We start from the raw sequence: 66674 nt of genomic DNA, 5'->3' as shown, positions 1-66674 counted from the left end.
ACTGACCTGCTGGAGAGCAATCAAGAAGTGCAGAGGCATCACCAATAGGTGGCACATTCGCATTTTGCAGAGTATAATGCCATAATTCTTTTCGTTTGTTTTTGTTTGTTTGTTTTGACAATGAGTCATGTTTTAATTACAGTATTTCAACATGTGAAGTAACTAAATCATTAAAAGAGGAAGAAAGACAAAAAAATTTCACTACGTACAACCATCAGAATCTCGTATGAATTGTCATTTTTTTCAGTCCAGAGTGAAATACTTGTCATCAAGCTAAATCAATGTTTATTCTCTGTGTACAGCAACCACTAGAGGGGAGTTTGACACTCACATTGCAAGTTCACAACAATATGCTAAACTGCAGGGAAATGTAGATCAGAAATCTGCAGTAATTAAAAAAGACCATCCTGCCAAACTCACGACTTCTCACCATCTTTCCAGATTACTGACTGAGATGATTTCTATCTGACTTAATAAAAGTCTAAATTCTGCTGCCAGTTGAGCTTTGTCCGGCTTCCTGATACATAAAATGAAGCAATGAAGCTGCAGTGAGCCGAGGAAGAGAATATGAAGCGTGCTCAGTAATGAAGACAAATATAAAATAGAATTGCCTGAGATGAGACTAGACTTCACAGTCACTGGACTTTTTGAGCCCTAGGACAGTTACACAGGGAAAGACTCTTCCTGTCTTTCTCCTGCCTGCAGATCACTGGCTTAATGTGATATTTGGTGAAAATATACAACTTGAAAATATACAGGGATGTCTTCTGTCTGCACCTTGACTCTATATGAAACTGCCCTTGATGTTTCCTCCTGTGTGTTTTTTGGTTTTAAGTGAATTCCTACTGTACTACGTACCAGAGGGAGAGGAGATTTTCGAAAAGCATCAGTCTCCCTTTGCCGTGGGTACAATGCCCACCACTGATGAAATTTTCCTTTAATGCAAACACACAGTTTCACTCAGGTCAACTTATCCCTGTAAAAGATTTGGCCATAGCCATATAATCATAAACGTGCCTGCCAGGACAACAGACATTGCAGAATGCTTGGTGGGGGTGGGAATTAGGACACAACTCCTAAAGTGCTGGGGCACAGGGAGCTACAACTGATGCATGATGACCTCTCCAGTTTGATATTTGTACACCTCTGTCTTTAGCCGGAAGGAATACTTTAAGCCTAAATTATTTACCCTATGAATAATTTGCAATCTCATCATAACATAAGCTCTTGTACCACAGCATTGTACACAACTCCTGTAGAAAATAAAACTAATGCGATGGATTTTGCAACTTCTTAAAACTGTAGTTTGTATGAGTGTGGATATTTTCAGGTGCAAGCATATATCTGTCAGAAACAGAAAAAAATATATATATTAAAAACATCATTTTACAATAACTGAGTCTAAATGTACTTCTTCTGATCTTCAGAATACTGGAAGAGTGCAGATTCACAATAATGAAAAAGATAATCTATCTTCTAGAAGAAGGAAGTGAATGCGCTGCACACTGCTTGTCACAAAGAATGTATTTAATCCATGTTCTTCTTTATAGCATCAAAATGTTCTTGACATAGCAAGGAGAGTAAAAAGTCAACAAACATGAGACAAAGACTAAACAAAACTGCGCTCAAATTAACTCAAACAATACTTAAAGGGACATGGATCAAGTAAGAATATATAAAGCATATATTTAAAAGTTAAAGATGTTATTTATTACTATGACACTCCTGTTGTGCACCATAACATCCCAGTCACCTGATTTACTCCAACACCTACCAGTGTAAATCAGTAGGTTTTTCTATTGACAACAGTGACATTTCTGTGGCATGCAATTGATACAACTGGAGAATTTGACCCTATATCTGAAAACCTTCCATTAAGTAAGTAATTAGTGTACACAGGTGGTGTTTTACCCTAGTAAATGATGTGCAAGTCTACCCACTTCTAAAGCCTGGCCATTTGCTTGACAGACAAGAATTTCTTTTCCTCAGTAATGAGTACAATTTCATATGGATGGGCTTTTTTTCCTCCCTCAAGTATAAAGGTAATCTAGATTTCAGCATTTGATCTCCCTCACAACAAAATCTCAAAAGGCCCTTAAAGATCTTCTGCAACTCCAGTGAGCTTATGCAAGATACTGCAACTAGTATTAGTGGAAGGCATCACCTTGGGCACTGCAATACACACATTCCTGAAGACCTGGAAATGTACTGAGAATACTTGGAGACTGCTGCCCTCACCATTCATACTGGAAAGCTTCCAGCAACCCATAGGGAGTTCAAGGCAAAATGACCAAAAGTTATTTCTTCATGTTTACATCTTAATGACAATATTTGGCACAACAGCTCTCCCTCCACAGGGGATGGGACCAACCTTATAGAAGTGATCACACTTTGGCTGCAGCTCTTGCAGCAGAGAATCTGCAGTACTTTTGTCCATCATAAGAATTATCCTTTGTAGATTAAATCCCAGCATGAAAATTAAGTATGTCTAGTCTAAAATGAGATTCCAAGAACAGGATATTAATTGATCATGAAAGGACTGTAAGTCTGCACTGTAACACTTAAAATGATCCTAAAGACATAAAATGATCCTAAAATATTTCATTAAATAGTTAGGGCACCATGTCAATTCTTTCATAAATGCACTGCAAACCCTGCATCTGGAACAGTCCATAAGTTTTACTCTGTTCAATATTCTACATATCAAAGTACATGTGTATGTACTAATCATACACATGACAATAGGATGAACATGGACATCAAGACCTAAACTTAGGCCTAAGCACTGGTTAGAATTTGCCAGCCTCACCAAATAAGTAGCTCTAGCAAAAAATTCTTAAAGTGAGTATTTACAAAGTGTGATTCCTCTGTTTAATGGTGACAGTATGTAGTCCAGATGGTTGGTTGCACAGATAACAAATCCAGCATGGCTTTTTGGTGCTATGGGCAGGCTGTCTGACTGGCTCACACTGTGATAGACAGATAGATTGATAGACAGACAGACAATTACTTTCTTTTCTTGAAAGTGTTTTGCTGTTAATTCAAATAATTAAAAAATTATACAACTATGCAGAGACCTCACTCAGTCACAGAACTACTACAGAAGATATGGGAAAATATCAGCAGAGTTTCATTTTAAGTTTACGTGTTCAGATGTTTCTGTTGTCCCCTTAGGAAAGAAAAGGGCAAGGACTGAGTTCGAAAACCTATTCAATAATACATCTTAAGCTCCTAGCTAGAGCAGGACAATTCTGGGCCAGTACAATGATTCCCCAACAGCTGGTATACATACTTTGTAGTACTACAAGCTTTTGGCAAAGAAACTCAACTAACACTGGATTCTATTCCCAGTGCTGTCTTTCCCCAACTTTTAACCCAGGGCAATTTAGCTAACTTCTGTCTGTTCCTGGTTAGCCATCTGGTAAATAGATAATATAATTGCATCCTTTATAGGTTTATTGTGGGGCTTAATTATTGAAAGTCTTTAAGATAAGTCAAAGTTCTTGGTGAAGAGTTGTGCAGTGCATTAATAAATAATAGTGGGAGTAGCACTGAGGAGGGAAAGCTTAAAGCTGAATTGTTGCATACGAGAAATGTCCACAACTGAGGCAAGAGAAATATAGGCAAGTGATTAGCTGACATGATGTGAAAAGGAAGAGAGCAAAATCACTCAACTAATTGCACAAGAAAATGTAGAGAAGGAAAATGGGCTAAGCTGAAATGACAAAAAAAGTAAACTTGGACAAATGGGAAAGGACAGACCTGGCAAAACAGAGTAAGTTATGTGTCACTGGAGAGGTGTCAAGACTGGACTGAGCCAGGCAGCTTAAACTGACTGGAAGGACTTCTCTGTGCCTTACAATTCATGTTTCATTCTGTTCCAGTTCGCTCATTTCTTTACAGTGTGGCTTACACAGATTGTCCTAATGGATGGCACTGCCCCGGGGCATTTGCCCTGTTGTTCTCATCTGAAGTGGGTGGGTCCTCAGGGAGCTGACAGCTTCTCCTCAACGTGTGGCATTTCTAGGACAGACATCTGCACAGGCATCTCCGTAACAGCCTAAGGGAAGCCGTGTTGACTCCCTTCACCAGCCTGATCATGTGCAAATTACATCATCTGCACTACCTTCATTTCCTAAGCATAATTGCCGTAAGTGATCCATTGATTGCTATCTGACACTCAGCTTTTCTGCTCTCATTTCCCAGATGTTCCTGGTTTTGTCATGAGTCTCAACTCCATTTTATCAGAGATGTGACAAGGTACATTGAAAGGACGTGGTCATATGCAAAGAAAGAATTCTATCAGATAAGTACAGTAGAGAACCATAGTGTTTAAAGAGAATAATCACAAATTTAATCGTTTACAAATTAAACACAATTAGCTTACTGTTTATTCAGCTTTCATTGGAAAAGTTGTTTTACATACCAGATTTCTTTATTGCAAAGGCCACACACTTTAGATAGCATGGCAGCAAGCAAGACCTTGTCCCTTAATTTTTTGAAGCCATAAAGAAAAATACCAACAAGAAGGAGAAAAGATGGCAGAAGGAGGACTGCCTGGTTATTTTCCATATTGCTGAGTCCAAAGCGCACACTCTGAGATACACTTAGCAGTTAAATGACTTTTTTCCACACAGTAAGTTTGGAAAAAATGTTTTGCCTCCTCACTTGTTGCTAAACACTGGTTCCTGCTCAATCTTGCTCTTAGAAATATGAATTACTCAGAAAAAATCTATGCCTTTTAGCAATAAAATATTAAATATGAACATTGAGCTTACCTTCTGTCACTCCACTACTCATTTGCCTGTTACTGACAATGGAGGTGCATCACTTCCAATAAAACTTCATTCCAGCTTTCATGTTTTTCTTGAAAAAGAAAGCAGGAGAATCCTTGATCTGTCAAAGATGAATGTTATTTTGTTTTAGTCTGTCTGACCAGTCCATCAATTACAGTCATTCATCTGCTGAGGAAAAGTGAACAGTGCACCACGAATTTGCTAACATTGCATCTGCCATTACATTTTTCTTTGATAGTAAGTGAGGCATAATAAACCTTGATCTTTTTTTCTGTGCTGCTTTTTGTTTGAAAAAGTATGATTCACTGGATAATACATGCTGTTCCTCTCCAGAATCACATTCTACAGTCAAAACAAATTTCTTCTTTGGATTCAACAAAAAACCACAATTTATTGTCCTTAAAAATAATAATACAATGGAGAAAACTCCATGTGAAAATGCTATGCCCACATTTTCAGTGCTCACACCTGCTGAGTGATGCATCAGAGAAAGAGGGCCAATTATCACTGTAAGAACTCAAGAAAATTCTTTCTGAATTCCAGTAAATATCTTCCTTTTCAACAGCTTAGTTGAGATATATGAATGTGATGAAATTCTGTGTTCTTTGTGAGTGAAAGTGTTTTCATTTTCATTCAGCAAATGATCTGTAACCCCCAATGACATTAGAAAGATAGTTTGTCTTTTGAGTGTTCCACAGAAGTCATTTGAACACCTATTTCAAAATTTTTCAGCCTAAAAGCTACACTGGTGATCATTTACACACACAAAATCGATCATTTAGGGGCTGGAAAAATATTCTTAGACCTTTCAGTGCCAGAGCAAAGGAATTTTCCTAGTAGTATCATTTCAGTAAATCTGCTTCACAAATAGAATGTACTACTGAGCTGCTTGTTTCCTATAACACACTCATGACTCACCTTCTCCTATTTTGCTTCTTCCAGAAGAACAAAAAGCAAGGAGAGCACCAGCCAGTTCTTGTCTTCCACTCAAAGATAAAAAACTACGAACTGTATCACAGATTTCTTTCTTTTCAGATGTTTATTTACATTGTATTTAGAAGTTTTCTCTACAATTTGGGCAAGATTATTCACTTTTGTAAGAAAGAGAGCACAAAAGAAAGAGGAGAGGGTCCAAACTAACACAGAAATAAGGCTACTTGTTAGATAAGGGTCTAATCCAATCAAAGAACAGATTTCAGCTTGTGCTTATTGCTGTGTCTCACCTGAAGTTAATGGACTCACAGACACTTATGAACCCAACCCAATATGTCATCTGTGCACAGGTGAAATAACATTAATTAAATAAAATCACAACAGAAAATAGCAGTAATACTCCCTGTTAAATATATTTTGCCAGTATATATTCAAGTCAGTATGAAGATTGCTTTGACTTCACTGCTCTTTCCAATGCTGAGATAAATGTGAAAAAGATTTTAAAATAATACAAGATAGGTTTCTCTCACTCCAACACTGAGATTCCTTAAAAAAAAATAGTGAATGGAAACACTCCTGCATGATAAAATATTAATTTTAGTTTATTTGTATTATTTTACTCCCTGTGTTGTTTTCTTATCTTGACCAGTAGAAAATTAGAATCTATTATATAGAAACATAACTTACTATAAGGACATAAAACAAGTAGGTACATGAAAAGCTGAGTAATGCAATGTATCTTTTCTGTACATAATAAAAATTAATACACTTTCTATGTTTCATGAAGGAAACACTTTTTCAACATTGTGCTATTAATTTCTTGCCCTCCAAAAAGTTGTCACTTCTAATGTATACACTCTCTGGAGGGAGACTCTAGCTGTATTTATAAGTACACAATGAAACACGATATGCTTAATTTATTTGAGTCAGGAAAAATATTTGGAACAGCTTATCTCACACAGTAGGTACATTGTGAAGCAACTTCCAGTTATTAAAACCCTGAAACATAATGATAATTTAAACAGTAACAGAAGATCATACATGGGAGCTTTGTTTGCTCCGTTAATATTAAAATTCTTTCATGGATTCACAGTAAGATACTTTAGTTTTTCCTTTTATATATCAAAAACTGGTGAACTCTTTACCCCCTAATGTAACTTTCTATAGTCAGAGCAACAGTAAGAACAGCAGAGAAAATCATCTTTATAAGCTACAGGCTCCATCTGCCTTATATTTCCAAATTACTATGAATATTGTTATGTAGCTTTCATTTTATGGCAGCACCAAGGAAATCAAACTCTGAATCAGTATTCCCTTTCACAATGACAACTACAAACAACAGACAAGAAGTCTTTGCTCCAAATCCATTACATCAAATCAAATTATTAAAAATAGTAATACTGATCATTGTGGTCTGTGTGTAAGGCTGCATTTAAATTCATCAGCAGATGCCACATCAAACAGAATGCAGTCATAAATTGTTACCTCATCTGCTCAAGGACACAAGACCAACACTTTTGATCCACAGCTAAGGGACTGTGACTGCAATGAACAGTACTTGAGAAAAATTAATTCACAGAATGCTTTGGTTTGGGCCTGACTCCTGTGGAGTAAATGCAAAACATAAATATATTCTTGCAGAAGCACGCAGCTAAGGCAGTCTTTAATTTTAAGGTACACAAAGCTGAACTACCTCAGACTGCTACCAAGTTCCTAGAAAGGGCTGGATCTGTTTAGAATATTAATTGGAGCTAGTGCATTTTCTGAATTCCAACAGGTCTGCAGAGATTTACTTTAATAATATCATTATCATCAAATTTCACTGAATTTTAAAGAAAAGAAACAAAGGGATATTTATATCCATTTACATTGTTACATAAGTCTTGCTGAGTTTCAGAATTATGTGCTTTTTTTTTCTAGTTACCTTAACTGCATAGCCCAAAAGTATGTGAACTAGGCAGATTCCACTACAATTATGTACAATTGCAAATTCCATCTTGCTTGTGCAGTTCTAAGGCCTTGACTCAGTTTCAAAATGAGGTATTTTTTGTGTAGAGATCCATACTAATTTCTTACAATAAACAATATTTTCTTAATCAACTTTTCCTTTATTTTCTAGGTTTTTCACATATAAAGGGTCAGCCATTAGCCATTCTCACTTCAACAACTGAAAGGCACCTCTCATGGGTTAACCCAACCTATCATCTAAGCTAGCAGAAACACTCTATTAAACATTCAGCATCCAAAAGTTTTGAAAATGCTAAAAAAAATGCCAATGGTTTTCAGTAAATTTAAAAGATTTAAATCTTTTTTAAGCTTTGGGGGAAATATAGTCATAAAACTGAGGAAGGTTTATGGCTGTATTGACATCTGTACTTATGTTCCTACCAAGAACAGGTCAAATAATCAGTTCTTGGAATTAGACTGTGATGAGTTCAGATAAAGAAACCAGAGCATGTAGCTCATAACACTAACCAGTAACAATTATTTCCAGAATCTGTCTCCCATGGAAGAAAGCACTGGTGTTTCAAAGCAATGATTATTTTAGCTCTGAGTTCCTCGTACCACAGTGTATATTAGGCTATTTCTGAACAGCTCTGGGAAGCTGAGTGAGGAGGTCTATAAAACTACACTCCGTGGATTTCATATGAGTCTAAATGTAAACAACAGAACTTACAACTAATTGCCTTTTAGATAAAGCTGACTTAAGCAATTGAGATAACAGAATCCTACAATACTCTGGATGAAACATACTAAAAATGTGAATTAATAACTTAGCTGATATTGAGCTCCAGATGTTTCTTACTCTGGCAATGTTCCTTAAGTGATGATAAGCAGATTTACATACTTAACTAATATGCTTATTTAAAGAAAATTTCCAGATCCAGACTAGCATCCAGATTTCTTATTTGGCTTCAGATCAAAAGACATACTATCAAGAAGGACGGCATCCAGGAAAACCTTTTCAACATCTGCTAAGAACTAAACAACAGATACTTGATTTTCTGCAAATTTAATTTCAGGCAAAATTTTACTTCATCCAGTAATTTTTATATCCTCAAGACAGCCTGACCTAGTCATTTTACATATTCAAATCTCAGAATACAGCTCCTACACTGGGAAAGACAGCAGTTGCTAAGGAGAAACTCTATTAGTTTGTAGTTCACATTTAAGATTGCTGTGAGCAATTTCCCTTAGAGTGAGTCAAAGGCTTTTTTGGAAGCAAAGCACTTCCCTCACCAATAATATCAGTGATTTAAAGAAGCAGGTTCAAAAACATTTTCTATATTACTTGTAATCTAAAACCAATTAAGTTCAAACACAAAAATTTCAGCTCTGTTGTTTTAAAAGGCTGAGGAATAGAAAAAATATATACAACACTTCCAAAATCATTTAAGTGATAGAGGAGCTGCATTCCCACTTTCACAAGTGAATTAAGATGCATGGGAGATTTTGAAAATTGTAATAAACTGACAATAATTAGGCATTTGTGTGAATTATACTTTTTATCCCCATTTAATTATTCACTTTTACTCACTTCCGTGATTAATTAGATTTTGTTTTGAAACATTATTCCTAACAGCTTACAATAAAAGATATACTAACTACTTGCAGTGTAAGGAGGTTTATATAAGTCCCTTGATGGAGCTCAGAAGAAATACAGCCTTTAACACTTGCCTGAGGAGTCACAGCAGGAAAAGGTGCTTACAGTGGTGGTCTTCTGCCCTGGAGGAAGGACAGGTGTGAATCAGGAATGGGAAATCCATAAAAACCCAGCAAATAAGAAGAAATACTTCTTTGTTCAGGTTTCAGTAAAGGAGGACTGCAGGTGCTGTTACCTTCTAGAGAAGAAAAGTTATGCAGGAGCGAGAAAGAAAAAATGTTGTAGCCAATAGGAGAAGTTTTGTTAGCTACCTGCTTTGGGAAATGGGCACTATGAAGGCACTTGGGCCATCTGTCAAAGAATCAACTATTCTAGAGAGGGATTTGTGTCACAGGCAGCAGAGAAATTGAAATGAGAAATGGCTGTCATGTCCTGAAAAAATAATGGAAAGGTTGTAATAGCAAAAACTGGGTAGGAAAAATGTTTGTGGTGGAAAAGGGGTGTTCTTCCTGGGTAACACATTTCCTACAACATCATGAACAGCTCTGGCAAACAGATACAAACCCAGCAGCACCCTGAAATGACTGTGCTGCACTTCAGAGAGAAAGCTGACCAGAGATACAGGTGTGCTCTGTCTGCTTCCTTTCTTGGTTAAATTCAGGACTCCCAAATCTGCTACACCGTTACAGCAGAGCTCTGCCTGTATGGTGATATCCCATGTGTCTGAACAACCTCCCCTTCCTCTCCGGTCTTGAACACAATTCCCTTCTTCCTTCCATTACTTTGTTTTTATTGCTGGAGGTGCTTTATTGCTGACAAACACTGAAAATTTGAAGTGTTAAAATGGAAATGAAGATAAGAATTTAACAAACCAAAGTGATTTCAATATCAACCTGATAGTTTTCCCAGCCTGACATGCTGATACACCAGGTTTCCTTTAGTATTAGAAAAGTCATCAAGCTATGATAAGGGAGACAAAATCACTTCCAGTCTCACCTGGGGACTTGCAGCTAACAGCACAATTACACATGATACAACATCAGAATATACTAAAGCAAACATTAGGAGGGTTTTTATTTATATGCATTCTGTCTATGCAGCAGTGTCAGAGTTGACAGCTCAAAAGACTTCTTTTCCCCAAACTCCTACTTTTAATAATCTGCAAACATGATTGAAGGAAGCAGTAAGAAATCTAATAAAAATGAATGCAGAAAGGATTAAGGAGACAGCTTCCTGACAATTTACAGTTCTACATAGCAGTCTCTTGCTACAAGTTGTGATAAGACAAACCTTGTTTACAGTGTGTTAATCCCATGTCCCAGTAATGCTGGTATGCAATGGATTCAACTCTCCTGCAGATCGGAGATGCTTCTGCATTAAATGAGCAGCTGCAGGTAGCAGCAGCCTGAGTGAGAGAGCAAAGGCCAAGGGTTAGTCTAGATTGCATTTTCCAATGAGCCATTCACATCCCTCTCCCTCAGAAAACGTTTGATGTAAGTTGTTTGGATGTAAATTATAAGTCAAGCTTTATTTGATCTTTTCTGGGTCAATGATTGACTTTTATTGTTCTCTAAAGAGGGAAATTTGAAAGCTGGCTTTCAGGTTTTTTCTTATAATAAAGATTTATGCGTTTTCCACAACTAAAGAGGACTCTCACATTGTGAAATACCTTTAGCCATGAACAGTGCGTTTGTGTAATACCAGGTACTCTCCTAACTCAATTCCCTCTGTGAATGTAAAATTTAATAATTCTCTTTTCAGAGCCAGTAAAAGTTCATGGACTATTACCTTTTTATCTCTGTACAGGTGTTGGGTCCTATCACTGCCTACTCACATCCAATCACTTCAAAATATTATGTAATTAGACATTGTCCAAGCTATTGGCCTCAAAAGGTAATGGTTTGACCCAGATAGGACATATGTCTGGATCTCAGAAGCCAGATTATATTCCCAGATCTGATATTTAATTTTCTGGACACTTTAGGCAGCTCACTTATTCTTTTGTGACTGTTTAATCTCTGACATTTCTTGTTGTTTGTGTGAACTGTAAGAGTTAAACACTCTCTTTTCCCATATAGATACTTCTCCTATTTTGTTTTGTAGCATCAATATTCCACTAGAAAACAAAAAAATTATGAAAATAATTTCAAAAGTTTCAAGAACCCTATGCAGAGACTGGTATTTTCAGTTTCTGCTTATTGGTAATAATCACTATTCTTCTTTTCCAGTGTTTTATTCATACACTTGAGAATTTGAAAATACATTTTTCTCTAGGCTGCACTTTACGTCGATAAGGGAAAGTTAGTTGTCCTTTAGTCAACTTTTGTTTCTGCCCAGCTTTTTCTTGGAAACAATAATCTAAGTTTCTTGTCTTTCTGCCATTGGAATGCCTGCATTCTGGATCAGCTGCTAACCAATGGGAAAGCCATGAAGATGTATTGTGTTTAATCACATCTGTCATGACAGGAGATGGTCACCTTAGCAGAAAGATCGCTATAATGGGCTGCTAATGGGCTATTAAGGGGCTTTCAAGTATCAAGATGATCATCATAAGTAAGAACTGAGAGTCATTCTTTATTTCTGTGTAAGATTAATTTTTCCCCAGTAATTCCATGGATTAATAATGCAAGGTTTGTGCACCTCAGGAACTGCTTCACGGTTTCTTACCATATGCTATGCAAATTCAATAATTAACTCTTGACTTCACCATTTAAATACAAGGTGCTACTAACTCTATTTAAGGATGGGGAAAGTACCAAGCTGAGCAAACATTCTGAAAGGAACAACTAGATTATGTATTTTAAAAGGGTCATAATTTGATCAGAGTTTTCAGAAATACCCTGAGACACACTCAGTTATAGTCCACAAACATTTTTAAATGGCAAAAATGCAGAAAGTATGTCACCTCAGATCTTTCTGTATCATTGCTTTGTTCTCAGATTAATTTCTGGATACTAACACCTCTCAGAGCTTTGCAGTCTATATCAAAATGTTCTGCATTGTACCTAAACTGGTGCTCTTAGAGTTGATATTCTTTCAAATGAAAGCAGAAAACATAGAAACTGGCATTATACATTCAGATGTGAAGTATTGAATTAATTTTGGCTTATATAACAAATGGAAAGGAAGAAAGCAGGTTCTTCGCAGTCCTAGCAGGTTATACATCTTGTAACAAACTGTCAAACAATTTGACTTTTATGTCAGATTCTTCTTTGCTATAGTTCCCAGATTCTCATGGGTTGAAACAGGTGCCTGTCACAAGCAGACAACAGAAGAAAGAGACTTACCTGCACTTAGACCTTTGAGCTTTATAGGTTATGGTTCCAAAGTTGTGTACACACACACACAAATAACCCATATACAAAGCTTCTTTTTTTTTTCTTTTTTTTCCCAGCAATACACTTATTCTCAAACTCTTCTATCCAGTTAAATATTTCTGCCTTCTTTTGGATCTGCCTCTGATCAACATGGTCAATGTGCTCTATGCTTAAAATGTCTTTCTGAAGTTGCCCTTGTGATTCTCCCTGTATTTTCTGACAATCCTGAGTTGCCCCACGTTGCCTCTCCCCCTCTTTTACTATTCCAGCACTATCTTGGAGGATAAGTGTCAGCAGGTGTAAACAGGAAAAAGGAGACAAGTGGCACCATTTTAGCATTGCTTCCACTTGAGAGGGGCTACTTTTAGAAAAGAAAGCACTTGCAGCAACTCTTATTTGATTGGCATCATTGTCTAGTGAAGCTGGCACACCATCTTGTGAGCAGGCACAATGCCATGGGAACAGATGGGCATGTGCATAGGAAGCCAAAAGATAATGTACGAGTACCAAATGTGTGTGTTGGAGGGCAAGTTTCCCAGTCAAGGAACATCAGAATGGCAGTTTATAAGCTTCTGCACCTATGTTTGAGGGAGATAACACACACACTGCCTCTTTACAATACGTGCATGGGTAAAACACTCTGGACAGGGACCCACGGGCCTGGAATTCAGCAACTGCTGAAGGATTATCAAATTTGCAACCTCCTGGAAGTAAAAGAGCCATGTAAAACCCCAACGTGGTGTCTTTACTGCTGCAAACTAGGATACTATTTCTGGCTTTGACATTGACCAGGAGGAGATAACTGAAGACCAGGAAGCAGGGGCTGTATGGAAGCATCCTCTCCAAAGTATTCCTACCAAACAAAGCTTTCTGACATGAAGTTTTTATGTGGACCATCATGTTTAATAACAGCTGGACTTAATTCCATGAATTTGTGTTACATCTTTGTGAATCCATTTATAGTTTTAGCTTCTACAATACCTGAATGAATTCTACTAGTGGATCATTCATAAAATAAGTGAACACTTTCCTTAATTTCTGTTAAACTTGCCTCATGACCAGAGTTATAGAGTAGAAGCATAGTTCTCATGTTGCCAGAAATAACTGCTTCTTATTTCTCTCTTCTATGCTGTTTGTGAATATATGGACTTCTACAACAGCCCCCTCCTGCAGGAAATTATGTTTGTATTTCACAGATATAATTTCCAGGCCTCACAAATTTCCCAGAATGGGCACAGGCAATTCTTAAGATCTAGTCAGAAATCTGGTTTTGTCTAGAATCTGGTCCTTAATTTTGTCCTGCCAACACCACCATTGCCATCATTAATCTGGCCAGCAGCAATATTATGTGGAGTAGAGTAGAAAAAAACAAATCAGAGATGTGATAAATATTCATGAGTGATACCACTCAATTCAGACTTGGCAGTATTACACATCTTCTTTAAATGGGTTTGAATGACAAAACTAAACAGATCATATCAAACAATGCCATGTTACACTTCAGTATGAAACCACTTTTTTAGCCCCCATAGCACATGTGCTTCATCAAAGACTAAAGCATAGTAGTAGAATATAAAAATAATAATAGTCTGAGGAGATAGAAGTTATTCCAAGACCTGAAAATGTGTATTTCTCACCATCATTTCCTGTCAGCCCACTGCATACCAATAAAATTACATTCAAATATCCATTCATATTCTCAACTCATTGCTAGATATTCTCTTAACCACAGCTTTTTCTTTCCCCTTTATTAGGAACCAAAGGGTAAAGAAAGATGTGACTATAATCTGTTTCCAGACCAGCACTACCAGGGTCTTTTAATACTTCTAACAGTTATACCCCTAGACACACCTGAGGTAGGACACAGTAATGCTCCTTTTGATTCCCAAGAACAACAAAAAACAAATAACAGCTCTAAGTCTAAATGCTTAGTATTTTATACCAGTACAACCTCAACAACCTCACACAGCACTTTTTTTTTTTTTTTTAATACAGATAGCATGTAAGTGGTCCTTGGTTACTTGTACAGAAAGGGCATCTCTTTGTCAATGTAGCACCACTGTAGGATATTACAACACAACAGATGAAACTGAAAAACTAAACTTCAGGGTTTGAAAACACTACAGTGTTTTCTCCAGCAACAGCATTGGATTTAAGGAATGACATTACACTCACATTATTACCGTGGTACTGCTGAATAAATGCATATGTAAGCTCTTTGTTTTAATACCTCTGACTTCTTTCAAACCATCTTTATTATAATTTTAGATATTTTAAGAGATATTATTAGGCTTCACCTCTTAACCTTTCTCTCTGAGAACAAATCCAGCCTGCTCCATTTCCTTTCCTTTATACATGTTTCCATACAAGCACACTGAAGCATATTTTATTCCCAGTAAAACTACCTGAAAGAGAAAATCTATGATCCTTTTTGGTATATCTTGGAGCATTTCGCTATTTTCTTTAGCACTCACACTAGAATAAGTGATAATCAATAGTGATATCTGCTCAAACCTGGATGGTTTGATGGAAACATTTTTGAAACACATGGCAGTGCCTGATTTGCTGTAACTTGGCCAGCTCTTCTTACCCCTGCAGCAGCAGCAGCAGCACTGTATCTTACTTACACCAGTTGGTAGTAGAAATCTATTAAACATCATTATTAGCATTTAAAAATACAGTTGAACCTAGCTGGTTTCTCTTAAATTAAAATTGCCCAGCTGCTTTAGCGCTTTTACCTTCAAATTGGAGACACCCATGGGGGAGGCCAGCTGTAGGTGTCAACAGCAACATGTGCAGCCACTGGTGTGTTCTGGTTCTGGGTTTTCACTGCAGGGAGACTTTCCCTCTGCCTGCACAGTGCCCCAACCAGCCATGGGAATCTGAGAAATAAATATAAATTATGTTACATTTCACAAACTGACTAGGGCAGTCTTCCACTATCTTGCCTAAAGACATCAATAACTTTCTTACTGTTCGTGTGTTAGATTATTTCCTCCTAGTTCTACAAAACCAGCTTCAAGAGTTTCAGAACAACAAGATGAACAATTATTGCAGTAGTGATTTTACATGATTTAGATATGCAAACGTTCACATAATGCCCTTAGCAACGTGCCAAATGTTGGCATATTTTAAAGTTCACAGGATCTAGTATATGCATTCAAAACATGCTTTCTGTACTTTTCTCTTCTGCAATAAGTTCCCTTTTCTGGAGCAGAGGTGTGTTAATTAAAAACATTTTTACCAATACTTTTGCCACAGAAAAATATATATATGAAACATAAAACTTGTTATTTTTAGCATTCTCATTTTGTTCCAAATTTATCACAGAGTGTTCTTTCATAATAAATCTAATGCTTTTATGGGGAACTTGTTCATACCTAACCCAATTTTAATTCAGTGTGGATTTGGATCAGGTAAAGTGCTGTTCACAGAGTGTATCTGCCAGAGTATAAATTGCTCAATACTAAAATGCCCACCCTCTAGAGAACAACTTCTGCAGGTACTTTATAAACAACTGCTGAGGTTACTCAACCTGTTAATTACCACTGAAAATTCAGCCTGGTATCCAAATTATGTCTGTTACAAAGAATGTTTATGCCAGAATTGTCAGCAGCAAGCTGCCTTCTACATCCCACCCCCACTGCCACTCTGCAATGCCCTTGAAACTAAGCAGATACAGTGTCAGTGAAGAATAAAATGAGGAATTCATGGGAGCACTCATATACTGCAGGTACACACTCTGTAACGACACACTCCTGCTCTGTAAGCAGTTCTTATACATCAGATGCTCACAACCTAAGTTACACACCTAAAAATAACTGCTTATGTCAGGAGGTTGTAAAGCAGGAGGAACAAGTACTACTTGCACCCAAGTCCCTAAAACTAAACAGATAAATACTCCAGCTTTAATAATCACAACAAGCACCATTTCAGAGCACAATTACAATTGATCTACTGATGAGATTGGGTTCAGAAAAGGCTACTAACAAAAATCCACACCTCAGGATAAAGTTAATGAGGCTGTCGAGGGAGCAGCAGGGCCAGATTTAGTGCCAAAAATGCACCAGTGACACTAGAGAGTAGAGGAAGGTGAAGAAAAAGAGTGCTAAGTGATAAGGAACAGTGCAGCTCAGTGACAGATAGATTTAAACTTCTTAAGTTCAATAACCACATGACAAAGGTTGTTAAATCAATTCATAAGAATTATGCTGAATCCTAAGATGCACATCAGACAAATAGCACAGCATTTAGAGTTAGGAAATATAAGCAGTCAAGAAGTTAATCTATGTGTCACGTGAAATATGAACAAGGAAGTGGCTCTCAGACTACTTGTAAGCAGTTCAGTGCCTTTCTGCTGAGCTACAGCAAATTTCTACCATCAGATGATGAAGACACCCTGGCACCCTTTCCCTGGCACCTCCAATGCAGAACACAGCCACAATGGCAGAAGATGTTGAACTCAGAAATGGTCCTTAATCAGGACACACTCAAAGCGCCACATGAAATTTCCAGTTCTGTTTCCCAGGGCTTTTGAGTAAAATTTACCAGCCATTTCACTGGGGGCAAGAAATATGGAAACGTGGTGGAATGTCCAGTAAATCATTATGTTCTAATGGCTCATTTACACTACATGTAGTTCAGAGATAAAGTCACTCTTTGGTCATTGCAGTGAAATCCTGGTACAGGAGATCATGGCAGAAGAGAGCTGTTTAGAAACCTGGAGTCCCCTCTGAGTGAACCAAACTGAACTGGAAAGTCCATATTGGAGCTCACCACTAGAAGGCCAGAGCAAGCCCTTTTTCTTAGTCCCAGAATGCAGGTGTCCAAACCCCACAAAAGGTATTAATTCTTTGCCCCAGTTAAGGAGTCATAAAAGAATGGGGAATTTTTCATAGTTGTGTCAGGCTTCAAATCTATTTGCAGTCTTATTTTGTCAAAATATTACTACTGCCCAGGGATGACAAAATCTGGTGTTTGGTAGAGCTATTGTTGTTTTTCAAATGGCTTAATATGTCGGTCAAAGCCACTGCAGAAAAAATTCAATATTGATAAATGAAAATTAATGTACTTTGGGGAGGTAATGGGGATTAGTCATTCTTCTTACCAAGTTCAGAGCTGGTATAATCCAGGAAAGGCATCTAACCAATATTGTGAAGACCTAAAGCACGGCCTGCAGCAGGAATGTGAGCTCATAAAAAGAAAAAAAAAAAAAAGAAAAGTTTTACTATATAAGGAAAATAATGAAATAATATGGATTAAAACACCTAGAGATTTTCTACATCTCATGAGGGATATTCAAGAAATGGGGTTCACAGAAGCAGACAAGTATGATGGAAGAAAAAAAACCTCTTAGATAAGGATAAATTGCCTTTTAAACTTTTGTTTATTTTCTTGAAAAGAAGACAAATAGGAACAGGCATGACAAAAAGTGTATTAAGAAGTAATGAAAGCTATAAAGAAGGTCAACTGGGAGCTTTTCTTCTTCTCTTCCATAATACAACAAAATGAGTTAGTTATTAAATTGAAGTGGGGCAAATTAGGAACTGATAAAAGGAAAATAATTTTTCTCACACAACACATAATTAGATTTTGGGACTCCTTACCGTGGCATTTTGCTAAGGCCATAAATTAAACAAGATTCGCAGAGGGAATAGATTTCACATAGATAAATTCTTGAGATACACTGTGGTTGAAACAAAGAATTTTACTTAACGCTGACAAAGAATTATTTGAAGTGATTTAAAACTCTGGGTTTTAGATATGAAGACAAACTTAATGAGCACTTCACAGATGACCCCTATTAGTCAGAATGCTGGACAGCAAAACTGGAGCTCTCCCTCAGTACAGTAATTCCCAGGTACTTGTGTTTCAAACATTACTCTTCATGGCTATAAAGATGAAAGTATGAGTTTGCACTGCCCAGTGAATAAAGACAAGTTTGGGGTCAAGGAGCTGAAGGGAAAGGGATAACTCAGGGAGCAAACTAAGGGGCTTCCCAGTTACTCCTGCTTGAGATTTACAGCCACAGCAGAGGAGATTGCATATGGAAGAAGCTTGCAGAGTTTATTTTTGCCTCCTCCATCTTTATCAGCCTCTTTTACTGTCATCAGATCATTTTTAAATGCTGGTCATGAAACAATCTGACATGGCAGTTGTCATACTAGGAAGTACAGTGATTTCTTTGTTTAAAAAAAATGGAAAAATGTGATCCTGCACATACAGAGCAAAGGTCTGTCACATGTCTTTCCTAAATGCTGTCACAGTGCCCAGAAAGGTCACTAGGCATCTCTTTTTCAGCAATAGTGGTGCTCAGGAATGATGTTTGGCCAATTGTAAAAGAACAATATACACAATTTACAGTGGTTAACTTAAAGAGCTTTTTTTTTCTGAGTGGGAAAATAAAACACTGATTATTACAGGAAAGTCAGTAAGTAGCTGCTTAAACAACTGATCACAAAACACAGAAGTGTTTAAATCTGTTTCTTCAGTTACTGGGAAGAACTGAACCATTTATGGGGGCAATTGCAAGAGAATAGCATAAGAAATAAATGGAATGGAATCAGAAAAAGGAAAAAGTTGTAAATTGCAAGGACATCCAAAACTGGAGAGATGCTGTAATTGACAGTTTGGCCAAGCAGGAATACAGTATTTTCCAAACTAAAAGAAATATCTCCCCACAAGTGTACAGAAATAGTGTATTAAGCAACCTTTGCTGGCCTACACTCAGTGATACATGTCAGGTGTTTACGTCCACAGAATTTCATTTCTTTTTGCTCTTCTAACTTACAATTCTTCATTGAACTTCAGTATTGATTTCCTTCCAAATCACATACTGTACCTTCTTGCACTATTGCTTTCTAGGTAAACGTTAACAACACTACAAGATGGAGCTGATCCAAAGTGTTTGTTAATTCATCAGTAGTGGGAAACCTATGTGTTTTCAAGCAATGCAAATTGCTTTGGCTTCTGCACAGCTCCTACTTTTTCAAACACTGATGGCAAAGAACATTTCCCAGGATTCCTATCAAGTATTCATTTTAACAGCATTAATTTATGATGCAGGTTATTCCATTCTACCCTGAACAACATGACTTATTCAAAAAGCAAGCAATTTTCCAAAGTAAATACTCATTTTCCATTCTAACAGTGATGCTCTATGTGTATTTTAAGAGTAAGGGGTTGAGTCTGGAAGACATCTTTTCTATATTTTTTTTTCTTGGGCATCATTCACTGTACTGTTAAAGTATTTGATATATCTAACCCTTCCCACAAAATTTTAAATCTGTCTCAATGTATCTATTGTAGAAGTGGAATTATGATGTAAAATCAACTTTGCAGAAGAAAGTTCTTACTTTATTTTTACTGCTACTATTTCTGCCTGATTCTCTGGACTCAAAACTCTGTAGAAAATTATAGGATCACTCACCTTAAAAAAACCAGTATTTTTCAATACAATGTTGACTTAATTATCCACAAGTTACTTAACCTCCCAAATGATTACGGAGATATGTCAGTGCAACTGTGCCCTTTGTGCTAAAATTGTCTCTTGATATAATTGATATATAAAGCAAAATTGAAGCTTGAGTTGTTGGAAGTCATGGTACAACGTGCGAGTTCACACACTGGCATGCCCAAGCTGACATTTACTATCCCAGCCAGTTTTTCTTTGTGAGATCATATAGAATGCAGGGAGAAGGGGCTTTCTGGCCAAATCTGAAGTTCTGGATTTAAGATCTGTCACTTGAAAGACCAATTAAATAAAAAACATTCAATAATATTAAAAGAAAATCACTAATTTGGACAGGGTCTCAAAGGCACTGTGGACTTTGAATGTAACATAGGAAGATTAAGAATTGCTCAGGCAGTTAAATTGGGACAACTGAAATGCTGGGGTGGAAAAGTAGGGTGTCTGAGGACAAAAAACATCTGTGATTTTGAACTAACCATGGTCTGTGAGAATTTTCAGAAAAATAAATGTTTACACTTCATTTCTAAAAAAAAAAAAAACCTTAAAAATACCTTTTATCCCTACATAGACCTTTTAACTCAGAATTATTAACTGCCAAAGAGAAGGCCAAATACAATAATTCTCTAGTTATGAATACTTATACTCTGTTGTGATAACTAATAATGTAAGATTAGCTAATTAAACACCCTCTTAAAATGAATGCTTGAATGAATTTTTAATTCACTCAGTGTTTTTAGTATGGTTCTTAACAGAGCACGGTTCTGTAGTTTATATCTAAATGGAATTTTCAGAGTCAAGATTATGCACTCCATCAACTAAGAGGGAAAAATGTGTGTGTGTGTGAAGGGGAGGATTCACAGCATCGTGTTGGTGACTAAATTATCACCAAAAACAATCTTAAAAATCAAGCAAGAGTTTAGATTTTTTCTAGATTGTTGATAACACAAGATCATATGAGTGTTTCTGCTTGATGTTTAACACTAGAGAACTTCAAATACTGCAAAAGATAGTTGTACACATGAGCAGGGGAAATGTATTATCGTGACAGGATGGGAAGCAAATCTCACAGCTGTGAAAAGACAGGTGCCAGGATATCTCTGCACGTAAGAGAAGCCAAGCAGGTGATAACATCAAGCCTTACTATCACCCAGCCTACAGTGTGTCATACTGGAATATCTGGTGCTGTGTGACACTTCTTCTCAGGAGTGATGTCTTAAAATTGGAGTTCTCAAGCCTCCACTGCAGTTGGCACTGTAGCTGATTGACTAATTTATTAACACTAATAGCACACTAATAGAGATTGGTGAGGAAGAGCCTTGGTGACATTTACACTGACACACTGTGCCCAAGGACACCCTGGGAACAGGAAGAGGTAAAAATCTGAATTCACAGGCATGAAAAACAGAGGTGTTCTTACCATTGTTCAACTAAATCTATGAGCCATTGACCATCTGATGTTTTTAGAAAGAATAAGCCATTTACTATCTCTCCAGCCACACCAGGGAGGCTAGAGAAATAGTAACACTTCTGTATTAGTAGTATTTGTCTAGGAGGACTGAGTACTTGGAAACACTCATGCTGGGCTGCTACCACACACTCCTCAGTGCTGCAAGGGAACTACTGCCATCAACCACCATGGTGAATGTAAACCTGAACCCCAAACCAGCAGCCTCAGTCTGGATTAACTCATTTGACAAAGAAAAAAACCAAACAAAAAAAAAACCAAAAAAACAAACAAACAAACAAAAAAAACCAAACCAAAGCCATTTGGGAAAGCACAAGTCAAAATAAAAGTCTACCAAAAAAATCTATGAGGGTCAACAGATCAGAACATGCTGCTCTTTCATTTTCACAGCAATCACAGTTTGTGTGAAGCTGCCAGTATCCAGCATAAATAACATTTGGAAAAATTCAGAAGACAAATTGCCTCCTGCAATGTGACATCAAGGTGGTGTATGGAATTTTATATATATAATTTATATAAATTTTGTTTCCTCAAAACATATTTGAGGTACAGGCCAGATTGTATATAGGAGCTTTTTACTGAAAAGCAAAATCAACCTGAGCTTACGCACCAAATTATATCTAAATAAGACATTTTTGAGAAACAGTCATTTCTTAGTTACTACAAAAGCTACTGACAATAATTAACTTAGTACAGCATGTATAAACAAATACCATAGGTTGTTTTAAATTATAATCCTTCGACAAAAATATAGTTTCTGGAAAATTCATATGCAAAAATATTTCCAAATACTGGCAGAAGCTTCCTATAGGTGTTTCAAACTTTTAACTTTAAAGCTTCTAAACTTTCAAACTCAGCAAGAACAATTATCTCTAGCTGAAAGTTCTTTTCTATACAACTAACATCTATTTTGTTCATTTTGAGTAAAAAAAAAAAAAACAGGCCAAAAAGATTGCAACATTTTTGTTTCCTATATTTATTTTTCTGCTTTTAACACTATTTTAACTCTATAAAACAAAATTAGGTTTTGCTTAGCAGTGTTTGCAAGCATGCACACTGAAAAAAACATTTTGGTTTTCATCAGCTCTAAACTTTTTTCATCAAAAAAACTAATAAAGAAATAAGTGAATAAGAAATTACCACAGTTAGCTTTCCTTTCAAAGCAAACCCTAAACTGCTTAATAAAAAGTATTTTCAACATTTTCAGTTATGTACAGATAATATTTCAAAACATTTCCTATGCAAGATCACCTTTTGACATAACATCTAAGAAAAAAAACTCTCTCTCTAGACATTTTTCTCTTTACATTTCATCCTGACCTTGAAATAATCTGAATAAATTTGATGTGGATCAAATGTGTACTAAAATAACCCATTTATAAAGAGGAAGCTACATAGCCATAGAAATATTTATAAATAGATGGTGCATATAGAAATACAAAAACTGATTTTGCAGAAAAAGCATGATTTTAAGAGATCTGCAGCTGTTCTCAACCTTTAGCATTGCTTATGTGAGCCAAGAGATTTTTGTCTAGTACTGAAGCTAAATTAACTTCATGGCTTGGTTTTTATCCCCTTGAGTAAACCCCAAATGTACACAGTACCAGGCAAAAACCTTACCCTCAATTTCATTTTCCCAAAATTGAAATGCTTTAAAAAATAAGCATAAATGTATTTCAAAATCCAATTGCTTTGGCCCTAAATCTATCTTTTCTTGGCAGAGTGCAGTTGTTTTTAATCTGAATGCTAATATTTTGCAATGTGGCATCAGATATAAAATACTAATTTCTATTGTGCCAGAGATCTATAGTTTTTCAGTACTAGTCAATAAATAAATAATTAGAGTAGTGCATTTCTGAACAGAGGGATGTTATTTAAACTATAAAATAATACTGCAAATTATTCTGTAGTTGATACATACCAAAGTGTCTAGAGCAGAACAACTGAATTAATTAAAACCGTCTCAATCAGAGGGGAAGCAGAGTAGAAGAAGGAGCTGTGTGATTTTAGACCAATCTGTTAAATACATGTAAGGTACAGAGATGCAAAGGTTATATTGAAGGAGGATAAATTTAATGAAATTCTGAAGCAAGAATTTAAGTAAAAGTATCTTGAAAACCTGAAAATTGGAAGCATTTGCAGACTAGGAGCTTCAGTTCCAACTTTTATTCCTGCCAGCATACCTTGCAGTAAGTAGGAAAAAAATTTAACTTGTTCAACTATTATGTGAAATATATTATTTATAAAGTTTGTCTATTTTTTTATATGCAGACATAGGCAGAATTCCTGACCGGACTTTTTTGGAAGGACTATAAAACAAGCTGTAGTATTAATTCTTGGATGTTGTATTTTTTTCTTAAATATATTGGATTGTTTTTCATTTATCAGAAGTAACCTAACACTCACATGCATCAGGCTAATAAGCCTTATGTAGTCATAACTCATATTACAAACTGTGGGAACTAAAGGAATTTTCCCAATTATATATCAGGGGAAAATTTTTAAGGAATTAAAAAACTTAGCTGGGAAAAAAATACACATTTGACAGTTTTTCAGCCAATAGTTTTCTCTGCATCCTTCAGGTTTTTAAATCTAATGGAAAAACTCTTTACAAGGAGATAGCTGAACTATCATATGAAGGAATGGATATACTACTACTTGGAGAAAGCTTTTTTCCTTTAAAAATACACATTTTTCCTTCTTTCACCAGTGTAAATATGGTATTCCCAAATACACTCTTAGTCATCAGCTGGGTACTTCCCCACTTACTGGGCAGGTGCATTTGCTGCTCATAAAGATTTCCACCCCACCTTCCACTGAACTAGTTTTGTCCAAATAGTTTCATTTTTCCAAGCTGAAGCCTTCATTTTCTATCAGTCTGAGTCTAATACCTTCTCTGGTGTTATTTACCCCTGTACATCTGAGTTAGCACAGTCTCCATGAGATATTCCATGGATCTGCCACACCACAGCAAGGTTTTGGATAAAGTAAAGAGACTCCTTTCTGCTGATCCCAACCCCTGCCTTGCCTTCCCAAGAAGAGGACATGACTCTCACCAGTTCACAGAATGACCTGGGAAGGGAAGTTGTGGCTGAGGGAAGGATAAAGCTGAAATTATAAGAGTTACATGACTCTCCTGTGTCCATCCATGCAGCAAAGGAAAGGTGTGAGCTCAGGTGTGCAACAGAGAGAACACACAGATTGCTGTGGGGATGAGGAATACCAGCCTTGTGCCTCATGAAGAGGGCAGGGCCAAAGGCTGTGTTAAATAGGGATGTTACAGCGTGGGAACAGGAGGTTAGCACAACCTGGCCCTTCCCTCAACATCTGCAACCATAACGACTGAAGAATCTGCTGAAGAGGGCAGGGTGGGGTTGAGAAATGAAGAGTAGCTCTGAAACATTTAAACATTTTACAGTGCTGCTACAGCCAAACACCTGCTTTCTCCAAAACTAGGGCTAGTTTCTGCAATTTCTATGGGTAGCATTTGTGAAGCTTTAAGGAATGGCTATTATGAACCAATAGTAATTTTAATACCAGAATATACATATTTTCCTATTCTAAGTATTATACTTGAATTTTTCCATTTCTGTAGTCTTTATTTTGCTATGTAGGGATTGGCAGTATACTTTATAATATAGCTACTAAGATAGTAGTAGCTTACTATATGTATTTTATATGAAGTTTTACAGAGCAGAAGCTTATTTATTTCACATCCTTTTACTGTAGATTTTTACTTTAATATTGGGATTTGGTTTGAAAAAATTAATGATATTGTAAGCCCAAGTAGCTGACCAAGGATTACTGAGCACAGAAAGAATAATATTATCATTTCGGTGCAGGATCATAACTGAACAGGAAAAATCTCTGGAAGTTTTAAAGTCTGTCTAACACTATAACCATGAATTCACTAGAAAATTCATCTTCCTTCACTCCATCTGTAGAATGTGCACAGGGAAACCGTTTTTTCAGTGGTATTTTTATATAAAAAGCCTTGCCAGTTTTCATAACAAAAGAAGTTAGCTTAACTTTCCTTTGAGTTCTATTTCTTATTGTGATATATATATACATATTCAGTATCTGGTTTAGCTTTAATTCAATCATACAGCAGAACACCAATAATATCTGGAGCCCTACTTACCTCCCTGTTTTCTCTCTGCACAGTACTACTGCATTTCATATTTAGTTTGCTGATCACATGTTTAAACATCTGATTTACTTGAGCCTGAAAAGCAGTACAAAAATATCTGGATTGGTGAAAAGCTAGTCTTTTCTAGCTCCCTCTCCCACCATTGAGGAATAGCTGCTATTTTCTTGATGGTTGGCTTATTTTTCCTTCAACATATCAGACACAGAGGATCAGGGACAAGATAGAGTACAGCTCTTGTCAGGTGTTTTGTAAGGGAGTTGGATTTCCATGTCAATGGGAAGATGAAATTTTAAATAGAGGGAGCTTTAATTTATATGGGAATAACATTTTTCATTGTTTTAGCTCCTATACCCAAGTAGTTTCTCAGTTTATTCACACAATTCTCAGAGTTACACAAAGCAGCAGCACCAACCACTTGGGGCATAAAAGCTGAGGAACACAATAGTCCTTGGGGAAAATTGATCTGGAAAGTTAAGGGATGTAATGAACTTCTACATGAAGAGGTGGCACTATTCTCCCTGATTGATTCAGTTATCTCTTTGCTACTTGTCAATAAAAGCAGGTATTGAGTAAAGCAACTGCTTTATTTTATATAATTTATTTCTTTATCATTCAGTCTGTTTGGATGTGCACTGTGTAGCACATAATATGCTTTTCATTTCCATTCATAATTGCCTGCAGTATATGTCAGCCTAAGCTGAAGTTCTCCATATATATCTCTGCTAACAATAAAGTCATTGTTTATATAGAAAATTGAGGACATGAAACAAAAACATAATCAAAGCTAAAAAAAGAAGACAAATAAAGCACCAGTACTGCAAAATGGAGTGGAGTGTAAAAGCAATCAAGCAAAATAAAGGTGGAAAATAAAAAGAACATTGCAACAACACTTGAGATAAATTATGATATTTCTAAGAACAAAGAAACCAGAGGTTATTACAGGAAACAGTATGACTTCTGATGCATGGATATTCTGGTGGCTGAAGAAGTAAACATACAGTAGACACTGCTTCCAGAAAATTACATGAATCATTCTGTGAAGAATGAAATCTGCAGGAAATGCGGAGCATTGCAAAAATTGCACATCTGAAGATACAAAAATGACAACATCAGAAGGCTTCTGAAAAATAATACTTCTCAATCTTGGAATGATTTAATTTTTAAGTGGCAAGACACAGAAGAAACAAGAAGAAATATCTTTGAAAGCAAAATGACAGGTAGCAATTTCTGGCAGATAACATCTCTCAATTACTCCATGCTTGTATAAAGTACTTCAGTTACTTAATAAAGGTTTATTTTTATATAAATAAAAACAAAACCACTAACACAACAGTTTATATATGCAAAATACTGTAGAATCCATAAAGAAAATAGATATTAGACTACCAAGATGAAACTCAAGTTCTCAGATCAATCCCTGAGTCAGTGGCAGAAACTAAGAATTCAAGGAGTGGTCATTTCCTCCAGTCAGTGAATGTTAGCCTTCTCCATATGGTACTATTATCTTGCAACAAAGGAAATGTAATATCTTGGTATAAAGCATTGAAAGGAATTGCAATCCAGAGTTGCAATTTCCAAGTTAATATCCTATGCTATAAAATTGGTGGGCATTTCAGACTTGTATTCATAATAAGCAACTTGAACTGGTAGAAAATGTGGGCAGGCTTGAATGCTTACCCCAAAACCTGAAGGTAAACCTGTAATTTACCTATGCTGAGACTCTCATATAAACCATGCTGCCTGAACAGAGGAGACTCTAAAGTGAAAAATAAGTACATTTTTATATATAACTTCAGCTTTTACGCTGCATTTTTTCTTCAGCTGGTTTCTTTTACCACCTACATCTTTAATGACAATTGACAGTTAAGACATTTTATGATCTTGATTCTCATTTTTATAATGGACTTCTTGAGAAAAAAAACCCCTTGGTTTGGGACAACCTGACTTGCCAGAGCATGACAGTGCCAATGTTTGAGTCAAGCATGCCAACATGTGATTTATGTAATGTTTTTACCACTCAAGAGAACACTCTTCATACTTTCAGGCAAGACAGCAATTAAAGATTGCCGTCTGTCTCTAGAAACTGAAAGATTCCTGCTTTTGTGACCATCATTTTCTGCTGCTGACTGACTCAGTACCTATCTCACAATTTGAATGCAGGAATTTCTGAATCACATGTCAAGAATTTACTTCCCTCCTATATTCCTGCAACTTCACTGTAAACTATCTTACAGGCAAAAATGTTAGATTAATGCCACTTTTCTTGGGATTTAGATATTAGCTATTCACAGATATCACTAAAATTAATTTTTCATTGCTACATCAGGATATTTCCTGAATAAACTTTCATCCCATCTTATGATTGTATTCAGACCTAGAAATCACCTTGTTGCAGAACATATGCACCTCCTTGCATATCTAGGGCCTTAAAAAAGACAGAAATTCACCCTTTTTATTGCTTTGATTCTTCAATGTTACTTCACTTGAGACACCTAGAGCCAAAACAAATCAATGCCACTCTCTCTTCATCAGGCCCTTTCTTTGGCTTCAGTTTGACCATAATCAAGATGTTGCTATTAATTACACAAAACTATGATTAGAAACTGACATGCCTTGAAGTGCTCAAATATTTATAAAACTCTAGAGCAAAAGACAGACACAATATTTGCCTTCTGTACAGGCAGTGGAAATATGCACAGAGAACAGTCCAAGATCACTAGTGATCTGAAAAGTAATACATTTTGTTTGTCTGTATTTTCTAAAAAAAAAAAAACTATTGTGTTATGTTAAATACCCTGAGGGCTTAGAGTAAAACGTGACTGGAATGAATATAAAGAAAAAACTTTCTGTCTCATTAGATGATCTGAGTTTCAAAATCTGTTCTAAAAGTGTTGTAAAGTGTGTAGTGTTGTAGATTAATGCACTGAATACATTTCCACAGTGCTTGATGTGTTTCATAAAAGGTCCATTTCAGAAGTGTGCTGTATTATAGGTGAACAGTCGCAGTAAATAATCTTGTTACAGAAACCTAAGCAATTTTTACAAGGCGTATTTCTGGCTGACTGAACAATTTATTCTCCAGATGTCACATTGTATTTTTCCAATATAAAATGAAACAGCTTTTTTTTTTTTCTTTTTTCTTTTTTTTAAGGCGGACTCTTTTGTTTGGTGAGACTGGATCAAAGGTACTTCCTTAAATAGAAAAATCTAGTATTAAAACCCATTGCAGTATAAAATTTACACTATATGTGATTACTATATGTAATTTATCATTTTACTTGATTTAGTGGGATAAAAGACCACACCAAAGGGTGAACACTATTGAGGATAGCTGTGTATGTTTTAAAAATAGGAATCATTAGTTCTCAAACCGATCATCTCTGTTGATCCTGAAGGCTGCAGGCATCTTGACTAGATCTATGTATAGTTAAAACTGTGTCACTTCAGATGTTACCCACTAATAAACCCATATGTCACATTATAGGCCCTGGAAGATTACATGATAATGTGATATAATAAGAACTGCTTCTCTGGAAGGCAAGGGCAATTAAAAACATTTTCACTAGGCAGACATCATCAGTAGAGATAAACAAGGTAATTTTCCAGCATATATTTTCTTGGCTTCAGAAAAGAAATACTTTCACAGGAAGCTCTCTCCCAGGAAAATTGACAGCCTATCAGCAACCTATTTTAATGATGAAAAAAATAGAAAAATAATCCTATGCACTAGCACATATCACACATTTCTATTTTCTCATCCTGTTTTCTTGATTATACAAACAGAAAATTAGCATCAAAGGATAAATTTCTTTAAAATATTCCCCAGTTTACTCTTCATTGTTTTTTAATCATTTTTCTGTTTCTCTTTCTACCCACCAAGCTGTGTATTCATAGAAACCTATATAAGAATGCCAAACAGTCAAATCTACAAGTTTCTGTCTATTAGTATGTAGGTGGTTACCTAAATCCAATTTCACCAAAATTTTAGGGTACTGATTTTGCCAGTGAGTGATTTGTTTGATTGGAGGCCTAACTCCCTATTCCATATTTAGGTTTTTGAGAGATATGGACCTCACAGCTATGAATTTTAGATGGTGTTGAGCATATAGCATAGGATTGCTCTGGATTATTATCTCCAGTGAGGGAAACTCCACAGCCTCTCTGGACAATCTGTTCCAGTGCTTGGTCACTGCACAGTAAAGTTCTTCATAATTCAGTGGAACTTCCCACTCAAGAGTTTGTGCCTGTTGCTTCTTGTTCTATTGCTTGGCATCACAAAGAAGAGCCTGGCTCCATCCTCCTATATCAGATTAGCAAGATGGCCTCTAAAATTATCCAGAAATATATTTAAAACTAGGAAAATTTGTAATGCAACTTCAGTATAGCATTTGAAGAAGGGATTTTTGCTTAATTTCACTCTCACAACATGGGGGTTTTTCCCATTGTCATTTGAATTCCTGCTCCTGCTTCTCATCTGACAACAGAGGTCAGAAAAATTGAGCTAATCTATGCAATATGGAGAGGATATTTATTTGAGAACCAGAGTGTTGATCACAGTAGCTATTGCTGGCCAGGGAGTGCAAGGGCCAATGTACAATGACAATGGTTCACTAACTCCTCAGCTTCTCATTCACTTCCAGGGTCCATTAGCAGGCTTTGGAATTTGATTCAAGACCATTATTTTTGAGGCTGAATCAGGATAATTGGCCTGGTCTTTCTTCTTGCATGAGAGCTGGAAGGTCTCTGACATTCCTCTTATTAAGGTGATAACCTGCCAAAGCCATGAATGTGCTGTGCTATCTCCAGTCTTGACAGACAGTGCCCTCTGTCCTACAGTGGGCTTGCATTAGAGTTCCCCTTCAAAAGTCCAAGGGAGATGAAGGAGAAAATTATTTTAAGGCTTTTCTATACATTACCCAGTATATATACATCTATATATAGAGAGAGAGATATTGATAAGCACCATGAAGAGTCCTCCCATTGCTATGAAGTTATAAATGCCTACAGAATAGCTATTTTGACTTTTGCTTTGTACCTAAGTTCAAATGGATTTCGATGAGTTTCCTCACACAGAACTGACCCATTTCATGATCAGGTGAAGGTAAAACAGTGTCTTCTGGACTTTTGCTGGTTAGGTCTTTAGTATGAACATCAGCAGCAGCTGTATGGCTTTGTATTCCCTCTGGCTGGTACATACCACAGCTATTTAATGCACCAGATACAGTTACTTGGGTTGGAATCCTTTTTCCAGGGATGTGCTGTTCCTACCCTGAGAACAGCACAGCTGAAGCACACCTTGGGCAGAGGTTTGTGGTACAGGAAAGGAAGAGCTGGACCCTGTGAATCATGACCTGAGATGGAGCTTTGAAAGTCATGGCAGGTGCCAGAAACCGAGGAGTTACACGGTAATGGACCAGATATCCTAACACTTCCAAAAGCACAAGCCAATGAAATTAAACATTCTTATCCTTAAAATAAGCTCTCTGGGTTGTTTTTGCATGCCTTTCCTTCTTCCTTGCTTTGGAAGAGGTGTGGAAAAGAAGGCAGACCTGTGATGTGCTACTCAGCAGCAGATGGCATGGGAGCCAAAAAGAGCAGCATTATTCATTTGAGAGATCCAGGGACAAATATGGTGGTCTCACGTTAAAACTTCTCCCCCTCTGCTTCCAGGTTTGGAATGCATGAAAATCAACCTGAGGCTCCCTCACTTCCCCCTTTCAGAAGCCCAAGAAAGTGTCTGGTCCAGAAGGAACACATTCCATCACCCCTGCCATGTCCTACTGGAGAAACGAATGTGCCAATGTAAGGTAGATTATGCCAGTAAGGCTGGGAGCATGAGGAGCAGGTAAACAGAATCAGGTTTTTAAAACTCTAACACAATATCTTCTTGTCTTAAAAGTCTGCAGTGAGCAATTACTGAAACACAAATCAAGACCATAACATAATGTATAATGGCAAAAGCACTGAAACATACTTATTAATTAGTATTTCTGATACAATTCTTAAGGTATTGGTGAGCTTATAAAATAAGAGGAAGTTTCAAATTGAGGCAAATTGGAAGGGAATCCTTTCACAAAAATGCTTTTAATTGGCCATCATTTCCTGTGTTTCTGTTTTCTCCAACTACAGTCACTTGTGTCCCTGCTAACTGCCTCCCACACAGTCCAGACTTTTTTCCCCTCATCCTACAATGAAGCAATAACACTGTGCTCATCAACTATCCTATTACCATAGAAATGATAGCAACATCACAAATTCAGCAGCCTGATTCTTTGACAGGGTTGATTAGGAATAGAATATGAGCTGGAGAAAAGCTGAACCCTTGATTAAACACAAATAGCTCTTATAATGAACAGATATGGGAATAAAATGTACTTAAAATCATGTACAAAAGAAGCATCTTCATATTCTACATGAGAAGGATTTTTGGCACTTTTTTTTATTTTTTTGAATTGTTTAGAATTGTTTGCAGAGTTCCCTAACTTCTTTTTAAATCACACATATACACACAATTAGTAATCATATTGCTCCGGAATTCACTGAAAAATCAGTGCAAGTACAGCTTGCAAAACACTATTTAGGACTTCACATTTCTTCCACAATAAATATATTTAGCATTGCAAACACACTACAGCCAGGTATACACAGCCACACAAACACAGCTAAAGCTGTAGGTTTATTATTTTCAATCAGATCTACTTGGATTCAAAGGGTGTGTTATTTAGGGGCCTTTCTGGTAAGTTCTGACTATTCTCTTAATAAAACCACCTCCCACAGGCTGCTCTGCATCTTGCCCCAGTCCCAGAAAACCACTTTTCCCTACACCCAATGAAGGCCTTGGCTCAGTAGGAGCACTGACCCTTTCCTCTCCCACTGCTTCAATACCTTAATGAATGAATCAGAGCTAGATACTTTATTGTCTTTTGAATCAAAACCTGTATTGAAGCCCACAGCCACTAAAGTTGGAAAAGGATTATTTTTGTCATTCAAACCATTCAACCCAAAAGAAGAAATACCGTATATGAAAATAGAAAAGTGTTCTAACAGTTCATTTTTCAAGAAACTGTCTTTTCATTTTGAGTTCTCACACTAAACGTAAGTGCTAAATCCTCAATTCATATTTTACTTGGAGACTTGACAACTCCGACTTCAACCAGTTTGTTTTACCAGTAAAAGTGTACAGTAGGGTGTGCATACCCATTGCAGGCCATCTCTATTCTGGGGCCTGCTGCAGTGTTTCTTCTACTTCAGACTATTTAGTCAATGCCATTAATCAAAATCCTATAGCAGAAAATGCATGCATAAGTCCTACACATTTATTGCCATGGCAACAATTCAGGCTCTTGTTCATATGTCAAGCTACATCAGTGGAGATAAATTCTATTGTTTTCACACTGACAGTTCTCTCTGTGTTGGACTTAATCCATAGAAAAATATAGCTTTACCTCTTATTAAAATAAAACACAGACCACCCAACTCTCCAAATTCTCATTCTTCACATCATATAAGTAAACAACCTGAATAGTTATAAAATTGTAGCTTGATATTCAGGTTTATGATAGTAATTAAAGTGTAAAAAATGGCCCAGTCCTCATGATATTGTCTTAATCTGTGGGATTGGTTAGGAATGTAATTCTTCATGAAAAGATGAGATCATTTCTGTGAAGCCAAATATCTGCTGATACCAGAGCACTGCATTCTTGAATTAGATTGCAGTATTTTAAAATACATGCCTTTAAGCTTTAAGTGAAGTTGATGTAGTTCATTTTCCAACTTAGCTGTAATACTCTAGTTTTTATAGCATAAAAATTAATGATTAATGCATAATATCCTCAGAAAGATTTTATATTTCACTCAGCTCATCATGCAATATATTGTCATATAGGTGACTCACAAGTGCAAAAGAAAGATAAGAATCATTTTTCATGCATAAGGCTCTTTAGATTTACTTGTGCATGTTCTATCATGAGGAATTTTTAATGTCTGATATAATTTTATATGATTGTACTGTGTGCTAGAACACAGTTTTGATTCCTATTTCCATAGACACAGTATGTTTCTCATTATCACAGACTAATGAGAAACCAGTCTTTTTATTAATAAAATACTTCTAATGTTTCATCCTCTCATTATTCCCTGTGTACAGAGCATCACGCTCCCTGGAAAGGCAGAAGCCTCACATCACCACCGGAGACACATCCTTTTCAATCTGACCCTTTTCCACTTCCTCATGCAGATTTAAGTCCCTGCTTTTCCAGCATGCTTCATATTGACAAAGCCTATTACTGTGATATACTACACTGGAGTTCATTTCAACTAATATCCACAGCTACATCTGTTACTGTCAGTGCCCAATCCAAGTTCCTGCCTCAATGAAGATGAAGACAACCATTATTATTTACTTATTGTCACGCCATGTTATGCCAGTATCAGAAACTGCTTCACATACACACCGTGTGTGACTTGCATCAAATATATATATTTTTAAATGGGGGCCTTTGTGTAATTTGTAAATATCCTGTGAACTTCATTCATATTAATGAAGCAGCGTTTGCACTTTACTGGCATTTTTATGCAAATGGCAGTAACTCTTTGTGTGCCATGACTCTGTACGTGACACAGGCCACAGCTCCTGAGGAAGGACTCTAATTTCCTTGGAGGAGTAGCACAGGACAGAATATGACTTTTCCCACCACCTAAAAGAGAGAACCAGGCATTCTGAAGAGGTTAAGCACAGAATATGTCCAATAATTTGAATCTTGCCATGTTCTTAAGAAGAACTAACAAAATATGTTTCAGGGTCTGAGCAATTCAGAGCAAAATCTCTTTTCTGAACTCCAACAAGTAATGCTTTACCATTCTTTTCCTCGCACCAATTAAAATCCTCATGTTCCTCATTGCTCCTAAATCAGACACACACTAGTTTCAATAAAATATATTTTTAAATAGCAATATTTGAAGCAGAACAAAAGCAGCCTTTTTCCATACGCATGAATTACACATCAAAATAAAATTTTAGTTCCCAGTTTAGCACTGCCCTCTGGTGATACATATCTTGGATATGTTTGTGACCCATTTCATCTCAGTGTACCAGGCCCAGATGAGGACAAGAGCTAAAATAAAATCTAGGCATTTAAATCTAAGACAAGAATTCCTTCATCTGCTAACACCTCACCCTATACTTCTGCCCACTACATTCCCCAGCCTGCAGCTTGCTTTGTGCAAGGGCAGAATTCCAGCCATCTTGGATGGGGTCTGCTAAAATCCTACAGATTTGTCCTGTGATCCCCTTGAGGAGTCCCTCACACAGGACTGGGTTCTCAGCTTTCCAACATACATTTGCAGCACAGACAATCTCAGCCACGCTTTATCTTTCAAAGACTTCAGTATCTACTTTCAAACAAGTGTTTTAAGCCATAAATCTGTCTCTAGGTGATTGTATCTGAGTTGCAGGGAGTCATCCTAATCCCCACAGGGCTGAAATTTATGAGCCCTGCTTTCAGCAGAGGTTTCCTGCAACATTCGCTGTCTGTTTATGTATCTCATTAGGAGGCACCCAGTTACCATACTATTGTTATGCAGCTCAGTGTTTCCTAACCTCTTAAAATCCATTAGGCTGGGGGTTTTTTTGAGACTTGTACCATGATGGCTTTTACTTACAATTGCATAAAGCTAGGTTAATTTCCAATATTCATTTATTATTATCAAAGGATATAAATCTCCAGTCCTAACCTAGAGCCCTGAAAAGCATTAGTCCATTGTTCCTATCATGAGACTAATGAGCGATGCTCCACTCACAAATGGATATTTTGTGTATCTGGAATGAAAGGTTGTATGGAAAAAATGTCTGCCACATATTTGTCATTTGGTGTTAGAATCCTTTTCAAGGCTCATTTAGGGAAGCTTTCAGGTGCTGAGCTGCTTTGAAAATCTGACCTTTCGTGTGGGTGGCTCCTGTTACTTTTGAAAATGCACCAATTAGAAATGATACAAAGTGATATTCTGAATACAATATTGTTGAAAGAACTGAGAAATGTAAGAGTCTTAACGAAATATTTTAAATATAGGAAGATTCTATAATATTTGGAGGGGTTTTTTTAACAAACCAATGAAAATGTGTGCATTTGAAATCTAGGTCATAGTTGTAGGTAAATAGAGAATGCCACGAATAAACAAACCTGATGTGTCTCCTATAATGATAATCAAAACAAAAAGCATGAACTTTCACTCCAAGTTCATTGTGCAATACTTCACATTATTAATCAGAATTATGTCACAGGATTATTACTTTGCTTAATAATGTGTTTAATGTAAATTTAATGTAAAAGATTCATGATAGAGGTAGTCAAAGCTCTATTAAAATCCTTATGCAAAGTTCAGCCACTGCATTAGTAGCTTTAGGCTAATAGCCTAATGTTAATTTGGATTCTAATCTTTTATTTTGCATGATATTTAATGTGTTTTTGTAATTAGATTTTTTTTAAACAAAGAAGAGAAAAAATCATATGGGTCAGAGTGCATGATTGTCATTAACTACAGAGCATTTCTGGGACATGTATAATCATAACACAACTTCTGCAATTAAATAGTGTCAATTATACTCCAGTCAACAACCTGTGTCTTATCCTGTAAGAGGAAAAACACATGACAATGAAGTGATAAACACCTGCAGCTGTTCACACATATTGCTCCCATTTAAAAGGTCCTTACCCTCATGGCTGGTCCAGAATATTAATTTACATATTCACTCCTAACTTGGGTTGAGACAAAAATGAATTGTATTAATACGCCTCTTATAAACTCACTTCACTCCACATGAGAGTTTGGTAATAATTATACAAAATAATTGTTCTGGGAGAAGCAATGATATGGAAAACTCCAGGAAAAAGGGCACAAGTCTAACCAACACAAGACTGGTGGACACAGCAAACCTCAGAAGCTATGGACAGAGAGAAAGGCCATAAAGAGATGCATCTCCTTTTATCAACTTCCTTCTAAATTTCCAATGGAACTGTACTAATCTTAAAACAGTGACCTAGAATAATAGAGCATTTTTTTTTTCTCATTTTCTTAAGCTTTCAATTGGTTTTCATTTAGATATACTACTATAAAGTAGAAATAAAAGTTTATTATCTAAAAATCATTCTTCAAATAGAGGCTTGATATCCTTCAATTAAGGTGAAAATAAAAAAGATTAATTCAAGCAGGATTTGTTTGCTCTTAATTAAATGGAGAATATGTACACATTGCTTAATTTTTATCTTGCCTTTTAGGCCATATGGCCGAATCTTGCTCTTGTCAGCAAATTTTAACAAATTTTCTCCTCTCAGAAGATCGTCCTACTAAAAATACTGAAGAATTATTTCAGTTAGGCTCTGTGATATATATCACGACCTAATCTGACACACCTTGAAAATGTATAGAGCTAAGAGTACAAAAACTAAAAAAGTTTCACTTCTGAAGAGCTCCAAAAGCATGTTCTTTTTTAAAAAAGAGAAAGCTACAGGAAAATTTCTAAAGTCATAGGCTCATGGGCTCTAAAAATTGTTTTCTTCTCATTAGGACATTGAAAATGATAATGTGACTGAAACAGGATTAGAAATCATCATTGTGGTCTAAGACCGACTGTATTCACAACTTGGTTTAGCTTACTGTATCTTAGTTTATCACTAATGAAAGGCACTGATTCTGTACATGCCATATGAAAATTAATTTGTGTTTGCCAAGTGCAGAGGTACTTTTGCAAAAAATGTCCATATAAATGCCTATAAATAAGACAAGTGCTTATCCTGCAACCCATTTGCTAAAAAAGAAAATAGATACAGAAAAAGAAAAAATAATCACTTGCATTTTTTTCTCAGGGACCACTAAAGGCAGCAGAGAGATAATGCATCACAAGACAATTTTCATTAAAACCCTAAGTTCTCTGCACACAAAACCCAAAAAAATGGGCTCTGTATCAGGAAACTATGAAGAAAATTGGAAAATAAACAACCCAAAGCCATTGGACCTAAGATGTTACATGAAATTCAAGCTGAATACCAGTGTTGGTGAAAGTTTGCTGCCAGACTGTCAAAGAACAGACACATGACAGCATAAAAATAATTCTAATGTGAAGCTTAGCAAACTTATTTGACTAGTCAGTCCCAAAATAATCATTATTATATTTTACCTCTTGTCCTGCTACCTGATGGCCACACTCTCTTTCAGCTGTAAATGGTTGGAAAAAGAAAGGGAGAGAAAAAGCTTCTGTAATACTTTGTCTCATTATGCAAAAGTCAAAAGTAATCACTTAGATCAGAAAGCCTCCAGCAGTACCTTGGGGGTGGAACAGCAGTCTTGGATATCTTCTTTTCCTCATTGCTTTTAAATTCCACAGTCACAGACCTATCTAGGTTTTCCCCACCTCAGACTGTCTTCTGCAGTCACTGTTTCTTTGCTGGTTGTAGAAACAAGATTCCCTCTTGTTTTGTTCCATGCAATCACAGTACTTCTGTTGTGCTGGGAATCATTTGAAATCCTAATGACTACTGGCAAAGTTCTCCTTTTAAAGAGCTCATGGGTTTTCTAGTGTTTTCTTTCACCTAGAATTAAAATTACACATTAGAAGCATTTTGTATTGTACCTACTTAATCATGTAATAAATCTAGTTAAATAAACATCACCCAAAAAACAATCTTTCAGATAAATACTTACCTAAAATCAAAACCTGAAAAAAGGCCAAAGGTTGGAATAGGGAAAAAAATATTCCAGAGCAAACTGTACAGTTCTACAGAAAACAGAATATAATGTAACTAAGTCAAGCAATACACTATTGATTCATTATATTGGAATCCATTAAAAATGTTCCATTGCAGTTTAAAACCATATAGTCATTAAATATCTTTGAAAACACACATTCTCTACTGTCATTATAAGATATTCTTGACAGCACATCATTTTTAATGGCACCATTATAAACAGGATTCCTAATGGCTCTGTTTAGTATGTAACAGAATTGGAAGTCAGTAATATACAGAATTGTATTCAACATAATCAGATAACAAAGAGCACTGAAGGAAAGATGAGTGCACAATTAATAGATGAATAATTATTTTGTGTAAAATGAAACGCATTTTAAATAGGGTGTCAAATAGGCATTATAATGGAAAAATGGAACAGTAGAATAGACTTGATACAGATTACTTACAAGTACAATGTGAACTACTGGTGCAGATATATGATCTAAACAGGAGATAGGAGAGGAAAGATTACGCCCAAGGCTAATTGCTGTGATAATGCTGATTTCCAATTGCAGCAAACTGTTATGTGCTTAAAGCAACTCCCCGATCCCATACATGTGCCTTAAAACAGGATTTCAACTTCGCCCTTGCTTTGTTTGTGGTCCCTTCTAATAACAGGACATTCAATGAAAAATTATTCGTTACTTGTTTTCCTTGAAGAGCATTGGGGTAATCAGTCTTCAAGTGTCATTAGTCCTCACCTTCACAGTGCAGAATTTGTGAATCTTCAAGACTTCAGGAACAATAAAGTTTATCTTTAGTCGGCTGTAGTTCAGGAAGTCAGGCATTTGAAATTAAAACCATGCCCTAATTCAGTACACTACAGGCAAGACAGATTTATATCAAATAAAAAGGAAAGGAGAATTTTCCCAGAGCAGCACTATCCCAGACTAACAGTGGTGTGAAGAAAGTAGGTCTCCTGACTAACCATAAAAACTAATGGGTCTATAGCAACACTGATCAGCACAAACAGAATACTCACTCCAGGTACCTTCTCCCTACAAGGCCTGGAAGTTCAGGAAAAATAATTAGTAACTGCAAACAAGGTTCTGCAATGAGTCTCTAACTGATTTCTCTTGTAACACAGACACATTAACATAAAGCCATTGGGCATTTTTCATTATTTCTTATGATGTATGGAAACATAAATTGATCTTCAGGAAGATCCTAATGAGCCAAACTTGTCAAAACTAAAAACCAAAATAAATATGTGTGAATGTGGACTCATGCATGCATATACAGATATCTCTTTGCACAGAATCTCCAGTGCTTGGGAGAAAGCCTAAGTAGAGATATTAAACTGGGTCACCACAAGTTTAATTTCTTTCATTATGCCATTTGTGGCAGTGCCATCCAAGAAGAGGAGGTGTCTATATACAGTAATAAGCCGTTCAAACTGACAAAATCTATTACATACCTCTGTATATGTAAAGAGCTGGCTTACAGCCATACTGAGAGAGTCAATTTAACAGTATACTTATCTACAAGTATTAATGGCTGCATATATTTGCATACTTGTGTGGTTTTCTGTGATCTGTTCTTACTCAATCAAAAATAAGGAAATAGGGACTTGCATACAGAGGATCACCTTAACTAGTACTATATCATGTTTCTCTGATCTTTCTAAAATATATAAGGTTCTAAAATATACAAGGTGAATGCTTAAAATTATTGTAACATGTTGGAGCATTTATGTTTTGGCATGTGATCATTAGGACTGATTTTCTTTTTGCCTTTTCTACCATTAGAAAACTACCTAAGTAACTAAAAATATATATTTTCCCCATTCACATTCCACACTAATTATGTAATAAAGCAACATACAGAAAAATATGTTAGACCTGAGACTAATGATGTGAATAACTACATAAAATTTCTTCTGTGTGAGTATTTTTCCCCAAAATATAGTCAGACATAGCTCCATAAGTTCTGTCTGCCATTGTGGTCTAACTTCCCAAACTTTTTCTTCACTTTGCCATATCAACCATAAATGTAAACTCTCCCTGAGTTTACTCTCCCATGTGGGAATCTCTGCATTCTCACTGGTGTTATTACTTTGCACTATTACTCAATGTCCTAAGAAAATGAAAAAGCCATTTTATATCTATAACTCAAACATTTTAAAAGCTTTTTTACCAATTTCTACGTTTCTTAAACTAATGCAAAAATATCTGTACATATAAAAACTTATTTTCTTTAGTAGCCTAACACTGTCAGTTCCACAAGGATTTTACCACTTTTACAGGATTTTACAAGGATTTTACAAGTGATAATAGGCAGCACATACTCTACCTCAGCTGAAATCTGGCACATGGGTGGGGGTACAGATCAGGCAGGAAAGTTTTAACAGTGGCATATTACAAGTAACAAGGACTCTGATAACCATGGAGACTGAGATGCAAGTGTTGAAGGGGTAGGGCGGCAACTCAGCCATGCTGTCCTGCTTCTGCCAGATAGGTCTGGTGCCATCTGAATAGCAAGGTGGCTCCAGACCAGTTCCTCAGAGGATATTGCTGACTGCATTCTCTTCAGTCTGAGCCAGGCCTGCAAGAGCAACACTCTGAACTGCTTAAATACCACAAGGTCAAGTATTAGGAAAGAAATCAGATCATAGAGGGTTCTAGTTTTACAATCTGTAAAAGTATAAATCTAGAAAAAATATACTTTAAAGTTTTTGATTCCTTGCTGTAAAAGGGGATTACTGTCCAGGGCTGCTCTAAGGAAACATTTAATCATGTGCATAAATGTTCCCACAACACAGTGATAATTTCCACAGAAAAGCCCCACAGAAATATATTTTGTCAAATTATATCAGACTTATATTTTTTTGTCAGAATTACTGTTTGTTGAAAGAGTCTGAAATAAATAATGTATAGGAAACATACTTATCTGATTGAAGATTTCATCATAACATATATATAAAAAATACACCCTCAATTTGAATAATCTAATTTTTGAATGCTTGACTTTTAAACCTTAATAGCACTTTTCTGTTATGTACCTTTGTTGCATGTACAAGATATAACAGAATGACCTTCATTCATAGCATCCTTGTAGTAGAACAGAAGCATTTACTATAGATTTTATTATAAATGCCTTAATGAAATTCTAATCAATAATACTTCAGAGAATGGTAAAGAAATTGATTTCATAGATAAAAGGAGATGTTATTATCTCAGTTCAGTAACTATGAAATAGAAAGATGAAAAAGTCTGTTTTTCATACGAGAACTGAGCACAGCTGTACAGTTATATAATAAAGTATCACTTGTATCCATGGCAATAGGGAATAATTGATGCACCACAGTTATTTTTATAAACCCCAAAAAAAAAAAATCAACTGGAAATTTCTTTTCCAGTTTCTTGGCATTGTATGTTTTTTATCTGTACATAATGTACAAATTTATAGTCTGAATACACTCACTGATCTGACTCGTTGAATAAAACATGCTGGGTTTTGCTGCATATTAAAGAAGATGGGGATCTCATGCCCTACAACCAAGTCTTTCATGAGGGATTTAATGAAAAACATTTCTTGGAATAAGATATATTGTTACCTTGAATTCAGATTGCATTGGATTTGGGAATCTATACACCATTGGGATTTTTTTTTATTTTTAAGGTTTTTAAGGTTTTTCAGCTGTCTTACAGTGGCAAGTTGAAGCATATTTTAGTGAAAGTCAGTAGGTTCCTATAATGTAAAAAAGCTAATGGAGACCCAAAAGTTTACTATATATTGTCTTTTGGACCTTCCCTGGTATAGTTACATCTCTTGGCCTTTCTTGAGCAAATAAAAATATTAAATTCCTGCTGTTTTAAAGGAAGAGCTGTACTTTTTCCTTGAAATTGTATGAGGAAAGGGTACTGCTAACATTTGAAGTTCATTTTAAAAATGAGATGAATTCACTAGATGACTAAAAGAAGGTTCAGATGCACCTGTTGGTCTCTTGATACCAATCTTGTCTGCAACAGAAAAGACAGAAATCTTTACTTTCCTTTTTTTTCTCCCAAATACAAATCCATTTATTCATAACATGGTTTGCATTTGCAATCACCTCTGCTTACTTTGCTTCAAGAGACAGCACTGTTTTGCTGTAAAGACAAGCATTCAATTTAATCAAACCTCTCATACTTTTTCCTTAGCATGTTCTATTGCAGGGTTCTTTTCCAGTGTCATTCAGATGACCATGACAACAAGAGATTTTGTGATGAACCTTTTTGATTTCAACTTTTTAAATTTGCTCAAGTCAGAATTCTAATTGCTGTTTCAAAGGCAAGATGAACCATCATGCTACTTGGTTTCTGTTTTTATCCTTGACTTCTGAGAATGATTAAATAAATTGCATCTTCAAGACAATAGACAGGCAAGACCTTAGAACTTTTTGTTAGAGGTTAACACATAATACATAATCCTTCACAAACATTCTCCAAAGTATATGACACGTTTAATTATGTATTCAGTACTGTATTTCCCTCCTTTACACACCACAGCATCATCACCTTTTCTCATTTCTTTCAGTGCTTCTTTTCACTTTCCCTTTCCCTGGCATCTGTAGGAATCCTTTGCCTGAATTATCAGATGGATATGAACACAAGCTATTTGCTTTTCAGAGATTAAAAATGGATAGTCTCTTAGAAATACCAGCTGCAGTTGTTTATCAGGGATTCTATTATTTTGGAAACTCTGCAGCACCATTTGCTTGAGCAATAGTCCTGTTACAAAATTTTTCATGAGACCAGCCTGAGAGTGCCTTTAAATACTTGGAATAGAAGGAGGCAGGGATATATATAAAATTCACATATCCACATTTTGTTTCCTCCACGCTGGAATTTATAAGCTTATCTGGCAATTCATGGTAAGTGGGCTTGGCCTGGACCTTTACTAGACAGCACCAGGTATAAGCTACAGCACACCCAGGCACACTTTTACCTAATAAAAACTAGTTTTAGCTACAACTTCCCTCTGCCATTCACAAATTACAATTACTTTTAATATAATTAGCTTCCTTATTAGCTAGTAACTGTTCTTAATTCTGTTTATATTTAATGACAGCATCTAAAAATAGTTCTTCTCCATTATTTGATCTTTTTAGGCTATTTCTGTTCCTTCCCTCCACTTCTATATCAAAATACTTTTTTGTCTAGGGATACTGAACAGGGAATTAAAATGCATTAACAAAAGAAAGGTTATGGACTGTGAGTCAGCAAGAACAAAAGAACCAAATACATCATGTAAAAGCTAATAATATTTAGATAGGGAGCCCAGAATTTAGCATTTTCATTATATTTTTCAGTTAGCATGAAAGTTTAATCTTCCACTAATCATTTAAAATGTAAAATAAACGGGGCTTGGGCATATCACAGTCTATGTTCAGGTCCCCAGGAGAGCAAAAACCACAAAAGAAACCTAACAATATGATGCTATATATTCTGAGATATTGCCATTCAATCTGATTTGCCACATGCCCATACATTTTAATGCTGACTTCATTACGAAATCTCTTCTTGATTAATCATTGGTGAACAATGACTAAATTGCACTCCAGCATCAGCTTGAACTGAGACTTTGTTAGGAGCAACATTCATTAGGAAAGCAAACCAGCTGGGCCAGGGAAAGGTCAGTGAGGTACCACCAGAGTCACAATGGACAAAGCTCATAAACCAGTGGCAGAAGCTGTTGAGCTGAGACTACAGTAGCTGTAAGAACATTCTGTGAGACTGTTTGCATTCCAGTTCTCTCCTCCAGTGTGTGTTAACTTCTTGCTTTTTATGGTAAAAACTTGCCTTTACAATCTCCAACAGATGTTTCTCTTTAATTATCACACACATAACCCTCACTGCTGTGAAACAAAAGGTGCACTACAATTTTCCCAATTTATAAACAGACAATCTATCTCTAAACACACACAACGAAGAGATTTCAGAAACAAAGAATGCTGCTAAAGGGATGGAGTACAATACTGTCCAAAAGCCTTCCACAACTGCCACTGTAACATTGAAAGTGCCACAGAGCAGTCCTGATCCACCAAAAAATTTGTCAGATCTCTGTTTCAACCTTTTCTCACACTTGGTTTTGGTCATAACTCTCTGGAACAGCTCTCCCAAGATGTGCAAGTGTCTTCATTTGCTCAGAACACTCAGAGAGCACCCACTAAGCCTCTTGCTGGGCACCAACCAGGACACCTCTCAGCTTCATTCCAGCAGCAGGGGAATGCAAAATCAGCACAAAATCCAAAGAGCCACACACAGAGTCCCCCTAGGCCTGCTTTAACCTCTCAGCAGGCCTGTGCCAAGAGTGATAAGTAGTCAGAAGTCTTTAGCCTAGGCCTGCTATTTGTGGGGTTTTTAAGCGATCATTTACAAATGCCATGTTTAGCCATACTAAAAATAGTATTACCACTATGTCTCTACATCTCCTTTAAAATAAATACTACTTATTCATTGACACTGATCTGTCATTTGAGTAAATTTAAAGTTAAGAGATCACTTAATATTGACATTTTCAACCACAATGAAAATTTGCATAACATTATAGTAGTCTGTATTCTGTACTACAGGTTACATTTGTCAAGCTTAGTAAGCTCTGGTAAATTGATATTTTGAAGTTAGTAAAGAAAACATAATAAAATTATCTTATATCTGCTATACTAAGATGAGAGACAAATTTCAGGAAAATTGAAATACATAGCTCCTAAACATCATGTCCTTCTTCTACTATTAACTGTAAGTAAATTTATTCTTAACAATTAAGTTTATGTTTCCACTACAATTACCTTTCTTCACATCAAATTCTCCTTTATGAATGCATTACAAGGGGCTGGTAGACTGGATTTCTTTTTTTAATGCTTTCTGTTCAGTGGTACAACCTACATGTACACAGAAGTACAGTCTGAAGAGTCTTGGTCTTGTTTAGCAACACAGGACAGAAAAACTTCATATATACCACACAATTAGCTACTGGAGCTGTATAAAGCTATGCAGAAAATATTAGAAAGATGTATTTTTCTAGTAAGCTCTGAAATTCTCACATCTGAATCATGGCAATTACAAGCCAGGAAAGATTAAACTTGCCCATCCAATAGCTTGTGATTTAACCCAGTAAATCTATTTTTCCTGCAAATACTTATGGGTCTTAAAATTATGCAAGTAACAGAGAGTATGGTTGAGATACTCCTTTCTTCCTTGCTCAAGGGTTTTTACAGTAACAGCAGCACACAATATAAAGCAAGCAGGTTTGTTTTTAATAAGGTTAATGCCCTTTCCTAAAAGACCACAAAAAGTTAGCTGTTGAATTCATGAGTAATATCCAAGGGTCATCTGCAAGACTGCAATAACCAAAATCTTATAAAGGAAAGTCACAGCTATATGAACTTCATATCCAAGTGGCATTAAAATTTTGCACATAAGAGTTTTCAATAATAAATAAAACAAGCAAACTACTTTTCAGATCTATTTTATATTAAGGGAGTATTGCAGTAGGTGTGGCAAGTGTTGTAATATAGAATTTCAACAGAACAACTTTTGGGACCACTGTGATCTCTCTAGGGTTGATCCTAAAAGAGCCACACTGTATCTGCTTGAGATCATCCCATCCTCGTGGTAGCAGTGGGAGCTGTATAAATGACTTTCACCAATTCTCATCTCACCCATTTCATACAGAAACACTGACTATCCCTCCCATACTGCTTACAAATGGATAAACTCACACTCCTCCACTGCAGGCTAAGGACATATTCTCTCTGTCACATTGTGCAGAAATCACAAAAAGAGGGAGAAACCCCTTCCCTGCAAGCTCACAAACCAAGGAACGATACAACCTTCCTACATTTATTCAAAGCAGGGGTAGTTCTCAGAAGATCAATATATTTCTATGAGATTCAGTTTATGACGGGGCCTTTGGCGCAGGTCAAAGGAGTTTCTTACTTCAGAGGAGATATCTGATACACTCTTCAGTGGAATCTAGCACAAGGACAAATTCTTGTAGCCCTCACTTTGCACTCTTGGTCTCTTTTAGCTGATGAATCAATACTACAGAATTGCTACCTCTGGTTTCTGTGCTGGTTTTGCACTGCCAAATGGATTGTCTTCAAGGGATACACCTTCATTCACCCCTGAGTACAAAACATTCAGGTTTTGGCATTACTTCCCTTTCCACAATTTAAATCTACTTTTCAACATGACATCCTCCTGTCAGATAAGGGAATTCTGGCTGGGGTATGGCAACATCTTGTCTTTCCAGCCCTGCCAGAAAGGACAGAAAAGGAGAGTCTTTCAAGTTTCCATAGTGCTGGAGAACAGAGGGAAGAAATTATTTTAGGTTTATTGAAGAGTAAATTCTCATCGTTTAATTTGGTACTTACTGGTTTAAAAAACTGCTGACAGAAAAACATGGAAGGTACTTGTGAATAGAGGGTATTAACAGTACAGGTGTTGCAGGAAAAAAGAGTTTATAAAGTTATTAGAGAAATGACCAGTTTGTTGGAAATTTTTCCAGCAAGTAGGTGGATAACCTTCACTTCTTTCTTCATGTCTGTAGCTGTGTTAGATCACTCTGGTGTTTAGTAACTGTTTAATATCATTGGGGAGTTTCACACAGTGGAAAAGTATATAGTGTTTCAGGGATTTTCATGGGTTTGTGCTGGCAGAGGCTACTTACTATGGGTATAGTAGAATATGTCAACTTTCTTTACAATTTTACTTCACTTTCATTTTAGAACCATTCAGTTGGTAAATCTTAGACTGCAGGGAATTTATTCCTCATTATTACTTGAAGAAGAGTGTGACTGGTAAAAGGCTACATGAGAATATTATGGGAAGTTTCTTTCAAGGTGAAATCTCATTAATATATATTTTTATACAATATAATTTTATAGAGATAAAAATCATCAACTGTTTAATGATTTTTCCATTTGGGTTCCTAGACTCTCTCTTAAATTGAGATTTATATCATCTATAGAGTTCCTTCCTGTATGGAAGCAATTCCTTATAGGAACTTAGGTGACCTCTCAAAAATATATTTTGTTTTCCTAGGAGAATAGCCTCATTGAATAAAAGTCTGAACATTAATAATATAAGTCTAAACACTCTGCTTGTGGCACAGCCACTGATGTCTGATGATTTGGTTGTATACTAAAAACAGTTTGGGATGTATAGGTTGTTATTTTTACAGATTGTTTCTGTGTACTATAGCTTTTAGGCTATTAGATTTAGATTTTTATTATTTCTGAAGATTTCAAAGAGTACTTAGGAGAGCACTGTAGGTACAGAAGCACTTCAGAGAGAATTTGAGGGCAGGATGAATGTTATTCAGCTGTAAAAACCCTGTGAGTCTAAGTTTTCCATTCCTGATAACTATGTCATCTGCATGGCTTTGTGATAAGATTATTTTAAAACATGCTCTGTGCAGAAGCTCAGTAAAAGGTTGACTATATGTGCTTAGAGTTTGGAAGTGTGGATTTTTGGAAGCAATACTTTTCTGTATGAAGATGAAAGGGGTGAATAATAAAGTATCATTGGGACAGTATGACAATTTAAATGTGAGCTTATGGCGCTCACTGTCAGGTGGGGAAAAAGAGCTACACAAACTAAGTAGTAGTGACATCATCTGGAAAAATGGGTTGGAAATAGTTTTCTACACTAGGGGGGAAAAAAAAAATCACGGAATGAATACTACTTAGTGAGCTAAAACAACCAGAAATTTTTAAATTACTGCCAACTTTTAGGTTCAACTCTGAACCAAATAAATCCTGATGGAATAGTATCTTCAGAGCAACTATTTTTAGTGACTCCTGCAATATCATACAATACTGTATTTTCTACCAACACTCCAGATCCTACCTCAGCACTCCTAAATAGAACCTGTATGTTCAGATACACACCAGGTAATGACATTCCTCAATTTTAATTCTATTTTTTTTAAACCTTGAAGAGATTTTGTTTAAGTATAATCTTAGGCACAGGTGTCCACTTGTACTATCAAATGCAAAGGTGTGTTTGATTTATATCTCCTATGAGTCAACAGGAGCAGCACAGTCACAAGGCAGTGTCTTACCCAAACTACAGGGCTGTCTTCAGGTGGAAAGAATGGCTCACACAAATCTTTCTAGATATCACAATGGAAAAAATACACACAGGTGTCACACTACCCAGCACCATTACATTCCTCTCACTTGTAATTCCAGCCAGGAAACAGCAAGCTTCACCCTTGGAGAGACTCATAAATAGTTAAGTACCCTCTATCAACAGACGATAAAAGGGAAAAATAACCAATAAAACTACATAATGAACAACTACTGAGCAAACAGAGCTATAGCACTCAAACACAGTGAAGTTATTGCCTAAGCTATTACAAGGATTTTACAGTAATATCATTTGATTTTCCAGCTTCACAGCAATTATTTCAAAGGTCTTTTACTCTTTTGAGATGTGTATCATTACTTTAAAATAAATTCTATTATGAAGTCCAAGGTGGAAAGGACAAAGAACAAAAAGTTGTTCAAGGTCACAGATAACTGTGTTCACTGGCTTATTTGTAATATTTTGTCATCTTTCTTTAAGTCAAGTGATGTTATATTCTGCTTCCTACACAAAAGATACAGTACAGTAAAACTTTTCTTTATTTGTGTGCTACCATATATATATGGGAAGCTCAAATTCTTGGTTTCTAATGCAAATTGGAATTTGCACAGATCAGGTTAAATTGACTTTGGCTTCATCTCACAACATCTGAAATCATACTGCAGTTCTCTGGTGCTTTTAGGACATAATTAGATAAATTCATAGATTAAGCTGCTCCTGGCAGTACTTGCTCTTCTGTGAATAGTGAACCAATTCCACAGCACATTGAAATACAAACTGTAGTTGCAATACCAAGTTGGCAATGAATCTTTGCTGTTGATTGTTGTGTGCCATATGGACCCACTTAAGCCTCTTCCATTTTTGGCTCTGGAAGAAAAGGCAGCCATTGTGGCCAGTCATGAGGTCAGTTTGGAAACCAACCGGCCCAGGTGCAGAAACTTCAGCAGGGCCATCTGCATCCAGGACTGCATTTTTGGCTACATCTATCGCTGCCCATATTTAGACATGATATCTGCCTCCTTGCGTAATGCCACCATTTTCTGCCAAGCAGAACCCACTAAGTCTGTCCTAATTCGAGTTGTAAGTGGTCACAAAATACATCCAGTATATTGCTGATTTCTCTGTCCTATTCTAGTCTTATACTTCAAATATGAAAAGAGCTAACATACTTTTTTTCCAGACTACTTTTTCTATCACATAAAGCACATAGAAGTTTGGATGAAAGTTCTTACAAACTCCAGTGTGGACATGAATAAAAAATCACTTTTTAAAAAGTTTGATGCCAGTCTCCAAGGAAAGTTGAGATACTCAGAGGAAAGATTAGAAGTGTAATTATAATGATATTGATATGGCTACAGCCTCTTACTTTGTATAAAATGCAAATGTTTTATCCTTTGATATACAATTCTTAAAAAGGCTGGATAGATGCACATTAATCAAGCTTGTTTTGTGCTCAACAGTATCACAGTTAACAAATATCTAACAAATATATTTAAATTATACTTACACTTCCTGCCACAATTTTCTGAGGCAAAAATAATTACACTGGCCTCTTATTTTTCACCTCAAAAAATTCTACATAAGAAAAAGGTATAAATTAGACACATTTCAAGGCTGTAACACTGAAGGGCAAGCAGAACACATTCTAAAGCAACTAATGTATTTTGTATATTAATACCATCCTGTGAGTACATTTTACGTTTGTCACTCTTAAAATAAGACATCATGTTTAACCTTAAGTTTGGAGAAAGTACTGTTAAAGAGTTCTTGTGCAAAATCTAAAGAGAGTCTGATCCACCACTCTTGTCATTAACTTCTATATTTTTCTAACAAGATGCAGTGCAAAAATCAAGAAATAATGAATCAAGGTCACAATATTTAACAAGGACTTCACAAAATTGCTATTAAAAAAGAAAATATCTCATAAAACATACAAAACATATATACAGAGATGTATTAAAGTCACATCCTAGAATTCATCTATTCTCATTATTGTAATATATAGTACACTTCCAGTTTTATATAATGCTTGGTTACAGCTTTCTCAGTTTTAAAATTGATTAAACAAATCCTTTCTTTATTCTGAGCAGGAGAAAAACACATCTAAAATGCAATTCATCCTTGCCCTGCTTTCCTCTATCTTTTGTGCCAAACTGTCATACAAACCAGTTTTGTCACTATGGTTATTTTTGCTGATGCAGTATGTGTGTACTGGACAAAGCATCTACAGAAAATTCTGCCTTAACTCAAAAGCAAATAATTATTGAACCAAGGAGCTTTGCATAAAGCATTTCAGGATGGTGTAAGCTGCACCAAAATGAAGTTCTGAGAGCAAATGAAAATGCCAACGGGGAGCTGCATCATGGTCAAAGTAGCTTTCCATTTTTAATTTCACTTCAGAAGAGGAAGTTTCTCACTCCCTGTTTAGAGTTAGCTTTGAGTCTCTGCAGCAGTGGGCTTAACCTTATCCACAGGTCTTCAAGAAAGTCATGTTTTGTAGTCTGCTGCCTCCAAAAAAAACCTGCAAAAATTGCTTTTCCTCCCAGGAAAGAAGTAAAATGAAGGTGACAGTCTGGAATACTAGTGAACTGGCAGTTATTTCACATTGAGTCTTTGTCAAATGACTGACAACACATTTCAGAATATGTGAACAGTGGCAAATACATACATGCCTTTGGAGAGCCCTAGAATTTATTTGTACGTATTTTATACCAAGGATATGGAATAAATGCATCCAGAAAATTATTTAAAATTCCAGACACACATGCTGCACTCTGATTGGCATCTCAATAACGCCTAGGAAATACAGGTTTCTTTGCTTGATTTTTATGTATGGATTCTGCCTCATATTAGTAATGAGCTGTTCCATTCCAGCCAGTACATCTCAGGGCACTCCTTCAAAGATTATAGGGTTGCTGTTTGAGCTTCAGTCTTTACAACAGCATTTAAGTGCAGCAGTTACCTGATTCTGTGACTTGTATGGACTATACATATGTTTGTGTAACTGTATGTGTGCATCCTACTTACATTCTTCTCCCTATTGCACTAATAAACACATAGAAACCCGAAACTATTTATCATTCCACAATATTAAAGAACTTCTAAATGTGTCCCTTGTATTGTGTCAGAAAACCCGACAGGAATTTTTCATGTAATTATCAATAGGTAATACTGGTACAGAAACAGGGATCCAAGCCAGCACAATTTCTCCTGTACAGCCTACAAATGTCAGAGACCCCTCCTGTGCTGCATCCATGAAGATGTGTGTGAAGGCCACACCATGTCTACAATTTCAGTCCTGCCAAAAGTTACTGGCTAGGAGCCAAAATCACAGCCTGTTCTCTAATGAGAAGAGAAGAATGATAAGAGAAGCCATAATCAACACCACACACACTGACATAAATCTTTACAAATGCAATGCAAGTGCCTTAGACTTGTTCATTCTGTTTACTGCTGAGGCTTTCAAGTAAGCCCTCTAGAATCCACCAATTTCACACTGGCTTCAGACACATCTGGAACTACTATATTGCATATTTGTAAAAGCAGAGCTCACCAAAGTACTACTGCTCCATTAACATTTCCTCTAAAACTAAAAAAATGAAAGACCTTACAGAATACCTGACAATGTGCTTTAGTTACAGCCATGAAGCTTCTCCTTTTCTCTATTATTCTCTTGTTACCAAGTAATCAGCTGGGACTTTTCACTTGCACACAGCCAAGCAATTGTAGCTCTGCCTTCTCCTCCCCACAGAACAAGAAACTTTAGCCAACTTACGTGTATCAAGCTATTTAGAAAAACAAGATTTCTGTTCAAAGATCCAAAGGAAAGATCAACTTATATTACAAATAGTTTATGTCATGCTTAATTCTATGTTAAATTTGCATTTTTCAAGTCACTACAATGCCCCTTTGGGTGTTTGAGGCTTATCTATAATGAGGGAAACAGATAAACATCAAGTTGCTCTAAATCTTCATAATCTCAGAATTAATATGATGTATTTGCAAATGTTCATGTGATAGATAATTTTTTCTATCTGAAAAGAAAACATGGGAAAAATTACAATGAAACAACATGTAAATTTAGCTTTAAAATATTTAGAGACAGCACTGTATTTAATCACATATATCAAAAGAGATTGTCATGTTCTTAATCAGACCAAATATATAACAAGCTTAAAGGAAATCCCTCTACATCAGACTCTACAAAAGGATATGTCAGCACAAATGTAAAGGACGGGGTTTTGAGATAAACCAGCCTTGAACAATAATCTTCTGATAAATCTCAAATTCCAGATGGTCTTTGTGGGTTTCAGACAACAGCTGTATTCACAGAGCATCACGATGAGGTATGGCTTATTTTTAAACAGTGAATGTAGATAGTGGTACTGTTTTGATATTACTTAAAATAGTATCTAGCATACACATTTTTTTAAGAGAAACACTTGATCTCCTGTGACAACATATCACAATATCCTTACCTAGCTCTCAATACTTGCTTGTAGGTATTTGTTAAGCAATGCAACACTTTAAAAAGGGATTTTGGAATTTATCTAGCCTTCCACAAATGTGCAAAATACAATCTGCCACTTTACTACCTTTGTGATAACAATATGGCTAAAAAGTGTTTTTAATCCTAATGCAAATCTCCAACTGTTCTTACAGTAAAACTGTTTTCAATTTTTTTGACACAAGTTCTTAATTAATTTGGCTTCTTGATATTATGAGCTATAGAAGATCAACTACATAAAAATGAGATGTCAAATCTTTCCCATACATCAGACATAATGCTATTTTCATTGTATCTTTACAAGACATCAGATATGTTAATATTTATGGAGATACACAGAGGAATACTGCTAGAATTAATAAATAATAAAGCTAATATTTTTTTCAAAAATAAATCATCAGATATCTCATTATAAACTGGATGTCTTCAGTTGTAGATAATTTAGTACAGTAATAAATAACAGGACAACCCAGTGCTGATAGAAATATATTTCATTATTTAAAATATCTTGCTACTCATATAGGAATGCATTCTTCTTTTGTGTTCAAAAATCACATAAATAGAACTGGTTTGGAATTGTAGGTACTTTCAAACAAATAAAAATTAGGTTGCCTCCAACATGCCAGACAGACAGTACTGAACAGATGTATGTAACATGTACCATTTCTGAAAGGCACTTTGAAATGATCCTTGAACGTGTCTTTGGCAAGATGTTGTTCAGAGAAGTTTAGCCCATTGTTCTCATTGTCTGCCAATAATAGGATTCTTCCATCTTGAGCAATGTGTTATCTTACAGGTGTTAACCTTGCCACTTTTGAGTCTTACCTGGAAAAGAATCAATAATAGGCAAGGGTTTGGTGGGGGCAGGGAGGGGATTGTGCAACAATTAATTGGCAGATTACTAGGTAAATCTTTATAGAGGTCTTGCACAAAATTTTGTGGCATCCAATGACTCAGCAACAACACCTAAGAATTCGGTGTACATTGATACTTGCATTCAATTCTGTGTATCCAGTGTTATGATTCAGTTTTGTAAAATCAATTGGCTACTCAGTATTCTGAGAAGTGGCCCCTTCTCTATAGCTGGGATTTTCAAAGCATGCTAGAGCAAGCAGGTTGAGTTCTCAGTGAAAGTCAGAGGGAACTGATGCTGAACTCTATTAGACCCCTTTCATTTGTAAAATCACAGCCTATTCTCCTTGACCTGGGACAAGCCTTCATTCTCTTTCTAATCTATGCCTGGTATGCATTGTACAAGTGTTAATTAACTGATAGTAACATAATTAGGAAAATGTTGCTATGGATCATTGTAATTCAGTTTCAGACAGTGACAATGAAATATAAATATAATGTTAAAAGAGCAACTTGCTGCCAAGCATAATGGAAATAGGAATATCAATATGAGCTAATGATTAAAACTCCAGAATCTTCAAAAGTGACTCACAGCTCTATTGCTTTATTTTCTTACAGCTCTCTTCCTCTTTCTGAGGAGTTCCTAATCTATACACAGTATATGACTATGAGATTTACATATGATTTTAGCAAATCACTAAGCCCATTCTGCTATTGAATTTCTCAGTATGTGAGTTAGTGAACTGGTTTTATGTCAAAAGCACATTAAAAAAGATAAGCCCAGACAGCATTTTCAGCCTGCAACAGATAAGTTAACACTGTATTGTTTAGTTTTCTGTGTCTACACCTAAGTGACAAGGTGATGATTTGTTTAAACATTAGGAGTTTAGATACGTACTGATCAAATATCTAACAAAAGCTTAAAGTGAAGTGGCATAGAAATTGATGCTTAATTGATTAATTTACTTTATAAGTCAGAGACTCATGATAGTAGAAGCTAAGATGAAGCGGAAAGCATAAACTGAATTATACACCAGGTGGATTCCATTACATTTCTATGTCTGCAAATTTAAAATCCTGATAACAGAAACAATAATGTTACAGACAGCAAATCAGGATCTAACCAGTAGGAAAGTAATAGAATGTTAAATGTCTGTTGCCATTGGTTTCTATAGTGCTATGATGATTTACCCAGTAAGGATGTGGTTCTCTGAAATCTACAAATTAACTCTCTTTTATCTTTTTATATCATTTACTAGGTTAAGATTTGGCCTTTTTAGACTAATGTAATAACACCATAATCATATTTACACTGAATTTTAATTATATTATTATACAGATGAGCCAAATTTCTATATCCAAGAAACAAAATTCTAAGCCAAGTTTACATTTAACAGTAAAGGAAAAAATCCTGATAGGTTTTTAGTTCCAAGCTCCTAGAGGTGCCCAATAACCCTATTATTGTTCTACCCAGTCATCTTCTCAACAATTCTCCCAGTGCAGCAGCTGTATGGTCAATGGGATGAGAAGGACAGTGAGACCATCAGGGTAACAGAAGAGAAATGAACAGAGTAATAATAAAAGTACGCATTTTGCTTATTCTGCTGATGCTTTCAGCTGCAAACAATGCAATCACAGGAACTTCCAGAAGTACTTTCAGAGCTCAGTAAGGTAACAAAAGGGGTCGATAAATATGGCTCAGAGCTACTTTCTATTTTCATCTTTCCTTTATTTGCCACTGGACTCAACCCAGCAGAGTGATGATGCAAAATATTGATTCCCACATTCAGAAGCTGGATCTGGCTTTTGGGATCTATTGTTTCTATATATTTCCACATTTGAGACTCAGAGTTCTCTACTGAAACAAGGTCCACAGGAGAAAGCACAATTCCTTATTTTGAGAGATATCTGCCTGTCCTACAAGGGTCAAACAAAGCATTTGATCCCCATCCTGCTAACAACTTAGATGCACCTAGGCATATGAAGAGCCCCACTGAAATTAACAGGGCAGACAAAACACAAAGTTGCAGCAATAAATGTTGTGGAACTGGGACTTTGAGTATTATACATCTGCTCTTTCCCAAAGATGAGATGAAGTATATAATCTTTTCCAGCTGTACATCATGTGAAAATGGAGCTTGGGGAAACATGCATCCTAAAAAGACAAATGACAACACCAACAAGATGCCATTCCTGAGAAATATATTTTAAAGTTACTCAGAAGTTCCTCTATGACCTTATGGGTAACAACTACAACTCATTAATACAGAACACAGAGAAAAATTCTACCCAAAAAAAAAAGTGTTTCATATATACACAATGTTTACAGATATAACCGAAATAAAATGACATTTTTTTCTTGGTTTTGTTATCAGAAAGAAGCTATTTTGTGCATTTTAGGTTTGGGGTTTTTTATCTAAGAATTCTGTGTGTTTTTCCAAGGTAAATATGCAAACATTAATAACATAAGAACACGGACATTGTTTGGGATTAAATTAAAACCATTTGCCTTATGCATGCTCATTTCCTTTTTTACTACTCAATTCCCCTATGATGCCATCTGATCACTTCTTGAATGTCCCCTGTGCTTTTGCCTTAACAATCTTGCCTGGTAGGCCATTCCACACGTTTGTGATTCTCGGCATGAAAAAAATGCTTCCTGACATCTGTTCTAAATTTGTTTCTCTTTAATTTCCATTTATGCTTCCTTATCCTAACATCTGTGTCATTGTGAAAACGGTAATTCAGATTGACGTTATCTGCGCCATTTAAGATTTTACATTCCCCAGCTAAAAGCTACTCATAACCATGCAGTGGTTTTGTACATCTTATTGATAGTTTGCTTAGCAACATTGCCTGGCTCTAATTCATGTTTTAGGTTATACTTCAGCTTTATTGTTGTTTTTTATTCTATTTTCATGCATGTTTCATCCAAGCTGAGGGTTAGCACTGTACTCTGTGGGCCATTTTCAGCCCATAGGTGTTTCCCACAGCTGTTGTATAAGAAGGAAGTTGAATTTGGCCCAATAAGCTTAATGGGGGTATGAAGAGGACTTTACATTATGCTAATTCCTGCCGTGGGCTACGAGTGTACCTTTGGTATCTCTACAAATCTGGGAGTTAGGAAACTTTTCATCTGTTTCTCTCAGTGGTTTACAGGGGCTGGAGGACAAAACCAAACTCAGAGAATATTACATTTTAACAATTTCCCCTTGTTTCGTCCAGACAGACAGAGAGGTAAAAAGGATATTGAAATTACTCCTATAGTTTTCCCAAGTCAACAAAAGGATCTGCAACTATTTTTTCTACGCCTTTAAATCCCTAATAATGAGACTAAGCACCTCCTTTCCCTTGTCCTTAGTGAACAGATTAATTCCAAGAGATGAATTGTCAGAGCTCAGACTCACAACAAGCAAAGCAATTAACAGCATGTTTAACAGCAGTTAGCAAAGAGCCCATTTTACATGGTTGATATCTACAATTGAACTAAAACTGGTCCATTTCTAATACTAAAAAATATAGAGAAGTAAAGTGATACAGCAGCTGACTATGGAGTGTGGAGTAAGGGCTCCTGCTGGAGAACATAAAACAACTATTGATCCCTTTTTCATGGTAATAAAGAGGTACAACTCATACAGAGCTGTGTTTCAAGTCACAGCCAAGCTTTACTCTTTTGTTTCCAAAATACTGAAATTATGCTATTTGAAATTATCAAAGAATTAGAAATACTTTTGGTATTTCTTCACCTTACTTACTCTTGACTTGAATTAGTATCTCTAGTCCCAAAGGTGATACTGAACCATTAAAGTGGTACTGCCTAGAATGGTTCAAACAATAATTGTTAGTACTTAATTGCCCTGCATAAACTCCCACAAATGTATGACCTCTTAAAGGAAGTATTTCTGAAGAGATTGAAAAATTATTCCATTTAATTGCACCATGTTAACAGACTGTTTTGGAAAATACACCTTGTGACCAAGAAAATCTGAATACATATGCTTGGATTTTCTCAAGTTCATAATTTTCTTTCTTCATATGAGCAGATAACACACTTAAAAGTATTATTCAATATATTTCCTATACAGCGAGAAAGTAAGAACAATCTGTTTCACTATACTTGGGAAGAGTATGTGTTCTGCCTAACCAGGTTACCTAGGATTTTTAAATTAAAAACTCCATGCCCATCATTCAAAAACTGTTTATTCTACCAGGTAAAAGAGAAGCTAAAGGTGACATTAATCTTATTTCATAAAGGATTACCTTGATTCATTCATCTGGATGAAGTAGTGGGCTTTGAAATACCCAAATATGATCCAGCTTACATCTCTGGAATACGTCCTATGAGAGTAATAAAAAAAAAAAACCCACCAAAATGACAAGATACTGTGCAAGTAAACTTGGTGGAGGCGTTTATGAATCCATGTAGGAGGGGAGACTGATTTAAAAAAAGAGATATTCAAGAAGTAATGTGTCACCTAAAAGGTGTTTCATGTCAAAGAAAAAAATCTACTCTTTGTAGCCAGCAAAGAACTGCATACTGAGCACACTAACAGGGGAAAGGTGGAAAATGAAGGAGCTGATATCAATATCTGTTTAATTAAAGGTGAGGAATGAAGAATTTTCATGTATCAGGCAGTGCAGATTCCTTTCATTTAAACAGGGTTTGCCAACAGTAAACATGGCATTCTAATGACTTCTGCTGAAAAGTCTGAAGGTTTTTAACAATATTCACTATTTTCTCATGTAAAATGAGAATTATTTTACATCACATCTTTTAGGTTGCTTAATTTAGGCAGGAAAAAATGTATTTTTTTAAAATGTTTGATATCCTGGAATGCAATAGTAATTCCTGTACTTCCAAGTAATGCTTCCTGTCTTACAAACCAGGCCTGGGTTACTGACCCTGCTCCAACTAAGCTTCTTCCCTGATTAAAAGGCAAGTTTCTTTCATGGTTATATCATTTTAAAACCTATTCAGATGTGATAACATTTTTGCTCCTGTATCTTGGCAACATGATTTATTCCGTTAACACTGAGTGTTACAGTCTGAAAAAGCAGTACCATCTGGGTTGAATTAATAGCCTACCCAGAAAAATAAATGAGAATGGTCTGCCATAATTAACATGTAGGTAAAGTATATTTAACAGATTATTATAATTAATATATCAGTTACCAATTTTATGCTAAACAGAATTGTGAACACAAGATATTAAGATTAGTTACCCTTTCTGTATGTGCATACTAAAAATTCAATAGAAGAATAGATCCAAAGAATCAATAAAATTGACCTTAACATTAAGAAATTTCAAGCAAAGGAAGACAATGTAGGGTATTATGAAATACCAGCAGAAGATTACTTGTTTCATGAATTCTGAATTAACACCTGTAAAACACAAATGTGACTCGAAACAAAACAAACCCCAACCCAAATGCTAGAGTGATTAATTTAAACACTGTTGAAGGCACCCATCTATGTAGATGGGCAGAGATGACCTGTTCCTTAAAGCTGTCTTTGAATTACATAAAATGTAACAGGCAGCAGAAAATCAACAAAAGAGACGTGGATTTGACCAAAATGTTATAAAGCATTATCACCCACACAAGAGCACTGCATTTTGCTGGTAAGCTTTTCACAAGACACAAATGTTTGTTTGGTTTTCACAGGCTACCGAAGATCTGGGGTATATTTAGCAACTTCCTCAACCTCTGTGTTCCAAGAACAAAGTTCAACTTTTTTGCTACCCCACAAAAAGCATTTACTTTTATTCAAGGTCTTAGATGTCTTTTCAGTTGAACTGATATGGCATTGCCAAAAGATATCAGATAAACAATAACACATTGACAATCCCTACTTGTGCATCTCTTCCTTTCTTACTGTGTAGTAACAAATCCAGAAACTCACACAGAATTGAAGATTAATACATGAAACTAATGCTTTGCACGGAAATTAAATGGTTTTTTAAAGAAAAGGATTCCAACTGCCCACTCCTCAATTCCCCCCAGCCCTCAGGGCTTTTGTGTCTCCAGATTATCTTTAAATTCATGTTATTATAAATCTTGTTTATTACTGAAAAGACTAAGGGTCATTTGACAGTGGTGTTGGGCACATTACAAATGAAGTATGTAGAAGAATCATTCTGAAGGCTTGCAATTTAAACAGAGAAGACAAAGAGAAGATGAAAGGGGAAAATTAAATTCAAATGCAGTTAGAGAGCCAGGGGAATTCCCTGCTTTTCTCCTGACTTTCACTTTATGGACAGATACAAAAGTTAAATGCAACATAACAGTAATATTTTTAAATGCATTTGACATGAAAAAATCATGAAACACTTACAAGGCTATAAATAATGACAGAAACCTAAACCAGGCATCACTATTCAGCACATGGGTCTCATTGAATAATTAGGAATAGCATTGAAGTTAATTAGGGTTTGGTTTGGTTTTTTTTTAATTCAGACAATGTTGTCAGTGGAGGGGGAACCCAAAACATTAATTGACATAAATTTCTACTAGTGGAATTCCAAAATTTCTAATGCACATCAATTAATTGTTGAAAATGTTGAACACAAGACTGGCACGTGGATCACAGGGAACATTTGGAGCTTGCAGGATTTCACAGTTATGTAGCTGAAGTAGAATGCTACAGTATTCTACAGTAATTTTTACCATTTAAATAATTACTTTAGCTGATTACTGGTGAATGGGAAGTAAAAATCAGCCAAAGAGATAATCACAGGCATGGCAGGAAAAGTTTCAGAAGCTTCCATGTAGAAATTAGGACGAAGAGCAACATTTTGTATTCCTTTCCTCATTCATGTCAACTACAATGCGGCTGTTAACATTCTCCAGGACTTTAATTTCCAACTCCAAGATATATTCTGAGGTAATTATATTCCCAGCTCAATCAAATTTCCATTCTAATGCAAAATGTTAGCAGTATTGTCACATGGTATTATGTCAATAGATTATGACATTTAAGTTCTGCAAATTTTGCCTTAACATTACTGAAGGAGCTATTAGGATTTTTGAGAAATCAAATATGGTTTAGGATTTATGTCTTACTCTGGAACATCTGGTATTAGTCTGTGACACAATTCTATACTAGGTGGATCTCCATTCTGTTCCAAAACCCTAAGTCCATAATTCTGTAACCCACACAGACTCTTATGAATCAGTGGATTATATACAGCCACACCTAAGTGGAATGCAGCCTGGATCACTAGGAACTGTTCTTGTGTGTTCCAGAAGCATATTAGTGCTGCTAACAACTAGTATTGGATCTCTCACTTTATCTATAGCAGATAAATGTATAAAAAGATTTAAAACAAACACCTTAGAATTCTTTTGTTTTGTGTATATTTCTGCAAAATCGTTTTTGCCAATTGGAACACAAAAGTAGGCATAAATGACAAATTATTATTTTTAGTTGTCTTGATATAGAAAAGCTATCAGAGAGGCTTAATAGGAATACCACTTTGACATTGATTTGGACTTTACCATACTGTGACTACTGTAACAGAGTCACCATCACATGGTCTTAAAATACACAGAATGGAAGATAAGGGAAGAAAAGTCATATCTGACAGGAGTAAGATCCAATGTTTTGGGTGAACAGTTGTTATCAAAAAAACAGGCAAGTAGTGACTGACATAAAAGTCCACAGTATCAAAGTGAAAATAGGAGGAAAGAGAATTACAGGCTTTTTTTTTTTTTAACAGAATGTAAATGTCTTCCTTGGGATAATGCATATGGAGAATAGTTAAAAGGCAAAGAACAGCTACATAACCATTCCCTGTGGTAAAGAAATGTAAAGAAAGTTCATAATATTCCACAATATCATTGTATGTGCCTGAGTATTCTCTTTTGGAACTCAACTAATTTACCTGCAGGAAAAACATGTGTGTCTTCCAGTATGAAATGACTTTCAGCAGCCCTGTATTGTGTCTTTTTCACTTTATGATAAATTAGATATAGGTATTTAACTAGTCTTTATGAAATTAAAAAGTATCACAACATAGCTGCTATGCAGGCAATGATCCACAAGTGAAAAGAAAGCTGTATTTTGTCATTATGTGAATTCTCATTGTAAATAATTGATTTTTCCAATTAAAGCCTTTCCAAAAATTTTAAGGCATTTTTTCCTACCAGGTCTTATTCTCCATTCATAAGAAAAGGAATAGATATGTAATATTTCTAACAATTATTTTATTTTAGAAAAAAGCCACCAAGAGACACTCCTGGTCTTAAAGAAATCCTTAGCCAAAACACATCTACCTTAACCTGACAAATTTATACAGGTCAGCTGTATTTGTCCACCATCAACATCATTTAAAGAAGCATTATTCTAATTCAAGAACAGAAATGCTGACATTAAAATATGATCCATAAAACAAGGTATGATATAACTGGCATTTATATTACAGAGGTCACAATGGTCCCTATACTGGAACTGAAGCTCTGCTGGAGCAAGGGCAATGCAATCTAATGAAAATAACATTTATTCTTGAAAAGACATCAATCTAAGTGAAATATGAGAAGAGCAGATGAACATAATAAGGAATCAAATGATAACAATGAAAGATAAGAGAAACAGCATGATAAACTCAGGTCACAGCACACACAGCCTGCTGAAGTACCGTGAGTTTATCAAGAGCTTAGGCAGGCTTTGGTTAAGGACCACCAAGTTTTAGGGCATTATTTTAACCACTGGAGGGCTCTTGTATTTTTTTTCTACAAATGCCTTGGTAAAGAATCAACATGGTAAATGTTCTTGTTAATAGGGAGTCCCTAGTTGCTACATAACCAGCATGCCTGTGCAATTTCATTGCAAATCAAATCCAATTTACAGTGCTTTTACTTCATCTGCAATTAAAAGTTGAAAAAAAAAGAAGAAAAAAAAAATCCTCTCAAGTACAGGCTATCTATTTCTTCATAAATAGGACACCTTTTCAGAGACTCTCTTTTGTATGCAGTGGTAGAGATGAGATCTGTACAAAACACAAAAGGAATAAAGTATCAGTGCTCGGTATTGTGAGGGCATTGCCCAGATTCCCCGTCAAGTCTCAGTTCTGTACAGGCAATAATAACCATTACTGGGCTTTTTGGGTTTCAGTCACTGCTGTGACTCTCAATACAATGAATACAACACAAAAAAACATTTTAAAACTGCTGATAAAACCCCTTTCTTTTTCCACCTTTGAAAAAGTGTTGGGAGAGTTTCTGACAAAAGAAGGAAGTAATTTCAATGAAAGGGATAATGGGAAGTATATTGAATGAGAAAGAGGATGGAAGGCAGGAAATGCAACAATAAAAGTTTAATTAAATTAAAGAACAAGCTCCAGCAGTGAAGTATATGCTGGATTTTTTTTTTTTTGTCTAAGAACTGACAGAAAAAGTTTAACATAGATTATTGAAGATAAAAATATAACCATTGGATATATAATATATTGATCTTTGATTCAAAAGATAATGTTCCACTGAATACCTCCTTTTTTTTAACAATTTACTTTCTGTAACATATTTGAGGAAACCAAAAGGAGTGTAATACATGGAGGATCTAAACTAGCAACCTCATAGAGATACTTATTTCAGGTCATGGAAACCAATCCATGTTAGAAAGAACAAGGAGGTACCATTATGGGTAACATAACTTAAAGCAGGTGTTTGAAATTATAGATCCTGCTGAAATCAAAAGCCACTTCAAACCATATCCTGCTTTTTCAGCTAGGGACCTTATTAATCTGATAACATTTCAGTTGCTCCAGATCTAAGGGCAGGTGGGAAGGAAGGAGTTAAATACCCAGCATTACTGAATGAAATCACTAGTCATCTTACATATTAGAAATTCAAGTATATTAAAAAATGATCGAAAAGTTTAGGATCAAGGCCCCTATAGCTTCTATCCAAAAATGGTCCCTTGCAAGCCTCCTTCTTAAACTTTACAACCAATATCCACATTCTGTAATAGTGGAACAACAGGATTTTGTCCTTAAATTCCACTGTCACGCACTATTTTAGAGGGAAGCTAGAGCTACAGATCCCCATGAAGCTCATCAAGCTTCATACACTTTCCCCTTTTCAGTTGTGTGATTTTGCCCACATGGTGTGAAAGAAAAGTTCTTAAACTCCTTGTGATTTTGCGATGACAGAGTGACTTGCATTAGCCATGATAAAACCAGCAGATAAACCAAGTGTGAGCACAGAGGTGAGAGAATAGGAGCTGTAAGGATGCTCTCTGTGTTGTGGACTTGCCACCATAAAATGAAAAAAAACCCAAAGTAAAACAGTCATGAGTTCTCCGACCCCAGAACTCCTGGGACTGAGACCCCCACTTAACACTGCCTAGTAGAGGAATAGGTACAAGTCAGACTTGGTACCCAGGACTGAGATGCACAGAAGCAAACAGTGACCTCTACCAGCTTTGCCTGTCTCCCCATGGGATTTACAGTAGGAGAGCTGCATTGCCAGTTGCCTGGCAATAGCTAAAAACTCAGAAAGAACTTGAGCTGCAATTGGATTTTAAAACTGACTGAAGAAAATATTTTTTCACATGTATTTTAACTCTCATATTTAAATCAATTGACACACCAAGACTATCAGTTCTAAAAGGGGATGGTTTTAAGATCTGAGCATGGTTCTGGCTTCCTTCTCTTGACATTGCCCAAATTTGATTATCTTCATTTCAGCAGCAGTTTAGCCAGCATTCTGGGACAGGCACTTAACGTACTGAACTGATGGTCAAAAAAAAGGCAACATTATGATTGAGCTACTCTCAACAGAGAGCATCTCACAGACTGTGTTTACAATGCACCTTACAGAGAAAATGAGTATTTTGTAGGAATAATGATTCATTCACAGATATATATGTGATTTACTGTCATCGTTTCCAGTGCAACCAAAGCAGCACTACTGACAGAAGGATTTCCATATCATGGTTAAAAAAGGTAAAAAAACCCCAAAACAGCTGTTAAGAGATTACTCCATATAGTAGATCAATTCTTTTTCACATGTAGCTTTTTTACAACTTCTTCATAACACAAGTATAACATAAACAAAGCCCTATAGAGCTTTAGGCTCTCTTTAGGAGCATATTGCCTATGCTTACTGTTTACAAATTGTAAAAATTTTGGGGGTATTTTCCAGCGCAGTTTACATGTGGGATAATGTCTTATATACGTATATCTATGTGAGATATATTTTCTTTTCAATAATACTATGGCAGACAATTTTATATCAATGCTAAATAGCACTAAAACTGAAAATAGCTTTAAATGTCAAAATATAATGTTGTCTTATGCTAAGTATTTTTCCTTGAAAGGAATAACATCTGAAGTTTTGAAAGGCTTCTGAAAACATACTTTTCAACTACCATATAATAGGCAAAGTGAATATGCTGTGTATTTATGTTTTAGAATGGTATGTGGAGTTTTCTGCCAGCAAACAGGTGAACACCCAAGAATGTTCCAGAAGTGTTTGAAGCTATGAGAAACTGACTTACTCCAAATGCTCACAACATGAGAAAATTGTTAGCTTATGATTAAACTGTAACACATCTCCTTTTCTCTGTGTTACCATGATGCACTTCTAATTAGGAGCCCTGGATTCTTAAAGTAGATTAGGCATACATAGCATTGTGTGCTCTAGAAAAGCCTTTTTTACAGACATGCTAGATTAGATCAAACAGAGCACCTTCTGACCATCAGGAGAAACAAATACAAAGGTCACAAAAGTCAGTATTGTCTTGATACCTGTTAAACTTGAACATACCAAAGAGTTTTGATAAAATAAATTGGGTATTTTAATGTGTATGAATATGTAATATTTATATTTGATGGTCTATTGTTATAAATTATAAATGTACTTTAAACATGCATATCATGAAAGCCCATTATTAACTAAAACTATTTTGTCAGACAGTAATTTATATTTAATCATTTCAGTAATTTTATTATTCAGACTTTCTATTTTCCCTTTTGAGTTCTTTTACTTCTGTGTTCCTCTGAGCTTAGGTTACCTTTTCTGTGCAGCAAACTGGTGGAATATAATGGTTAAATAATGTGAAATTGCACTGATGCCAGTGAAATAAAAGCGAGTTTTACAAAACCAAGTTCCTTCCCTGAACATAATAACAGTAAATTTCTAGTGTCCTGTAGTGCAATATCCATTAGATTTATTATGTTGCAATTCCCAATCCCACTAGTTCTGCCTGAGGGTGAGTATATTACATTTCATCACAGTTTCATTTTCTCCTACAGATGAGAAATGGGAATGCTATTGCAGTTATGTAGAATGCATGTGTTAAATCTGATCTCTAATAAAATCAAACACATCACAACTCACAGCACTTTAGCACAGTGTCGGCAAAATGAAACACCATCTGTCATCATGTAGAGACTGCCTTATTGTAACACAAAATCAAACTGCTCAGTGTGAACATTGTTATTTAATAAATGGGTAAATGGAAACTGATCATTATGATCTTATTTATTTTAAATGACTGGTTAAAGCTACAAAAAAAAAGCATTATAACTTATCAATTAGATATATGGACATTACACTAACACCAAGAGCAAACATCCATAAGCCAAGCCAAAATTTTAAATGCCTTCAGTGAAAGAGTGAGATAAATATGCGAGACACACACTTACAACAAAGACCTGCCAAAATGTAGGCTAAGGATAGAAACTGATGAAACAAAAATTCACTGTCTGCACTCATGAGA

At 35.9% G+C, this 66674-nt stretch overlaps 1 long non-coding RNA gene across 1 annotated transcript; it reads right to left on the bottom strand.

Annotated features, from left to right (window-relative positions):
- Positions 1 to 9217: 9217 nt before the first annotated feature.
- On the bottom strand, positions 9218 to 38505 carry LOC146432303 (uncharacterized). Its single transcript, XR_014854411.1, has 5 exons — positions 38433 to 38505; positions 38055 to 38320; positions 15389 to 15532; positions 10624 to 10738; positions 9218 to 9455 (listed from the first exon to the last, which is right to left on the bottom strand). It is a non-coding gene; the product is annotated as an uncharacterized LOC146432303 (long non-coding RNA).
- Positions 38506 to 66674: the final 28169 nt, after the last annotated feature.

The sequence above is a fragment of the Lichenostomus cassidix genome, chromosome 11, assembly GCF_008360975.1.
Source record: "Lichenostomus cassidix isolate B80296 chromosome 11, HeHo_3.0, whole genome shotgun sequence".
NCBI classification, from domain to species: domain Eukaryota; kingdom Metazoa; phylum Chordata; class Aves; order Passeriformes; family Meliphagidae; genus Lichenostomus; species Lichenostomus cassidix.
Note: the sequence above shows the minus strand (reverse complement) of the source record. Positions and strands in the feature narration are given on the sequence as shown.